Raw genomic sequence first — 62,889 nt, forward strand, 5'->3', positions numbered from 1 at the left:
TTTTCTTTAAATAAAATATCTTTAATACAGTCCATGCTATTACGCACATTTTTACAGTTGAAAGAAACAATGTCAAATGCTTGTAGTGGTTCAAGGTCTATCCTAGGTCCTTCTGAGGCTTTGTTACCCCTAAAAAATGCTCCTCCTGGTTATCATTTCCTGTGACTAATAAAGGTTTTATGTCAGCAGCAGCGGTCACAGGAGGGGTGGATATCACAGGTTGTTCTAACATTGATTTCAATTCCTTGCTAGTCTCTGAATCTTTTTGATCAATTGGAGGGTTGTTAGACAGAATAGAGCTTAGTTGAAGAGGGAAGCCAGTTACAAGATTTTTCATTGAGCTTTTGTTGAATTCCATCGTTGGTGTTTTCTGTTCGTGCCTTGTTTTCAGATCAGACTGTGTGGTAGACTTTGGTTGCATTTTCATGTAACCGAGTGGTGGTAAATTCCATGGATAGGTCTTACTATTGTGGTTATGCATATGTGGCATGTTCACCTTTTGAGGTAATTGTCCCCGTTGGTGTGACTCCTTAATTGATACATTAGGTGTCAGCTGTCCAATTCCCATATGCATATCGGGTTTAAGATGGTACCCATATGCCTGTGGATTAGGTATTTCATTAGCACTGTGCTTAAACGGCTGTGGGTAACTTAAGTTACCCACAGCCCAAGATGGAGCCGCCTTGCGTCGGTTAGATACTTTTCTTCTATAGAATAACAATACCACGAATGCATCAATTAAACAACTGAATTTAAAAGTTGTATTAATCTTTTAGGGAAACCCCTAAACTGGAAAGGTGACAAAATTCTACAAAATTAACGATCACAGCACGATTTTAAAAAACATTCAGGCTGTCCGTAACTTCAAAACAACTTGTCCGAAACTTTTTTCCTCATACCAATAGAGATGTCCGTAACTTTCAAAGAAACGACATACGCGGATGTAATGTTTAAACTAATGACAGAGATTGCATCGAATACATATTCACAAAACGAAGTAGATGTCTAGTATGATATAATTCATTGTATCGATGGAAGACAAAATTGGGGAAAATATGAAAAAATTACGATAAATCCGCAAAACTCGGGTCTCATTTTGTATAACGTCGGGGGTATCCGAATCGCCTAGTTCGGAGGGTTGTTTCCGATCATAGCAGATAAACTGTTAAAACATCATTATTCGTTTTTATTTTTGAACAAGTAGACTACACAAGTATTTTTTACACATACATGTAGCATGTATACACTTACTGATTTTCTGCCAGCAACGACAAGGGTAGCGTGAATCCGGATTTTGGAGGGGAACCCAAATTGCCCAGGCATGCAGTGGATAGACTATACGAGACTTAAGTGCACAAACTTTTTCCGTCTTTTTGAAAAAGCCAAAAACACTTTTCTCACATCCCCACAAAAACAAATCCCATCAGCATTGACAGTAAAATAAAAGGGATGTCAATCTGGACACACTGGGACGTTGCGCACGTGATATTGCGGCACCCTGGCGAAGATTTACAGTAAATGGGAAAACTTAAAAAAAGGACATTTTGTATAAATGAATAAACCTAGTTTTACAGCTAGCTGCATATTTCATTTGTATGCAAGTTGCATTAAATCTCATTAAACTAAATAAAACTAAAAGACACAATAGGTAAAACATGTAAAAGTCAGTGACAATAAAAGGAAAAGAGCAGTCAACATAGTGTAACAATTCGACATAGTATATAAAAATATAAATAACTACGTAGGACAACAGGGTAATTCAATAGTCTAACAACCCCTGATAACATACAAAGAGAGAAAAAAAAACATACTAGGAAACATATTCAAAAAATCATAACACTATAACTAACTGGTGGGATGTATAAATACCGAGCCGCGTCAAAGAGTATTCATCAAAATACACATAGAAAGAAACAGAGGTGAAGGTAAACCGCAAACATATAATTAAACTCAAAACATTAAAGAGTATGGAAAAGCCTTGGTCTGACAAGCGAAAAACGTCGATAAGACGCACATCAGTAAAAAAAAGTTCAAACCATAACCAGGATGGAGTACCACAAACCCCACATAAAACTTCTGTGGTGTAAGTATGATGCGTCAATAAAATCACATTTGGTGGTGAATGAGTAGTATAAACGGCCGCGAAGGTTACAAATATGATGTTAATTGTCTTCTAATTGTTGAAATTATAATTCTTAAAATTTTAAATCAAAAGTTACCCACATCTAAAAATAAAGTTACGGACAGTCTGCTTAGTTTCGATCAAAAAGTTACGGACATCTTATGCATTTTTTAAAGTTGACCTTGCGCTTTAGTGAACTCTATATTAACAAATTTATGGTAATTGTTAGTCATTTCTTTATTCAATAATCCTATAAATTTTTACATTCTTCATGAAAAACGTCGCAAAAGGTACATTTTGTATGAATTAAATATCAACGAGTTTAGAGTCCGCCATCTTGGGCTGTGGGTAACTTAAGTTACCCACAGCCGTTTAAGCACAGTGATTAGAGTAACTACCAGCATCAGCATTAGAACTTGGTGTATGGTTATGGCATCCATTTCCATGTGGACCTGGTACACGCATATAGTTCTGGTACCCATCACTATTTGGATTTTGGATAAGGTTCTGGTATTTTACCTGAAGACCTGGGACATGATTCTGATATCCATTTGCCTGAGGAGCAGGTTTATGGTTTTGGTACCCATTTACATGGGGATTTGGTATATGACTCTGATACTCATTCATGTGTTGTCCAGGTATAAAGTTCTGATACCCATGATATTGATGATTACCAGTACTTTGAGGAAATGGCCAATGTTGTTTTGACAATTCTAGTGCATCTAGTCTTTGCTTTAGGGAGTTGAATTCAAGATCAGAAACTCTTCTATTAAGGTTGTAGATGTTTTCCATACTTTGTATTTTGGATTGCAGGTGTTGATTTTCAATGTGCATTGGAAAACCTTCTACAATATGCTCTGTATGGCGTTTCAGCATGTCTGGGATTGGAAGATCTCTGTTTTCAACATTTGTTGGTGTACTGTCTACATTTCCAGCTACCTTAATTCTAAGAATTCTATTGCTAATCTCTAGTTCTTTAATCTTAGCTTCTAATTTCATGATATATGCTTGAAGTTTAGCATTTTTACTTGAATTTTGTGAGTTTGTGGCACTTTGTTGTTTTAACTCCTCTTCCGATTTCTTCAATCGGAGCTCCTTTTGTCTTAGCTCTTTTTCCTTTAGATTTGATTTTGTTTCCCCTGTTTTGGCTTGTTTTACTGGCTATTGTTCTAATGATATAATATCAGTGGCTTTTGGTATTGATTTAGATGGGTTAACTATTACCGGTTCTATATTTCTACTCTGGTTTTGATTATCAGAGTTGATTGATGGATTTGAGTTTTCAATCATATTTTCAGATCTAATGTTAACTTTCTCAGATAGTATTGATTCCGCCAAAGTAACGGATGGGTAATTGATCTGCTGGCTCTTTTGTACAGACTGGGTTTCCCCAACACCATCTGATGTTACACTCTTGCCGCTGGTAGAAGGAGGTAGGCTGGTAAAACTGATCATATTTGATGACACTTTACCTTGTCTTTTTGTACATATTGAACATACATATGGAACATCAGGGGATTGCTCAAGTGTGTTTATTTGTTCCTTATTGAGCTTTTCACACTTGAAGTGGATCCAGTGGTTTACAACAGAGCATTCAATACATTTACTCAGACACTTTCTATTACATTTTGGACAGATGTCAAAATTGGTACTATCTGCTTTTATTGACAGTGCTGATATGTTGGTTGTGGATGGATTACCTAAATAAGATACAGTATTATTTACAAGTTTGAGACAAGCTTCCCGAATTTTACTGTTCAGCTGTTGATATGTTGATTTGTTCGACATCAGGTTTGCGATGGTTTTTAGTTCATCAATGAATAGCATATGTGATTTTCCATTCACTTATACCCGCATTGTAGAATTGTACATGTTAATTCTGTAAAGCTGAAATTTGGAGTTTTCTGTTTTAAGAACTGACAAGGAGGTTTCAACTATTTTCCCTGTTTTATCTTTTCGTTCAAAAGTTTTGACATCAACCACTGCATGATTTGAGAAATGAGCTTGAATACATTCAGCAAAATGTAAATATGCAGCTGGCGTAAATTCTAACACGATGTTACCATGCTTATATTCGAAATGTACATCAATGTCTCTGTCTGTCGCATCAATGAGTTTTTTCACAACTTTTTTCTCATTAAGGATATAATTTTTAACTGTTACGTTGGCCTTAGATGGTGTGAATACCTGGGTAGGTATCCTATCCCTTGTTGATCTTAATACTCTATTTTCTTCCATTTTATGGTGTGGAGTGGAGGTTCCCACTCGTACCAGGTAAGTTGTTATTTCCAGTTATGATATAGTTAATGTCAAATCCTGAGTAAATAAAAAAGAAAAAGAAAAATGTTGGATAAGAATGGTGTGGAGTGGATGTTCCCACTCGTACCAAGTAAGCCACTATTTCTGGTTATGCCAAAAATCAATGTTTAGTGAGACGATGAAAGACTACTAGAGAATGCAATACGGAAGTGTAAAATGCTCGTTATGAATGGTGTGGAGTGGAGGTTCCCACTCGTACCAAATAAGTCTCTTTTTCTGGTAACGCCAATGAACAATGTTTGCTGAGACGATGAGAGAATATTAAAGTATGCTATACGGAAGTATAAAAATGCTGGTTATGAGTAGTGTGGAGTGGAGGTTCCTACTCGTACCAATTAAGCCAGTGTTTCTGGTTATGCTAATAATCGATGTTTGATGAGACGATGAGAGACTACTAAGGAGGGCAATGAGCAGGTATAAAATGTTGGTTCAGGATGGTGTGGAGTGGAGGTTCCCACTCGTACCAAATAAGTCGCTATCTCTGGTTATGCTGATTGGATGTTAAACGATATGATGAGAGTACTGAAGAATGCAATGAGCAGATATAAAATGTTGTTTCAGGATGGTGTGAAGTGGAGGTTCCCACTCGTACCAAATAATTCGCTATTACCAACTAAGCTGAGATTGAATGTATGATGTATTTACTGGACAAGGCAGCGAGAGAATAAAAATGTTGGTTTATGATGGTGTGGAGTGGAGGTTCCCACTCGTACCAATTTAGTTAATGTTTTGTTTATGCCAATAATCTGTGTTGAAGGACAATGATCAGAAGATATCAGGTGTTGAGTATTGTAACAATGAGCAATTTATATATATCTTTTTATAATGGACGTCATATCGTCAATATCAGCATAATCAGAAATAGCGACTTACTTTGTACGAGTGGGAAGCTCCACTCCACACCATTCTAGCTTACCTTTGCATATTGTCTCCTCCTCTGGTAGTGTCTCATTGTATCGTCAAACCCTCAATTGCAGCATAGTTAGTAATAGCGACCTGGTACGAGTGGAAACCTCCACTCCACACCATCTTGATACAACATTTTATACCCGCTCATTGTATTCTTCAGTACTCTCATCATAACAGTCTAACATTAATTATCAGCATTATCAGAAATAACGACTTATTTGGTACGAGTCGGAACCTCCACTCCACACCATACTAGCTTACCCTCGCATACTCTAGAGAGTGTTTGATTGATTTTTACACTAAAACGGCTATCTAATAGCATATGATGAAAATATGGTGATGAATTAATCACGAAAAAAAAACCAACGTCTTATGACATTTCTTTTTGTGCATATTATGATTAATAGTTCTAATGTAAACAGCTACATACTAGTACATCATAAAATTGCAAGGAGGAACAAGCTTCAGGAAATTTGGAGATGGAGAAACACGAACTATGCCAAATTAAGGAAAACTCCAGGAACTGGGAATGTCCAAACATATGGGAATTAGAGAAGAGGCAACTATAAAGGAAGTTATGAGATATGGCAGTAATTGTTGGGAGCAACGCGCGTGTCAGATTTGCGATTAATTATAAAAAAAGAAAATGTTGTATGATTGCCAATGAAAAAACTCTCCAAAAGAGAACAAATGACGCAGATATTAACAACTATAGTACGGTCTTCGACAATGAGAAAAGCCCATATCACATAGTCAGCTATTATAAAAGGCCCAAACATGACCAATGTAAAACAATTTCAAGACTGTTGAAACAGAAATTTTTTTTCATTTCGCGCAGAATTTTAGTATATGAACCCATCCTTGAACATAATCAAAAGGGGTCTCAAAACTTGGAGGGGTGGGGTCACATCTGACGTGCTGCTGGAATTTAAAAGATGATTCCCATTGATATATTTCCGAAAACCAAAAATCAGAGTCATGTTATTCAAACGTTTAGTGAATGAGATATTGTGTATACAGAGATTGGCAAAATCACAAAATCAAATATCCACGAATATGCAAGTGTTCAGCAATTCAAAATAAATGAATCCATAGTAACCAACAGTCACCCCCATGGTGTAAGGTATATTGGGATAGGGAAGGTTAATTTTCCCCTTTTTATTGATTATGTCGATTAGACCCACCCCCTTAACAAAATTATGGAAACTTTGAAACAAATTAAAATACAATCTGTTGACCACAATAACTGACTCGACAGCTGCTTCATTTTTCATATCTTTAAAAGATACATGTATAAAGTAAAAGGTGATGCATATTGTTGGCAGATATCAATCAAGATATATAAGTTAATCTGTAAAAGAGTGACGAAAGATACCAGAGGGACAGTCAAGCTCATGAAAGTAAACTGACAACGCCATGGCTAAAAATGAAAAAGACAATCAGACAAACATTAGTACACATGACACAACATAGAAAACTAAAAATAAACAACACGAACCCCACCAAATGCTAGGGGTGATCTCATGTGGTCCGGAAGGGTACGCAGATCATATTCCACATGTGGCACCCGTCGTGCTGCTTATGATTACAAATAACTCGGTAGGTCACATTCATGAAAGGAAAGGGGACTGTAGTTACGACGTAAGGAACATATCCGACATAGTTTGTGAAACGAACATTCCATAACGGTCAACCAACTCGTGATGGCGTCCGTAAAATTTACGAAGTGATGATTTCAACTTCACCATTTTGAACTCTTGATTTAGTAGCTTTCTTGTGAGCAGCAGCCCTCTATCAAGAAAATCATTATAGGAAATGCAAGCACGGGAATATCGTATCAATTGGGAGATATATACACCGTATGCAAGTGCTGCTAGAAGGTTGCTACTCAGAAATGGAAAGTTCACAAGATATGAAGTTTACTTAACTGTATATGTTGTATCCTTTATCTCTAGTTCGATGGGATAGATGCGTTCAACATAGTCACCCAATTTTGAATTATTTAGTGAAAGAACATCATCTATATAGCGGAAAGTAGTGTTAAAGGATATAAATAACTTCTTATCTTTCTTCCTAAGAAGTTCCTGTATGAAGTCAGCCTCTTAATAATAAAGAAACAAGTCGGCAAACAGAGGGGCACAATTTGTTCCCATTGGAATGCTGACAGTCAGTTGAAAAATACGTCCTCCGAACGTAACAAATATGTTGTCAATTAAGAAATCAAGAATCTTGATAATGTCAGTTTCAGATTTCCTTTTTTGTTTGAATCAGAGTGATCCTTTACAAAATAGGATTTATCCTTCCCTAAGATAAGATACTTGTATCTACGTTGGTCATTCTTTTTTATGAAACAAAGCAATACCAACTCTTCCAATTTGTCTTTTAGTTTGGAATGTGGAATACTTGTGTAAAGTAAAAGTCAAATGTTTTAATATTATTACAAGATGAAAGAGAGTTAGATTGTATGTACTCAAAAAGATCTTTGGAATTTTTAAGTATCCACATCTGATTCACGCCACCTCTAGAATAGGCAGTTTCACAATAACTTTGACGCCCGTCTTTGATTGCTGATAAAATAGATGTTAATAATTTAGAAAGATGTTTGGTGGAGCACTTGGAAGACCCGGCAATATACAGTTGTTTGTAAGGAGACTTATGTAGTTTAGGTATCCATTACAGTGATGGAAGATCCAGTTCTTCATCTTTGGTTGAAATTCCAAAGGAACATAGAACAAATCTATGATTATCCAGGATTTCCTCTTTGGTAAGTGTCGTGAGGGTATATGTTGAGTTTCCAAGTGAATTGTCAATACCTAATTCGTTTATCATGCAATTAATGTAATGAATTTTACACACAATAACGATGTTGTTTGGGGCTTTATCTGCAGGGACAACAATATTTTTGTCATGAAGGTAGGATAAGTGTTTTGCAACATTTGGGTCTTTAAAGATTGACGTAGCATAATGGGCATTGATAGACCTATTCAGTTTCTTAATTCTGATTTGTATTAACGACCTCACTGCCTTAATCAATTCGAAAAGAGTGTCTACGTCTTCCTTCTCGCGCTTAACCCATTGCCTGGCATAATCCTCGACTGAATCCATCAAAATTTTAAAGTTGTATTTCCAATTGATGGATTTAGGCTCACGATATTTCGACCCTTTCGATAACACATTTCGTAGGGAAGTGTTATTAACAATGTTGAGGTCACTGGTTATAACGTGGTCGGCCGGATTATATGTGAATTGGGAACTAGCAAAGGTTCAATCAGAAGGTTTAGACTTGAAGTCGTCAATATTGAGATCCTGCAAAATGTGTTTGTAATTGAAAATTTTAGTTACAATAGGTTTGGTATAGGTATAAGAAATGATTGGTACAGACTCGTCTTTGAAATAAGGAGGTATTTACAATTGAACTAATTTATGATGAAGGATATTGTCTAAATTGACGCCATCGAGAATTGCTTCATTTGTTTTTATTTTGCGTGAATGTCGTCGTTTAACTGGACATTACCGTTTTTACACAAAAAATACCATTATAAAACTGGAAGTAGATATAAGAAGATGTGGTATGAGTGTAAATCATTAATGAGACAACTCTCCAACCAAGTCACAATTTATAGAAGTAAACCATAATAGGTCAAAGTACGTTCTTCAACACAGAGCCTTGGCTCACACCAAACAGCAAGCTATAAAGGGTCCCAAAAAAATTTACTAGTGTAAAACCATTCAATCGGGCATAACCAACGGCCTAGACTATATAAAAAGCGAGAAACAAAAAACTGTTATGAACCACATCAACAAACGACAACTGCTGAACATCAGATTCCTATAATAATGAGGAACGATCCCTGGGTGGGGGTTAATGACTATAAAATAACGTGATTGGTATACAGTAAGTGCACAACTAATGGTTATTATATGCGAGATTTTATAATTTTCAAATTTAGTTCTAAAAATCAAAAAGCAATTCAATTCAATATTTTATTTACGTCTCAGCTTATGTATAAAATTAAACAAAACATTTATAAAAGATACATTTTGTATACATAAATGTATCTTTCGAAAAATCTCATTGTAATTTTATTGGTTGTAACTCATTTAAAGCCTTTTTTTCTGTAACGAAAAGGGAAAGTATGCTAGATACACTTACTGGAAATGTGAGGATATGATTGTAGCTTTACTTTTTCTGTTTGATAACATTTATGTACGTTTCGGCGATAAATTGTATCGTCAGGTAGTAGGTATTCCTATGGGCACCAACTGTGCCCCTTTAATAGCAGATTTATATTTCTATATTGCTATGAATCCCAGTTTAACCAAACTCAGTAAAGACCCATCATTGTTATATTTGGTTGATACATTCAAAAATACCTACCGTTATCTGGATGATATTTTTTCGTTGAATAATCCAGAGTTCTATAAATATACTTCAGAAATTTACCCAAAAGAACTTACTTTTACTAAATCTAACATAAACAGCAGCAGTTTTCCTTTTCTAGATTTAGACATTTCAATTTCAAACGGGAAACTTCATACTAAAATTTACGACAAAAGAGACGATTTTTCATTTCCTATTGGTAATTTTCCTTTTTTAGACGGCGATGTGCCTTTGGCTCCATCATACGGTGTTTATTTTTCCCAACTCGTTCGGTTTGCCCGTGTGTGTTCGGATGTCATAGATTTTAACGAACGTAATCAATGCATAACTGGGAAATTGCTGTTTCAGGGATTTCGATACCATAAATTACTCAAAACTTTTACTAAATTCTTTCATAGATACAAAGATTTGATTAGTAAATTTGGCTATACCTGTAGAAAACTTATTAAAAACGGTATTTCACATCCTAAATTTTATGGTAATATTGTACTTAAAGCGAGAAAATCACTATGTGATCTGTGTAAACTCATTTAAACCATTGTGGTGACGTCAGCCTATTCATTTACCGTGGATTCTTTTTCTAGAATCAACGCTTCCTAAATCTGTCGCTGAAATGGGCTCACCATATTAGATTCTTTTAATTCCTTTGTGTGCCTAATGTCATTAGGATTAACGGATTTCTGTTCACTAATGGAATTGTTTTAAAAACGTACCTTTCATTTTTGTGATTTCTATATGCTTTCACTGGGATTCGAACCCGTCCATAAATTCTGATACGTGTTACTGACATCAACATATCGACGAAACCTCTGATCTAACAATCGGTTACGATTTAAATGTCTATTTCATATATATAAATGAATGTATGATATACATCGGTACAACAGACACACGGGGCTTCTACCTTTATATATACATAATAGGCAAACGAATGGTATGAATAGGTAGCCACGAGGTTTCATGGTAAGATAAACGAGTTTAAGGTACGGACTTGTATTTTTAGTTTCGAATCCCTGAATTAATTTTGTTGGCCCTATTCTCTACTTTTCAAGTTTTTGTTCTTGTTGTGTATGTTATTGTGGCTAATTTGTGTAATAAAAGCGAGTTTGGTCGTTTATTTTTGGATTATTGTTGGCTATTCCACATACATGTATTTGAAACAAAACTGATTACATTCTCATGATTTGTCCACTTTTGTTTTATAAAAGTTTTATAAATTAAAATAATATGATTTCATCTGTTTTACTACATAATTTTACAACTGTTAATTTGTAAATTCTTATGCTAGAAAATCGTGATGTTCCTAGAATTAGAATGTTCTTTGTCGGGTTGTATTCCCTTTGGCACATTCTCCATTTCCATTTTCAATTTTAATAGAAATAAGCTCGAATATATCTTATTTTGTAAAGAACTGACAATATTCAGATTCCTGATAGTATGAAGATCTTTAAGGACAGACGTGTTGTGTTATAATATATTTTTATTTTTGTTTTAGCCTTTTAATTGTGATATTCAATTTATTGTAATGAATTATTTGACACGATAACATGGTTATTTTAACTCATTTACAATACCTTCTAATTAAGAATAGGCGTTCATTTTTAAAAGACATTAACACAATAGTTTAAGTTATAGATACAATGGATAAGCGTTGATTCATGAAAAACAAACCATCTGCCCTCCGGGCTCATGGTTTCTTTTTCAAGAATCAACGCTTATCCATTGTATCAATATCACCGAACCTTTAAACAAACTTATAAGTAAGGGTTATCGTACCAATATTGTAATTAGATCTCTGAATATAGTTCACATTGACACTAATATCGATTTTGTCATTAGCAAATTAAAAATACCTAAATTGTATCTTCTTTTGAGGCGGGATGTATAGAGACACAAACACGTTAACTTTTATCTCTATAGAAGTCGCTCCTCACTATCCTACTACCTAATCCCTGGGATGTGTTTTAGTTGATTGTAGTCTCTGATGCATGATTTTTTTAAATTTTTTTTATTATTATTAATTGTTTTTGGCTTTTAACTAGCTGTCAGTAACTGCGAGTACTCTCAAATCGTATTTTCTTGTTAATTCGGCCTGTTGATAATGTTTATAATGCTTTTTTGTTATTTTATATTTATATGGTCAGGATCTTGTCTATATACCAGATTTGATTATTTGGAATATCACTTCTTCTTACTACATTTGTATAAACTTCAAGATTTTTTTAAAACCGTTTTTTTTTTCTAAAGTGAATATTTTTGAAGGGTTAAATATTTCGCAGTGGTGTATTGACATGGCTTTGTTTGGACTTGTTTGTTTGCTTTTTGGCCTTGAATGTTTGTCCCTAATATTTTATTAACTGTGCATTTGCATTCAGGTATCGCATATCGAATTTATTCGTTTATAGTGTATTAATGTACGTTTTTTATTGAGTTAAGCCTGCCAATTGATATTTTACCGTGTGTTTTTCTATGTTGTGATGTTATGCTATTGTTTCAGAAAAAAGGAGAAGGTTTGGATCCATTAAAACGTTTTATCCCGCTGCAGATGTTTGCATCTGTCCTAAGTCAGGAATCTGATGTACAGTAGTTGTCGTTTGTTTATGTAATTTATACGTGTTTCTCGTTTCTCGTTTTTTTTATTTAATATATATTAGACCGTTGGTTTTCCCGTTTGAATGATTTTACACTAGTAATTTTGGGGCCCTTTATAGCTTGTTGTTCGGTGTGAGCCGAGGCTCCGTGTTGAAGGCCGTACATTGACCTATTATGGTTTACTTTTTTTTAAATTGTTATTTGGATGGAGAGTTGTCTCATTGGCATCCACACCACAACTTCCCATATCTATATAAGCCAATCTGTACAGATTTATGAGACACGATAATCAACTAAAACAATATGTTTATTTACATATTAAACCTGAATGGTAAAATTATACAACAGAAGTATTTATTAGTTTTCAACAACATAATCCTGCTTAAAATATTATAGGTTCTCAATTTATTAATAAATTTCCCCGTCTGGAAAAGTATGAACTAACAATACTTTTCCATTCTTCAATATAATTATTAATTATTCTTGACATGACTGTATCAATAAACATATTTTTATTAATATTAGTTTTACAAAAATCAACCAATTCAAGTTCCGTGAAATGTTTTTTAACAATGAAATTCCATTTTTTTATAATTCTATGTTTCAGACTGACCTCATCTGCCCATATGAATATTTTCCTGTTAATACGATCTGGCTCCATATTTACTAATCTGTGCCAGTGTCTTGCAATTACTTTCCATTGAGTATGGTAAATTGGAAACCCCTCCATGTCTCCCATAATAGCTGGATTAGGTGTATATTTACCAACACCTAGGAAGAACCTACAAGCTCTCATCTGAATCGCATTAATAAATGAGAAATCCTTGCAGCCCCAAATCGCCACACCATATTCAACAATAGGACTTACATGTGAATCAAATAATTTTTTATAGACGTCATATGAAATGCCACCAATAGCTTTACACTTAGCTATAACCAGACCTAGAACTCTGTTCGCTGACCTAGCAACTGCTTTTTCAGCAATACTAAAGTCTAGAAACTCATTTAAAACAAGGCCCAGATAAGCATATTCGCTGCTAGTAGCAATATTCATATCCCCACACTTAAAGACGTGACTTAATCGTTCAAATGAAGTCGGTCTGACATGGACAACATTACTCTTACATGAATTAATAGTCATTTTATTGTCAGTACACCAATGATATAACTCATCCAAGAGCTTTGTTACTCATTTTCAGTATTTGCTAACAGTACGACACATCAGCATACCATTAGTTACATAGTGTGCTAATGACCTAATACGGTATATATGGGGTCAGTAAATTCCATATGGGGTGAGAGCGAAGCTCGAATCCCCATATGAAATTTACACACTATGTAACGAATTTATCTTACCGACTTTCTTAACGTGTAAAATTAAGACTAGTGACCTATCAAAATGAGCAAGTCTTCAATACAGCTATCATTAACATGATTAAGAAACTACTTCTTTTGATCCTACAAAAACAGATGCCAAGAATGGCAACTTGTTAGATTAAAATGTGTTTTATGAATTTATTTCACTTTATCATCACTTTCTTCGTCTGATGAAACCTTTAAGATTTTGTTTTTCTAAAGGGACGTAACACCACTACTAACCGTGCATGAAATAAGCCCCGCCTCCTTATTATCTTATATGGAATATAAAGGGACATAACTTCACTACTAACCGTGTATGAAATAAGCCCCGCCTCCCAACTAACCTAATATCAAATACACACGGTTTCCATGAGGACGCTTTTAACCAATCATATTCCTAGAAATGTATAGGAGGTAAGAGAAAATAAAATACATACTTTTTCCCACAATGTCAACATCAATATCAAATGATTTTAAGTATACAGCTAATTCATTTATGAAAATGTTAAATAATGCATGAGGTGAAAGTGGACAACCTTCTTTTAAACCACAGTTCACAGTAAACCAATCTGTGTTGAAGCTATTGACTCTGATCGAGCACTTGACAAATTATATCAAAATTATGAAAAAAACTTCATCGGCTCTAACTCAAAATATGGACAGTTTTACGTTAAGGGGTTCTTAAAATCTTTTGACATCTTCCAAAATGCTTATTTATAACCTTTTTCAGCTGGACCAAATCACTACAGTAACTTTACTTTAAAATTCATGAATCGAATGTTTCGACAGTGTAATTTTATCCGCCTACTTGCTATTTGAGGCATACACCATGAAGAAATAAATTTGAAAGGGGTATAAAAAAGATTGGCCAGTAACACACGGTCCACAATAGTGACTATCATGGATAACGAAAATCAAAGGACGACAACTGTGTACTCGGACAATATGAGCCTTCTAATTCCCCCTTATGTCATTTTTTTTTTGATAAATTGCTGTGTTCATTAACGATCATTTTGTTAAGTTGTAAAATAATTATACTATTTTCAGTCATACAAATATATCGAGATTGCTAAATAGAATATCCATTAAAGAAGAAACACGTGGTACATTTTGAGCTACGATCATCTAAGAAGTTTATAAAAAAAAACAATTCCAAGTTACGATCTTCCATGATAGACGAAGTTACGATCATTATCGTGTTTTTTTGTTGTTGTTTTTTTTTGTATCTCGATTTTCCGGAAGGGCTACTAATTGCCTTGTATTCGGCAATTAATATCGTATTACTTACATAACAATGATTATTAACGCACAAAGAATATGACATTCGCCTGAACGATACATTGTAAATAACGTTCCTATGCCAACAAAACGTGGCTGTGTATCATTACATAGAATCAGTATAGGTCCTGTAATAGAGTCGTAATTGATGAAGGAAACATTTACTGCCACTGGAAAAGGAGAATATATTGGATAAGGACAGACATTTTGCCATGCAACACCCCACTTACTAAGGATTCCTCAAAATGTTGTTGCTATAGTTGAAAACGTACATAATGCATGGCTTCGATTTAACATCCCAATTCTAACTGGACGTTGCTGCGCAAAGGCACATCCAGCACTACCAAATAGATTCCCCACTCCAGTAAAGGGATTGCTTACGTAAAGGAGAAGACCAACACTGACCACATTTCTACCACTAAGGTAGCAATACACAGTTAGAAGTTTAGTTTAGCATTATGACCATGGATAAAGTTTTAAATATGAATTGTTTTGTACAATAAAATTGATTTTTAGATAGTTTGAGAATAATATAGCCTTCCTAGTGGGTTTATATATGAACATTTAGGTTGTTTTTAGCATGTTTTATATGCCTTTTTTCTGCGTGACAGTCCGTTTTTCCTATCTGTACCGCCCATAGGTCTGTAATTTATTGTAGTGTTTTCAACAAAGATTTGATTCAATTCAATTTCATGGAAAAACGAACAGAAATGCATATGACATGTTTGGGCCTCTTGATAGATCGATAAGGAAAGATATCGCTCTAATTAGTTTAAAATGTTCCTATTGACTTTTTTGAGACTTTTGTGACATGTTCACCCCACCCCTTTTTGCAATATTTTTTTATCAAATAAATGCAGATTGTTGCCATGGTTACAAGAGAAAGAGTTTATATTTCACCATCATAACTATTGGAAATTAAATCTATGGAAGATTCTTATACACACGCATAACACAAATATTAAACCTTATTTGTTAGAAAGAAAGGGAAAGAGGGTGTTTAAAAATTATGAGTGTCAATTTCAAGTTTTTTCCTAACTGTGTATTGCTACCTAAGTCACCCTAGTGAGATTTCACACTCCGGCACCAAAATCTTTCCCGTAATTGGAAGAAGAATAGTCATATTAGTACGGTGACAAGTAAGGTAAATTAAAAAAAATGACCTAATTACCTGTCGGCTAATGTTGGTATTATTTTGAAGATAAATGTAATACCCTTTGATAAAGGCATGTTGAAGAGTGTCAAAATTGTGCAGATTGTTTTGAAAATGTAGTCAGAGGTCAAATAGAAGGATTTCAAAAACTATCGGTCGTCCCTCATAACTTGAGAAAATTTTCTATGGAATCATTACTTTTACAAACTGTGCCTTGGACGTAGAGTTCAATCGGCAATCCTCGGTTGAATCCACTACTCCTCTTGAAGATACCGAATCGGCCGAGTTGTGACGAATGGTGGAGATTTGTCTCATTTGCTCTTCTACCACACCTTCTTATATCTATCCAGGAATGTTGCACAAAATCAGCTTGTCATATTCATGTTTGCCAGAGGTAAGAGATTAATCTTACCTCCTATATATATATATTTATGCATTTTTAGGAATATGATTGGTTAAAAGCAACCATGTTGAGACCGTGTATATTCCATTTTGGGTTAGTAGGCGGGGCTTATTTTGATACACGGTTAGTAGTGGTGTTACATGTACGTACCTTTATAAAAACAACACGGTGTTGAGGGAAAATCTTCAAGGTTTCAAAAGACGAAGAAATTGATATTGAAAAATTAAAATAAATCCATAAAACACATTTGAAACTATTGTTGACATTTGTTTTTGTATAGACCGATGGACGTACTATGTTTTCAATACTAACGGCATTGAAGACTTAATCACTTTGATAAGCCACTAGTCTAAATACCACATATTAAGATAGTCGGTAAGATAAATTCGTTACATGGTGTACATAGCTTTGCTATCACCTCATATAAATTTTACTGACCCCATATATATCATATTAGGTCAATAGCATACTATGCATCTGATTTTTACAGTTTGTTTTTATGTTGTACTGTTATACCACTGTCCCAGATTAGGGGCAGGGTTGGGATCCTGCTAACATGTTTAACCCCGTCACATAATGTGTGTATGTGCCTGTCCCATGCCAGGAGCCTGTAATTCAGTGGTTGTCGTTTGTTTATATGTGTTACATATTTGTTTTTCGTTCATTTTTAACACATAAATTAGGCCGTTAGTTTTCTCGTTTGAATTGTTTTACATTGTCATTTGGGGGCCTTTTAATGCTGACTATGCGGTGGGGGCTTTGTTGAAGGCCGTACGGTGATCTGTAATAGTTGTTAATTTCTGTGTTATTTTTGGTATCTTTTGGAGAGTTGTCTCATTGGTAATCATGAAACATCTTCTTTGTTTTATATAATTAATCACAAATCTGACACGCGCGTTTCGCCCATCAATTATGTGTTATTTTGGTATCTTTCGGAGAGTTGTCTCATTGGCAATCATTCCACATCTCCTTATTTATATGTAACTAATAGTATAACCCCTCTTTCAACATGTAAAAAAAAAGAAAATAATTTTAACAACGGACATTATAAAATAAATATATATTTTAATATCTCGCTATTCTATAATAAATAACAACATGATATAAACATATTTTGGGGAAAGTTTTGTTAACATGCCATATAAAAAAGTTCGTAGCAAATGCAATATTCAAACATTTTTGTTAAATGCACTCGAGTACAAGATGAATTAATAACCGTTCACGTACGCAACATCGGCCTGCAAATGTGCCATATTTTCATTCGGTGTAAACTGATGGACAAATTTGTAATATCGTCTGAAATTAAGCTTCCACAAAGACTGAAAAGTTTTCAGCACATCTACGTACTTTTCTCTCTTTGGAAAGTCTGGGAATATGTGGTATTCGACTTCTAATTGTTTTACCTTTGAAAGAAGACCTTCTTGTACAATGTTTTCTAATACGTCCCACTCATAACCTTCAATGTCCAGTTTAAGGATGTCTAGAGTCATCTGAAGGTCAAAATTGAAAATCATCAGCATACAAAGAAAGCTGATTTAAAAAAAAAATCAACGGCATGTAAATAAAAGAGAAAAGAAAAGCTAGAGTCAGTAAGAAGTAAAATGAAAAGAAAACATGAGAATTTGTAAGATGCATGTTTTAACATGATAAAGAAAAGCAAAAAACATAATCAGTGAGATGTAGCTAGATAAAAAAAAATGAAAACTGGTAAGATAAAGAAAGAAACTCGGCAAGATATTGAAAGAAAAATGAAAATTAGCAAAATGTCAAAAGAAGTATTATTTTTTCAAATCGGCTTTATGTTTGATAAATGAATTGCGAAATTATTGATATATAATCACAATAAAGTAATATAAATGTACTTACATTTTGATGGCCAAGATTAGAAAGGATTGTTGACAACTTTCTAAGCTTCCATGTGCTTTTCTGTTCTTTTCTTATATATTCGTTTGTCCTTGGAGTAAATAAATCATCGTTTTGACTCCCTATTCCAAACGTGTGAAAAACCACACCACTTTCTCTTGTATATTCACTGACATTCATACTGAAATAATAGTCGCATTTTACTGTTAGATTTGAATTTAAAGAAATGTTTAAGAAACCAAAATTTAGCAATTTGACAACAAAATCCACAAGACATCTAGAAAGTAAAATAACAAAAATATCGAACTTCTGGGATAAACCAAAACAGAAAGTCCGTAAATAAATGGCAAAGGCTCAAACTCATCAAACGATTGGGTTACAGCTATATGACTTCTGACTATTATTAAGTCTATAGTCCACAAGCATTGAAATTAATTGAATAGAAAAATATAGTGTTCAAATGTGAATTTGTGTTTTGATTATTGCACATTTTGTCGTGTCGAGGCTTTTATGGCTGACTAAATGGTAAATACAGGCAACAGTAGTTTATCTCTGTTCAAGGTTGATTAAGTGAAAAAAAACTTCGGTTCACATCAAACCAAAACTGAAGAAACACATCAACTATATGAGGACTTGCTCATGTATCAATCTCGTTCATTGAATTTAAATATGGTTGCTAGGGAGCTACACTTTGAAATGTATAAAGTGTAGAGGCCAGAGGGTGGGGTGGATGACATTTAAAAAAGAGGCAGGACAGGAGTTTTGATTAAAAAAAGGAGAATGAGCAACTTGGCCCAAAAAAGGGCAGAATGACTTTTTATGTAAAAAAGGTCACAATAAAATAAAAAAAAGGCAAGACCGAGTGAATAATAAAAAAAAACAGAACAGAGATCACAACTAAAAACAAATGCAGTACTAATTGTTCATCACCCCCCTAAAAATCAAGTGGTAGCTGCCTCAGATCCACACAAGTTGGATACTGTGAATTCACAATTATTCGTTGTATACCAATTTAATTTTTTCGTGCCTCTCATGGATACAATTGTATCACGAAGTCAAATCTTCAACGAATTACAAATTTTCTCTAGGCTTTGTTTGCAAAGATTGATAAAACAAGGAAATCAAATATCCACGAAGTTTTCCTCAATCCACGAAATTGATACCCACGAAAAAAATGAATCTACAGTTTAGTAGATAGTTGTCTAATTGGTTATACCCATTATCTTTCTCTCAAGTTGCCATATAAATCGATCGCTCCAATGTATAACTATCTACCTGTTGGCCGATTCATATATTTTACACATATCCCTCAATCCGTCAGACCTCATTTCCAAATATAAAATTATATGATACTGTAAATGCTTGTACCAAGTCAGGAGTATGACAGTTGTTGTCCATTCGTTTGATGTGTTTTATCATTCGATTTGCCATTAGATTAGGGACTTTCCGTTTTGAATTTTCCCCGGAGTTCGGTATTTTTGTGATTTTACTTTTTTCGTTACATATTGTGCTTTTGTTCCGTTTCTGATGGCCTATTTTTTATGACACATGTATCACAGTTTCTTGAAGTTTTAAGCTAAAGCGTTTATAATTGGATATACATGATAGATTTCATTTCTAACAAGAATGTGTCCCCAGTGCATGGATGCCCGATCCGCATTATCATTTTCCATATTCAGTGGAAGGTGAAAATGGGATTAATTCTCTAATTTGGCATTAAAATTAGAAACATCATATCGTAGGGAACATGTGTACTGAGTTTCAAGTTGATTGGACTTCAACTTCATCAAAAACTACCTCAACCAAAAACTTTAACATGAAGCGGGACAGACTGACGGACGACATATGGACGAACGGACGCACAGACCAGAAAACACAATAGCCATAAATGGGGCATAAAAACAAATAACTAAACATAATGAATTTAGTTTGAAATAGATTTTGAATGTTCTTTTGGTATTCCAGAAACCGAAGCCTGCAAGCTAATGTCCCAAACCTTCTGTATATTGCTAAATTATGGTTTTGGTATCTTTCTCATATATTCAACAGTGATCATAATTGCACGTTAAGTTTATAAGATGCAATATTTTGTATTCAGTTCTTTAAAAGCCTTCATAACAAAAACTGCAATACTTTTTCTTCTATAACATTCGAAACATTACTATACTCGATAACTGTTTTTATGGCCCATTTATGGACATTATGTTTTCTGGTCTGTACGTCTGTTCGTCCGTCTGTCCCGCTCCAGGTTTAAGTTTTTGGTCGAGGTAGTTTTAGAAGAAGTTGAAGTCAAATCAACTTGGATCTTAGTACACATGTTCCTTATGTTATGCTCTTTCTAATTTTTATGCCAAATTAGAGATTTACCCCCATTTTCACGGTCCACTTAACATAGAAAATGATAGTGCGAATGGGGCATCCGTGTACTTGGGACACATTCTTGTTTTTAATAATCCCTTCTTGGTGAAATCGCTTCTAGACTTAAGACATTTTAAAACGTTTTCAGCTATACTTAGCTACCATTTTTCGATATTAAACGCGAATCATTCGCCGATCTGCTAATGTTTTTTTTCATTTTTGTCTTTACATGAACACTTATCCATCTAAAATTAAGGCATAGCTCAGTTATCGATTTCAAAGTTTCCATTCCAGTTGTTAAAAGCTTCCAAAGGTATGAAAATAACTCATTTAATTTTTTTTTTAAATAAACCAACTATAAGCATGCAACTACCTTGGATCAAACGAATGAACTTCACATCCAAGTGTTGCCATTGCATCGTCAAACCGGAAGTCGTTTCCAATTCTAAAAAAAAAAATGGATAATATTTAGATATTTATACATCTCTGTTGTTACAATTTGGAGCTTTAGCGTACATATAGTTGAGCGTTTGGAAGCACCAAATGTATAGCATTATTTCCTTATGTATGAATCTTATTTAAGTATTTGGAACAAGGCAGTGTTTCAAAAATATTTTCTGACCAATACGTTGTTATGTAATACGTGTGGGAATGTGTTAAATTTGTATATGTATAGGAGCATTAGACCTTTTTGGTACAAAGAAATAAACATAAAATATGATTGTTCGCTTTTTGTCTCTGTGTTGTTTCTGTTCGAATGAATCGCTTTATAATGATCATCGTCATCTGTTGAACTGCCAAATGCCTTTTTATGATTTGTTATCCTTTTTAGATACATCATTATTGTGCGAACATATCATATATTATAAGGAGAGTTTTGTTCTAATGCTGCGTTCACACGTAATACGAATTTAATTTGCACTAACTGTTTCGAAGTAGTTTAATTAGCATTCGAAACGTTTTTACGTCCGAACGTAAATTATAATTAGAATTGGAATTCGCATAAAATCCGCTTTACTGTTAGAACGACGTTAACTTTTGGTCGCATTATGAATTTCATTTATCATAATTTTATTCGAGTTAAAATTTAGAAAGTATCCACACCACAGTTTAATTCGAATTAACGAATTCGTATTAACGAAAACGCATTTCTAATGCGAATTAGTTAACTCGAAATCGATACGAACATGACGAATTAGAAAAAAAGAGTGTGTGAATTCAATTCAAAAAAAAATAAGTGTGTAGGAGGCATTAAGTGAAGATGTCATGATGTTGCATTGGTTTCTGGATATGAAATATGTGTCTCTAATTCGATAATCATCCATATATACATTTCGTCTCTACATACCCAAAGGAATACACTAAGCACGGTCTTTCTTCGTGTATTTTATATTGATATGAGTTACAGTCCCACCAGTTACCACGTGACTTCATATAAGCACATCGAAAATCCTTTTTAACAGATTTCAAATCACTGAAATTTATATATCATTTTTTTTTTTTTTTATTAATTTTATGTGATTATTTGCAAGGATATGACCAGAATCTAAAGGACTACGAATTATCTATGCAATATTGTTCCACCTAGTGTACAGAGTTCAACTGTATATCCCTTGAGAAATGACAATCATTATGATATCATTGTTCCTTTTGTAGATTTTATCTTACTAAAGAATCCGTTATACCATTAACTATCAGACTATTTAATCATACCGATGTGTCCCTCGAAAAGCAGACTCTATATCAAAGTTTAAAACCCAATTAAAATGTTACCACAAATAAAGATGTACCTAAGCACTATATGGACCGAGGAAACTAAATATGAATCAACACAATTCAGATGCTACTCTTCTTTCTTGAACTATGACTTGTATATGAGTCAATATAAATGCTGATTCATATTGCTTTGTGAATGCAACATTGAGACAATTTAAGATGGCTTCTTGATGACCTTATACGGAATGTGAAGTTACTAGTATCTGGTAATCCGAACCTCTCTTCGTCATCATCGTCATCATCATCATCATCATCATCATCATCATCATCATCATCATCATCATCATCATCATCATCGTCGTCGTACCAAATTTCATAAGTATGGCTTACTTATGTCCAATCCATTTTACTTTGAGTAAATAAAATATGTTAAACTAAAAGCTGAAGACTATAGGTAATCTCCTTGTTTGTACACGAAAAGAAAGATTACTTCACGTCATTGGTTAATTTTCCATTGTTAAGAATGTTTTAAACAAATCCCAACAGTTGGTGTACGCTTATGAACATATTACCCAGAATGCATTAGATTCTATATGATTATGCACAAGGATATGATACGAATCTAAAGGACTATGAGTAATCTCATTGTTCCTATATTCAAAGAGCAAAAACGTCACGTCATTGGTTGATTTTCCATTGTTTAGAACTTTTTAAACCAATCACAACTGTCTGAGGTACGCTTATCAAAATATCACCCTGAATGTATTATATTTTAAAACGATGGAAAACTACAAACTAAACTTAACTTAGATAACGCATTGATCTAAAGTCAATAAATAAGTGGTCTGAAATATCCAACTAGATACAGAAGAAATTTAAATAATCGAACTACTTTTAAATGGTCGTTGTGTGTGTTCGTCCTATTCAAGTGAAAGATGCATATTCCGAGCATTGCTTCTTCATCATATTGAGAATCATACTATTATTTTAGATGTAACTAAGTGAGGTTATATGTAATAGAAATAAAAACAATTCTGTTATAATTGCATGTTGTTTTTTTTTTTTCATTTCATTTCTTTGTTGACGTTTCGCTAGCAATTGCATGGTTCAACCTACAAGTTTACAATTCAAATATTGACTTTTGAACAAAAGGTAAATCCAAATGAAGTATACTTAGTTGGTGGCTTCTCAGATTCATAGATCTAGAATATGTAGAACTGTATTAATAAATCAAACAAAAACAAAGATTCTATACGCATTGATATATACGAATTCCAGAAAAACAAGTTTATAATTTTCGAGAATATGCTTCAATTTAGAAGAACCATTTACAGTCTTTATAAGATTCAAACAAGACGGATAAAATTTAATGTCCTAATTCAATTTATTTCGATAACCACTCATATATATTAGCTATTAAAATATAATTTGGTTTATTTGCATGAGAAGAAGTTTTAAACTTTAGCGTCAATACCAATAAAAAAGAGAGACTGATATACACCAAAGAGATATAAACTCACAGTTATATTTTCAAAATAAAACGTTTACGTTTGTTTAAATTTTTTTGCGCATATTTAATTTACATATTTTAGTTTAACACCTTTTAACTCGAGATGCGAATGCCTAGATAACTTGGCAAACAAAGTTGAAGTAAATTATTGCTTTTTTTATTATTAATAAATACTCTGAAAGTTCTGTAAATGCCTTCCACCAGTCTGTTGTTGGGTCTAATTCGTCAGCGAAAAAGGCAGGTTGTCTTCTCAAATCTAAACTTAGTGAACCACCAGATCTGATAAAACGTCGCCCACCACGTATGATGATTCCTTGCGACAGTCTTTGTTGGTTGACGTTCACTTTTGCTGCAGGCTTGTTAGATTTTATTTTGTTCAACGGTTTATGCACACTTTTCGTGTCTCTTTTTTGAATTAAACCTCTTGTTGTTGTAACAGAACCATAAGCGGTCAAAAGTTTTTGTTGAATATATAATTTTTCAGAATTCTGATTATCTTGTTCAATGCCTAAAAATATATTTTGAATTAAATGTCATTACTTTAGAAATTAGCAGCCATAAACAATTTACACTGTATTGACTCAAACTCTCAGTTTGTATACAAACCTACCTATTCGACCATCAGATTTACAAACAGTTTTATATTTTCTATATAAGAAAATGCCTGTAACAAGTCAGGAATGTGACAGTTGATAGTCATTCGTTTGAGCTTTTGATTTTGTCATTTGATAGGGGACTTTCCGTTTTGTATTTTCCTCGGAGTTCGGTTTTTCTATGAATAAACATTTTAATGGTCTGTATTTCATGATAAATAGTTTTGAATGTTTTGCTTTGTAGACTCCACTTGAAGAAGGTCGTTTATAGTTTTTGTGTTCTTTTGCCTCTGAAATTGTCATATATATTACATCTTATTGTATCTTTTTCAAACCGTTGTATCTATTTCCTTAAAACACATACATGAAATAGATCTGTCAGTGATTTTTCATTCTTTAAATTGATTGTAATAAATGCAATGCATTCACCATTTAACCAAAAATCATGTACTATTATCGAAATTTCGTGTTCGCAGCGCTCTTCAATTTTTTACTTTATTTAGCATTTTAACGTCTAAAATTCATGATTTCAGCGTCACGACGTGTATTTTCTAGACGAAATGCTTGTCTGGCATACACATTCTTAATCCTGGTATATATGATAAGTTATGTGTTCTGAACAGGTGCTTCAAACAAAATATACGTCAAAAGTATGTCTACTTTAAAGGTAAATCATTCTATAATTATACGCCTTTCCATTAGCAAACACAGCTTATTGAATTTACGCAATACAAATATTCAATGAACAATATACATCATAATATAACATGCCTACACAAAGTAAACAAATAATGAATGAATGAGGCGGAGTATTACATGCAAACATATTCAACAAACAAAAACATTTGAGTATATAACAATAACGTGTATTTCCTGCAGAGTGTAAATATTTCCCAAGGTTTCAGTAATAACTCTTGGTATTCTACTTTTGAAATCGTTATATTTATTTCATTCTAAATTGAAAGATGTTTCGTTAAATGCAATGATGATTTCAATAAAAAGTTCTTCTAATCTTACTTGGTAACTGTTGTATGACCAGTATAAGTGGAAACAAAGCTAGTAGAATGAGGCTTAATATGTACTTCTTTCTAATAGGTCGGATTCTCATCACAAATCATTAATATCTGTTGGATAGAAGAACAATATTGCGTAATATCCTGTAATTAAAAATATCTGTTGCTATCATTATGTCATTTGACATGTTTAAGACTAATGAATTGTTCGCAAGATTTTCTTATCCCAGACATAAACCAACCTTAGCCGTATATGGCACAACATTTTAGAATGTTGGTTCCTCAGTGCTCTTCAGCCTTATACTTGTTTTGCTTTCTAACTATTTTGACCTGTGCGTTGCTGATGACTCTTATGTAGACTAACGTCCGACTTTTCAAATTATATGTCTGGTACCTTTGAATACAATTGATGATTTGTTTCTCTATTTTGTTTGAGGATGGAGTCTAAATCCGAATTTTTCCCGCAGGTAAATGCTCATTCTATACCAATATTTGAGATTGCTTCTAAAGTTCTTCTAGCGTAAATGTTCTAGTATTTGAATTCAGTGTATCGCTTGTACTCAATGAAATCGACAGATAAGTGAGAAGGTATATATTACAAACCAAACTAAAATTGTGTTCCAAAGACAAAAAGAAATCAAATATACATATCGTCGCTGGGCTTCCAAAATGTTGTAAATTACAAATTTTTCAAAAAATAAATATTTCACAAACAGGTTTGAAAATATGACAAAATGCATGCTTCCAAAATGTCGTATGTGAACTTAAACACTTTTGAAAAAAGCAGTGAAATAAAAACTTTGACATTTCTGGATTATGCCAGAACTTAAATTATTTTCACAGAAATAAAGAAATGTACAATTATTTTATTCCCAGAGCCATTATACAACGATTATTAAGTTTTCATTCAACATTTTGGAAGCAAACTTTACAAACAACTGACATTGGCAATTTTGTAATATGTTTTATTTCAAACGTTTTGATTGGTCTAACTGTATGCTATTTTGTAATACCAAAGATTTCCTCCCGCCCAAACCATTGGTGTGAGAAAGTATTTTTAGCCAAAAAAGTCATGTAGAACATTTTGAAAGACCAGCGACAATATATTTTTATAACATACATAAAACAAAGACTAGTTATGATTTTTATATTATTTTGGCGGAAATACTGGTTATACTATGGTTATTAAAAACTACTGTTATCCTTAATGGACAGTTTCCTCGGTTAAAGTCATGTCAATTTCCTTTATCTTTATACAGGCTTCAGGAAAAGAGATTGGTGCGAGTGCAGATGATGGAAGTAAGATACCAAAGGATATTCTAACACATACGTCAAACATAAACTAACAACGCCATGGCAAAAAATCAAAAAGACATACAACAGTCTACAAAACACAACACATTGTTTTACATTGTCTTATCGGGGCCTATTTATAGCTGACTATGCGGTATGGGCTTTGCTCATTGTTGAAGGCCGTACGGTGACCTATAGTTGTTAATGTCTGTGTCATTTTGGTCTTTTGTGGAGAGTTGTCTCATTGGCAATCATACCACATCTTCTTTTTTATACATACAGTTATTCGGGTTTGTTTTCTTGTTAAAGGCCGTATACGTATTACTGCTTAAAATTGCCTACATCCTCTTTATTTTAACTTTATTTAATAGTTGTTTCGTTGGTAGGCAAACCACATATCCTTATTTGTATTAAGAATGAACAACAGAAAGTTGAACCAAAAAAATCGGAGTGATATAATGAGCTGCGGAAGTTTTAAGAAAACCTGCTGTAAAAATGTAACATAAAAAGTATTTCCATTGGAGTTCTTAGTATTTAAATTTAAAAACTTGCTTTGCTCGAAACTGTATTAATGACAAAGTCAGCATATGAGAATGTTAGGTACAAATATTAATATACCTTTCATCTGTACCTTGTCTTGTATGACAGATTGTTTTTTATTTATATTTATTAATCATACAGTAGTGTTTACAAGTATTCAAAGTACATTTTAAGTAAAGCATAAAAATATAGTATATATACCAATACACATAATTAACAGCGCCTGGTGATGTTTCATAGCCTGACCGGTTTCGGTCCAAAAAGGACCTTCCTCAGAGGCAGAATGGTGGATTAATGTATTGGACCCTATTTATATAAATATGGTAACTGGTGGTTGAAATTTTACCGGCGGTTGAGTTAACCGGTGGTTGAGATTTAACCGGCGGTTCAGAGTTAACCGGCGGTTGAGTTAACCGGCTTCTACTAACGAAACCTCCATTTGGAGTTAATGTGTTTATAGACCACTTATGTCAGTACACCTTTCCTATATTGTATATTGTAAGTTAAACTTAAGTTCTGTAACAACAATCAAAGTGTTTAATATACATCTAGTTGATATAGTTTTCTTTCTAGTCTTTAATTTAGATATGCAAATATAATTGTGGTCTCAGTGCGTAAAAACACAGGTTATATTGCAACTACAACATTGCTTCCCCGTAGATAGTTCATATATGTATTGATGTTAATACAGTAGCATTTTCAAGTATCCCCAATATCTTTATTTAGTTAAATTAAAATTATATAGCAACTTTCAAGGTGTTTAACATGTATCTAGTTGATATAGGGTTTTTTCTTTTAGTTTTTGTGATTTAGATATTGTAATATGATTGTGGTCTTCATTTTATGATTTAGATATTGTAATGTGATTGTGTTCTTCGTTTTTGTGATTTACATATTGTAATATGATTGTGGTTTTCAATAGTAAAAATGCTAGTTATATATTTAACAATGGAAGCTGAAGCACGCTTTCGGGTGCAGGATTTTCTCGCTGCATTGATGACCCGTAAGTGGCCTTCGGCTGCTGTCTGTTCTTTGGTCGGGTTGTTGTCTCTTTGACACATTCCCTATTTCCATTTTCAATTTTATAGGTTATATATTTAACAACACTGCTTACCTTACATCGACTTTATCAACATAACATTTAATTGTAAATAAACTGTGACTGCCTCACACATTGACTATATTAAAGATACTGTTATTATGAATAGACAAACTATAATGTTCGCTACGCTCGAATCGGTTCATATAATTGACATGCGGGTTTAAATAAATAATCTTTACATGTTTTAAAGATCCCGGATCTGTTCATATACATTTTTATATTTGCACTTAGTATGTTAATACTATATTTTTCAACGATTTAGAAAATACTTACTACATGTGTTTTAATTGGTTTTTTTTTTTTATCTTGATGTGTATCTTTTGAATTGATTGATGATATTCTAATACCGGTAAATAAAGGCAACAGTAGTATACCGCTCAAGACTCATAAATCGATAGAAAAAAAAACAAACCGGGTTACAAACTAAAACTGAGGAAAACGTATTAAGTATAAGAGAACAACGACACAACATTAAAATGTATAACACACACAGAAACGAGCTAAGCATTAGACAAAATCCGATGAGAATAACAAATATAACCTCAAAACTAAATACATGAATTTGGAATAGAAAAGTACAATGACACGTCTTATAATAACATATGTGAATTCACACTCAAATATAAGAGAAAAGACACAACTAGTGTTGCCTTTAGAAGAAATGAATACATTTTTTTAAATGGGATTTTAGAGGACGGAAAAGGGAAAACGAGAAACAGAAATTATGATTAGATATTTTGCTTTGATTTGTTATTGGTGATATTTTTTAAAGCGAAACACCGGTTACTACAAACAACGAACATTAGAACAAAAACAAAACTTGTGATGCCCGATCCTGATAGTGACTATAACGTCTAGCTATTGTCATCGAGGAAATGCAAGTTCTGTGGTGTCTTATAAAGAGGTATATGATTTAACATGAATTTGATTCGAGAGTCACTGATGAGTCTTTTGTAGACGAAACGCGAGTCTGACGTAAACATACAATTCAAATCCTGGTATCTATGGTGAGTTTAAATGCATATTTCATATACAGTTGCTGCTGGAATGTTATGACAATACTGAAAGGCTACTGAGCTTAGAAGGAAAGAATATGTTGCAAATAGACAGAAGATGATGGTAGAAAAAAGATAAGACGACTAAGTAAAAGGTTTAGAGCTATCAAACCAGGTTTAATCACCATTTTCTATATTCGAAAATGTCTGTATCAAGTCAGAAATATGACAGAACTTGTCTATTCGTTTTTGATGTGTTTTGTCATTTGATTTTGCAATGTGATTATGGACTTTTCGTTTAGATTTTCCTCTGAGTTCAGTATTTTTGTAATTTTACTTTTTATTCTATATTCTTAGAGCGCGCAAAACATGCTTCACCTGAGGTTGGACACAGACACATCGTATCGTTGAAACAAATAGTGATGGTAAACTTAAAACTTGTGTATGCAGAAACACAAGCGAGCCCCTCTATCTAGTAAATGACATCATAAAGGCGCACATAATTGACGAACATGTCCGTTGAAGGACAAATCTCGAAATTGATCAATTTACTCATATACCAGAAGGCAAATACCGCATGATCAAATACATTGTTTTCACCTGTTTCGACGCAATAATCAATACAATGGTTATTGACTTTCAGTATGTGTTAAGAAACAACAGGTTAAGGTACCAGATGTGCTGCCAAGCAGATACAGTAACTGGTAATAGGGTAAATAAAAACTCATCACAGTTATCAGCTAGGTGACAATTTGATAAATAAAAGTAGTATACCGCTGTTCAATAGTCATAATTCGATTTAGCAAAAACATATTGGGGGTTCCAACATGCCATCTAGTCGGGTTGTTGTATTTTTCATATGTTCCTCATTTCCGTACTCAATTATTTTATAAACCGAGGAAAACACATGAACTATAGGAGGAAAATAACAGAACAACAGAAACACTGAACTACAATAAAAGCTAAGACCAACATACATAAAAACGGACTGTAAATAACAACTGCCACATTCCTAACTTGGCACAGGACATTTTGTAAAAGGAGGGTCATGATTATCCAGATGTGCGTTTGTCCAAATAAAAAGCATTAAAGACACGAATTATCAATTTCAAAATCAAAAACGAAGTTAAAGAGATTTGTAAAACCAAAATGACGAATGGTTGTGCCATATAAGACAATTAAATGCCTAGAGGGTACACCAACCAGTGTGTTTCGAATGATTCAACATTTAACATGTTTAAGTACTGTTTCAACGATCTTCACGTCAACACAGAAGTGAACGAGTACAACAACCAGTACAACAATCGTTCCCAAAATCTATATATAGTTTCATACGTCTTTGTGTTAAGTTATAATTCATCATTAATAGCAGGATTATAAGAAAGAAGAGTTTGTTTTGTTTAGCCTTAGGAGTCAACATTTCAAACCTCTTTTCAATAAGCGGTAAATATCCCACAAGAATTAACATGTATAAAAGAATTTTGTTAAAACTATTTTTTAGATTGATTTTTTTTCTTTTGTAATATGTTGTCTTATCTTTCATTGACTTTTAAATAAATATTGTTCAAAATATTTCATAATAAAAATTTATATTATTCCAAGAATTTTAAGTAAAATATTTAGTCAACACAAACATAGCTTTGGCACTTTAAATTTTGATAATTAACAATATTTTGAATAAATAAGTTATCAAGTTTACAGAACAAACAACTATTTATATTTGAATTATAGTAAACAAAATGTGAATTTAATGTGATTTTTAACCTACGCGAAATGCAACCTCTGTTTGAATGGGTGGATGGATATATTGATGTTTAACGTCCAGTGGAAAATTTAACATTCATATCAGAACCAGAACCTATTGATATAATAATGAATCCTGATTTGCATAGATTACCTTAGCCGTATTTGGCACAACTTTTAGGAATTTTGGATCCTCAATGCTCTTCAACTTTGTTCTTGTTTGGCTTTATAAATATTTTTATATGAGCGTCACTGATCAGTCTTATGTAGACGAAACGCGCGTCTGGCGTACTAAAATATAATCCTGGTACCTTTGATAACTATTGTAATAGACTGATACGCTGAGATGGATTTTTATCATGCTAGTTTAAACGGTAGCAATACAACAGAAAGACATTTTATCCTATAGCTACCAGGACACTTGTTCTGATCAGTATTAACTCTTACTCCCAAATGCTGTATGCTTAGTGGAAAGAAAGCAGTGACCAACGTTTGATATCTCCTCTCTCTCCGTACATGAATGTTTGAGAACCTTATTATCTGATGATCATAAATGTGTGTCCGCTCTGTTTTATGCCAAATATATGGGCATTATGTTATATAATCTGCGTGTCCGTTTATTCGTTCATTCTTCCGTCTGTCCTGTTTCAGATTAAAGTTTTTAGTCAAGGTAGTTTTTGAATCAACTAATAACTTACTACACATAATAATATATTCCCTATAATATGATCTCTGTAATTTTAATGCCAAATTAGATTGTTTATCCCAATTTTATGGTCCTCTGAACATAGAAAATGATAGTGCGAGTGGGGTATTCGTGTACTATGGACACATTCTTGTTGTTAAGTATATTTCTTTTTTGTATCCATCCCATGAGTTATGACGTTTTCAACTGACTTGTAAAGTTTGTTCTGATGTTGTACTGTTTCACCACTGTCCAATGTTAGGGAGGATTGTTTAACTCTGTCACATTTTGTATGTGCCTGTCCCAAATTAGAAGCCTGTAATTCAGTGTTTTTTGTTTGTTGACGTATAACCTATCTGTTGTTCGTATAATTTATGCTGTTTGTTTTCTTGTTTAAATTACATTTGTCATTTCAGGGCCTTTTAACACTGACTATAAGGTAGGTGTTTTGCTTATTGTTGAATACTGTACAGTGACAAATAGTTACTATTTAATATGTCATTAGGTCTCTTGTAAAGAGTTGTCTCAATGGCAATCATACAATATATTCTTTTTTATATTGTATATTTGATCTAAAAAGTTACCCTATCCTTCACATTTTTTAATCTACATGTCTTATCATTTCATTCCTTTATTTGACGAGAAACATGGTTATGTTTGCCAAAAGTGGCGTAGGAGCTAGTGTTTCCACATCATTTTAACTCAGATGGATATTTATCTCATTTGCAATCATGCCACATCTACTTATTTTCATAATAATCTACTGTTTTTGCTGCTCAATCTTGAGTTCTCCATTTAATGGCAACTTTTTTTAAATTTGATCTTAGGGACAAAAATTATGATGTCCTGAAACAAAGCAACTAATATAAACTGGCATCACTGCTTTTGATTGGTTTTGTATTGCTCAATCTTGAAGTGTTTTGTTGATTGTTGTTTTTGTGTTATGGTCTTTTACTGTTTTTCATTTCTTTTAACATGATTTGTTTATATCTTTTTAAAGAGTTATGAGTTATGATTTTTCTTTTGATACCTTCTGTCTCCTTTTCAATATTCTCTACTTGAACCTTTTCTTTGGATCATTGAAGTTTAAACTTATACTCAAGTGATTCAAATAAATGACTATATTTATTATGCAATCTTTAAAAACAAGATTAAATACATGTGATACAAACAAATAAATAAATAAATAGCATACAAAATATTTATATAATTAAACATGCTCCCTTCACCTTAAGATACAGCAAATCAAAAATCATTCCATAATCTTATAGCTAAATTAGCAACCAAGTTAAAACAATTCAATCACTCCAAGGCTAATATATTATTCTTCGCATTTCTCTTTAACTTCACACTAGCCAAACAATTTCAAACACAGTCCAATCCTGACAATAAATATTAAATTTACACTTTAAAGAAAATACCCAATATGAAATATATTTTTTCAATGTCAATTACTGTTAATTCAAAAATTATTGTTAAAAATGCAACAGGATAATAATCGCAATAATTACACTGTAATATTATTTTCAGATGAGATGGTTGTTTCAATGAAATTTTAATGGATGTCGAAAATTGTTAATTTCAAATGAATTAAAAGGAAATGTGTGTTCTTTTAAAAAAATACCAGATGGAACCAATACCTTTATCATGAACCTCAATGATTATCTCACAAACATTTAGATTACACAATCATAGTCAACTTTATCAGTATAACAAACAAGGGATGTAACCCTTTAAATGGGACAATAAAATGCCCTCTTTATATTGTCTCCCAAAACTATCTACCCCTTTACATAAATTAATCATGTATTCATAAAGGAAATTGATTTTTATATGCTCTTTTGTGATAAATCATACCGTTGATTTTTTATTCTGAAATCAATAAATTTAAGTCTGTTGTAAGTTAAGACAGAAAATCGTCACACAGGGTATCCAGATTCAAAACCGTGGAGGGATATGAATCCCAAGGTGCAACTACTTTGGATTCATTAATATTTGCGAGATACTAATTTTTGTGAATTTCCTGGATTGAAGTGAAACACGAATTTCAATACTCAACACAGTGGGAATTTTCTATAGGCCTATATGTAGACATTGGCAAAACCACCAAAAATCAAATATCCGTGAAAAACACAATTTTCAAAAATCCACGAAAATTGGTACCCACTAAAATAAAAGAATTTACAGTAATGAAAACCATGTAACTGTGGGCAAGTACAGTTTGAATCAATTCCCTCAAAGGATTTGGATTCAGGTTTTACCTAACCACTGTTATAAACTTTTCATTTTTTGCTCATCACGATTTCCATACCTCTGAGAATTTCTGATTTGTATACCTAGTGTGATCTTGTTAAACAGCATTTCATAGGTCTACATTCTTATACAATAAATCGTGAGTTTTGAAGGGTTATAGAGGTTTCCTTCAGTAAATTGATAAAATTGACTATAATTAATGTAATGATACAACAACACTGTTCTGGTTATATAGTTAATCTGACAGAGGATCATTTCATAATATCCAAATATAGATTTGTAAGCATTTGTACAAAGCTAGTTTTTTATGATAACCAGCTATATTTCTTCTAAATTCTAATTTGAGATTCTTTATACTAAATTCTAATTTGAGATTCTTTATACTAAATTCTATATTGAGATTCTTGTTAATCATAAATTGCGATTCCTTTTAATCTTGTTAATCAAAAATTGAGATTCTTATAACTCCTCCATTGAGATTCTTTATAAAGTCCTTCATTGATTCAATTTCATTAAATCACCTCTGTCAAGATTTTTTATTTTCAGTACAAAAAACCTACTGAACTTTCTGTCAAAGTAAACTCTCTTTAGTTTACATAAAAATTTGCTAATAATTTCCGGAGCAGGTAAAATGCACTGATTTTTTATTTTTGTTTAATTTTGGCAATTTTTGCCTTTTTAAGAAAAGAAAGCAATGGCATTTGTGCCACAATAGCAGTAAACACATATTTCTCTTTCAATGTTTCTAAAACTATACACATAAGACAAAAAATTGGTAAAATATACATAATAACAATTTTTCTTTAAATTGCTTTGATGTATGATAATTATCCATCAAAATCTACTCAATAGATTATTTTCATGTTACCAACTTTTGACTGCGGATTATATAATTTTTAGACAGGTAACCTTTTATATGGTATAACATCCTGATACCAAGTCAAGTGAAAACAAGGTAAAGAAGTAAAATAAAGCTTTCAATCGGTACAACTTTTGGGGAAAATAAACTGCTTTACATTTTCTTTACACAACAAAATCTTTAGGAAACAGTAAACTTTCCCCTCAAATTACACCTATTATAAGTTTGATTTAATTATTTTGGTTGCTCTTACTTGACCGAGTACCAGAATATCCTGCAACAGAAACTGTGACCTGTCGAAAAATTATATAATCAGGAGTCAAAAGTGGGTAATAAGAAAATAGTCTATTGTACATTCTTTTTAACTATGTACAAAAGTGACAGGAATACCATTGCTTTCCCCAGAACAGCGTTCATAACAAATTTTATATGTTGACACAAAAATATGTTTTACATTAACAATTATAAATACATTCCAACATTATATAAAGATATATACAGTAATCTTCAAAATTAATATCCCTAAACTTTATAAAAAAATAATAAATACAATTCAATATAAAAACAATGGAAGCTTTCACTACCTACTGTTATCAGCTTATACATGTTATATAAGGATAAAAGACTTAATGAAAAACCTGATGTCTGTAAACTATCCCTCTAGCAAATTTAATGGATACAAATAAAACTGTCCAGATACTAACAGGGATGGATCCTGCCATTTTTAAAGGGGAGATTCCCAACCAAGGATAGAGGGGGTGGGGTCCAACCATTCATATGTACCCATTCAAATGCATTGATATTCCAGAAAAAAGGGGTTTCTAACCCAAAGAATTCCCTCCTGGATCCTCCACTGCCTATCAATGTCTAAGGGCTGTTCTGAATTTAAACACATGAGGGCATTAGACCCTAACAACTTATAATATCTAATTTGCATTTTACTGTTAACTTTGACATGGTTCTAATTAAAATGCCACCAATGACAATTAACAAATTTGAGGGCTTCCTGATCTTTTCTGAATTTAAAATAACCAAAGAAAGTCTATCATTTAAAAAAATCTAAAAATTAGTATACATTATATTTTTGATTGATTGAATGATTGATGGGTGTTTATACCACTTTCATCTCTGGTGGTAAGTTTTTAAATGAAGGAAGCACAAGTGCCCAGAGAAAACCACCAACCTTTGTATCATATTTAGAAAATTGGTACTAATTTTGTTTCAAATTATCACTAATACTATGTACGTTAAAGAAATGTTGGAGTCCTAAGTATTATGAAAGAATATACTATCCATTTCATGGATGGATTGACTCTGATTTATAAACTCATGGATTTTATATCTTTAGAGGTAATAATAAAAAGTAAAAATATAATATCACAAACACAAACTACAATTAAAAAAACATAGCTAAGTAACAATATTTACATAAACATCAATATATCACAATTATAATATTATCACTTATTTCACTACTACAAAACATCAATTACAGAAAAATAAAAGGCACAAAATTTACAGCCTAGCAAGCTTTGAACATAATTCATATATTTAATTTTTCATTTCAAATATCTATTTCATAACCAACTGAATTGATCAATGGAATTTAAATTCTATATCTGATCACAAAATAGCGGAAATTTGTCAACCTGCTGACTTTTTTTTCAAATTTTCAAACAATGTTTGCTTCAAATATAATTCAAAAGTTCTTAAAAATAGAATTAGGTTAATTAAAAAAATCTTTATCTTAGATCAAATATCTGCCTTCTAAATCTCTTTATAATTCAACTGGTTCCTCTTCTGATCCGTTACTTCCCTTGAAAGCATCAATACTTTCAGCATCCTCAATAGTGTCTGGTAACTTCCTGTTCGCAGTTTCAGGCAAAAAAAGAACCAGTAGACTGGCAATAAGGGAAATAACTCCAAACATTATCACAGACACAGATTTGTGGGTAAAATCACCCTGAAATGTAAATCATAGACAAATGTTTTATTCAAAATTGTGAATTATGAAGCTTAAGTGTCCATCATATTATTACTTTAATCTTGTTTTTACTGTTCCAGTTCAAAGAATTTGGGTAAATAATTGTGTCTTAGAAGTTCAGAAAATCTGTGTTTAAGTTGTACATGTAGAAAACTGAGTGGCTTTATGTTTGTTCAACAATGAACTTAAAGAGATTAATCTTGTGAGATTAATTTAAATAACTAAGGAAATGCTGCAAAGATGTTCTTAAAGATTGAAACGGGTGTTTTTGTGTCTGCAATTATATTGATCAGTGTTTAATGTCACTTTCAGCACTATTGTGCTATTTCATGGTAGTCAGTTTTTATTGTTGGAGAGAACCAACTGCATTCACAAGGATTCCAGAATTAAACAAAAGGGCAAATCAATTACCATTTACAAGCACATTAATCTGAACCGTCCAATCAGACCCAGAGTGCACAACTTTTCATTCTATTTTCTTAAAAACTAATTACTAACAAAAAGATGAATCTGAAGGGTACCAACTCCTCTCAAATGTTCCTATCAAACAGATCACTTACCAAAACAAGAATTTGAGGTGCCACAACTCCTCCCAATCTGGCCCAGAAAGCACATGTTCCCATACCTATGCTCCTATCAAAAAAAGTAATAAACATTGTCAAGCATCAAATCATTTCGTAGAGGATTGTCATAAATTAAAAGTCATATGAAACCAATACATGTATATATCATAAACTTAGTCGTCTGTGCAGGATTTGATAATTTTTTATGCAAACATATCGTATAATAGTCAATTTTTTTCTCTCTCTATCTTTTATAATGTGAAAATATGGCAGGTAATCAATTGTCGTGATTTGAAGCCATAGTTTACCGACTGTCACCTTATAGTAAACTATCAACAAAGAAGCATGGATATTGAACACGTGTATAACATGCATATATGTATAATCAGATGATAGTTTATTTCAATGACAGATCCATGTGTTTTGCGATCACTAGATTTTTACAAGAAGGGTCTAAAAGCAAGCAATTAAAAAAATTAAACTTCTAATGAAAACTATTTATTTAGTTTAAAAAAAACATATGCATTATTTTTTTTAATTTGAGGTTTCATATGACTTTAACTACTCATGAAAATCAAATATCTAATGCACATGTTGCTCTCAATATCGTTTTTATTGGACAGTTGCAATGTATTCAATCAGAAAAATTAATTGAAATCAGTTTCTTTCTATAATTTTAGATTGATTTTTACAAAGAACAGTAGAACAGTTTGTACAATATTAAATATTTTGACCCCCCCCCCCAGGCCAGATGTCTATTTCCGCCATGATGTAATAATACTGTTGTAGAACTGTCCTACCTGATAACTGTTGGGTAAAGCTCAGAACTGTATACAAATATAATACTGAAAACACCTGCCATTCCAAACTTCCCAATGATAGCAAATACTTTCTCAGCAGTCCCTGACGCTCCTGAAAACAAAATCAGATTTCCATTAAATACAAATGTGTTGTTTACACTTGTTGAGAAAACCACATGACTGGCAAAGTCTAGAATCCCTAATGTATGCAATGTCGACGTCACAATGGCGACGTCACCTTAGCTTAAGTTATAGTTACAAATAAAACGTAAAACTGTATAGCTGTTGTTTGTTATGAGAGTATGGTTATGAAAAATTGTCCCCCACAACACTTTAACCAAAATGCATCTTTTACTTGATTTTTGTTTCTTATAACATTGGTTAGTTCCTAATGTTTAGACTTAGATCAGTATTCATTGGAAATAAAATCAAATCAAGCTCTGAAAGCCAATCTTTGTTTTACATATAATATATCTACCTATAATCCATTACACAAACAGCTTGTTTACACACAGCTACACTATTCTAAAAGTGATAATTTTTATCATATAAACTTTAAGTCTCCTTTTTCACTTAATTCCTTATTCATGGATTTATAATCTGTGACTCATGATAAGTGCATTTTTCGTGACTTGTTTCTATTTGATAAATGTTCTCTGTGATAAAGATTTTAAATCATTCTTTTTTGTGAACAGTTATGAAGGTGTTAAACTGTTGTTTTTTGTGAACAGTTTGGTTGTGTATCTTGTGAACTGTGATCAGTAAATTTAACATTTCATGATCTATGATGAAAACCCATCATTGCCCCCTCTATTTAGACCACTCATGCACCAAGGTACCCAAGTTTAATATTTATTTTCTCAACCTACCTGCTAGTGCAATAGGAATAGATCCAGCAACTATACACGAAACAGATCCAATAACGAAGTACACCAATAGAGGAATTCTTCTTCCAAATCTGTACAGAAATTAATGAAAGATTGACAATTAGAACAAATATCATCAGTATTGTATAATGAGTTCCCTTACATTTGTAATTAAGAGTAATTTTAGATTATTTCATTAATAAATTTTTGATTTTGCATACTTTTTGATGTAATCTCCATGGAAATGAAATGTGCCAATGCTATTACATCTGCATATTAATTATTATTGACCTGAAACAAATGGCTCACCTTAACCTGACTTCATCACAAACTAAGCAAAACATCCAGTCAATAGACCATGACTGAGTGTGCAGGGCCAATCAATCACCGTGTTAATGTGATTTAACAATGATAATACAACTGCATACCAAATATCATTGGCCTATCACTTGTGGTTCTCCATAAACTGACCTAATCACAAACTAATACATTGTTGAGGTCTATATGCTAACATGGTCGTAAACACCACACCTAAGTCTTGCTTTTTTTACTTCTTTAACTGTAGATAATAAAATTGATATGTTGCCTATATTAGATGGTTTCATGATATAACTGTAACATATTTATCATGTTTATGTGGAAAATAATAGAAAGAGTACACAAAAGTAACTGTGAACTCAGTATTGAAGAAATATAATGCATAATATCTATTCACCTTTGGATAAGGTAAATAACCATGATGAAGGCTACCAGATCAACACATCCACTGATGAAAAATGTTAAATAATGGTTCCCTGCCAGACCTGCTATCTTAAATGTCATACCATAATATCCAACACACACAGAAAACCTGAAAGTTCAATATATCTAATATCATTTGCATGATTATAATACTGGAATGTGATTGGTCTGTTACTTTCCTTGATTTACACTTTGATATACTGTAAAATCAGAATTTATTGTAACGTTTTATTAAATCTAAAAATGAGTCTTGATGAGTATTGCAATAATAAGAACTCACATTCTGAATTTGATATATATGATCTGTATAACAAAGAATCATTTTGCTAATCGTTCTAAATTAGATAAATTTTCATCATACATTTCTTATCAATTTTCCAGATTCAAATAAATCATTGTTTAATGTAGATTTTCCTGAAATGGCATTAATTAATCTGGCAGTTTTGTCCATTCTTCAAAAATCATAATAATAAATGCACGCAATAATTCCTGTATTTATAGTACACAGTGATTTTGCTAGCGCTCGTCACTTTCGTATTTTACGAAAGAGTTTTCTCATTGACGAAAGTATTTCAAATCAATTTCGTCACTTTAATTTTGAAAGTGTAAAAAAAAAATTCGCATTAAAAACTATAAATCTACCTGTCTTCATGTTTTTGACAAGTTTATGACCTCCAGGTAATTAACATTTTCAACAAGTGTTACAAGTTGTGATTACAACTAATCCACTTATCGCCATCAGATGGGTCACTTATCCGTAATTTATAAATAACCCCATAATTGAATGACCATCATAATTATTTCCCCAGGAAAATCAGTCAGTCGGCATTTCAACAACCAGGAGTATAATTCCGTCATTTAATCAAAAATGTAACAACCCGGACAGTTCGCATTTGAATTTCAATATTTCCCAAACGATCACAATCTGAAGTTAGTTTGTCGTAGATTTGTCATTCGAAAGCATTTTCGTCATATTTAATTAAAATTTTCATCAAAAACTTTCGACAATTTCCATTTAAAATAAAGAACTTTCATGTGTGTATTCAAAAAGTTCACGAGAAATGATTTAAACAGGTGCTTCCTGTATTGTGTTCAACGCATGCATGAAAGTATCCCTTTGACTATTTATAGACATTAAAAACGTAAAATACGAAATCATTTAGAATCAATTAAACGAGAGAGACAAATATATATCTCTTACTGAAGGAATTTAAATCAAAAAATTATAATTTCCTGATGAATCCGGACTCGTTTTGAATTTATTATCCACGTGTCACTTCCCGTTTTCGTTTCATTTTAAAACCGAAAGTAGTAAACGTGATCTATTGCTGATTTGTCTACAACCTCCTTTCAGTCGTTATAATCGTTCCAAAAAGGATATAATACATTTCCAACTTGATAGATATGATATCCAAATATCGACTTAGACGTTTTATAAGGATAATGATTATGCAGTGAAATAATCATTGCAAATTAATTTCTGCTGTGATTCCTTGTTTAAAGAAAAATAGAATCCAACTTTTGTTGATCAGGAATGACCCCTGGAATAAACTGAAGAAAAATTGTGAACTAAATTTCTGGATTCCATGTCAGATTCTTTCATAATAATGGCCAATACAGTCAAATCATACAATAACTGCCAATCATGCTGGTGCCTCAATCCCTTAAAATCTGACAAAGTCAAAAGATGAAGCTAGTAATATACATCATTGGTCTATTGCTTATACACAAAATAAGGTTGATTTTAATAGCGTGCAAAAGTGACTAAAGCTCTCAAAATCCTAGCTTAAACCCTGTAGTACATGTTATATTTATTGTAATGATTATATCATTGAAGAAGAGGATAATAGAATTATTGAATCTACACTTAAGGTCATATCATTTTGACCTCTAAATGGATTATCTAAAAAAAATAGTTATTGTTTTGTAGAGTTGCTGTCTCATCAACTTATATCCCACATATTTTTATATTCCATTTTTTATGTTCTGTATGGCTCTGAATGTAATTTTTTATTTACTGCCGTTTCATTATTTGGATATTCCACAATCTAGAATAAAGTTAATTGGTTTCCTATTTAATGCAGTGCAATAATCTCTAAATAATTACCATAAATAAAACAAAATCAAGCTGTGTTTTCGTAGAATAGGTGTTCGTAGAAGATCATAAAACATGTACTGTCGACCTGGCTCATTATCTTTAGCCTCAATTTGAATTTGGAGCTCATCCATTGTTCTAGCAGGGAAGGACAGATTGTTGAATTTGGTGATTCTCTTTACTATTTTCTGAGCTTGATCAATCTTATCTTTTATCATAAGCCATCTCAAAGTCTCTGGTACCATCCTATAAAAAGAGAATAAAAAAGAAAATATATAATTTAACACTTATAAATTTTAGAATTCATATTTTGTTTCTCTGTTGTTTTGTTCTTTGTTGGTTTTTTGTTTCTTTCCTTTTTAAGGAGGATAATTATGATTTCTATTTATAAATCATTCATTTATCTACATGAAATAAACTAAATACATTTCAGAAATTCCAAATTTTTTGCTATGTTTTTATTTATACAAAGAAATGCAACAGTATGATCAGGATTGCGTTAATCACAATTTACATTCATAATTTCATAAGTCTTTTGCTGCATAAAATTTTTGAAAACAAATTAAAAGTAAAGCATTTTTTCCAGCAGTCATGGATTTGCACTTAGTAACCAAAACATGAAAAATTAACATTTGTGTTGAATGTTTTCTGCTATGTATTGATCTGATGAGTTAAGCCTTTTTCAACTTATATCCATACATTGTAGTTTTTTCTAATGTTGTACTGTTACACCATGGTTCCAGTTAAGGGGAAGGTGGGCGCCTCCACACATGTTTATTCCTGTTTCATTCTTTAAACGCCTGTCAGAAGCCTGTAGTTCAGTGGTTGTCATTGGTTCATGTCTGTCATATTTGTTTTTCATAAATTATTTTATAATAAATTAGGCCGTTTTCTCAATTGAACTGTTTTTATATTTCCCATAGCTATTTACATAGTATGGGTTATTTTTCATGGTTAAAGGCCATATGGTTGCCTATAATTGCTTACATCCACTTCATTTGAACTTAAGTGGAAAGTTGTCTTGTTGTCAATCATATCTCCTTATTTTATAGATATAGGAAGATGTGGTATGAGTGACAATGAGACAACTCTCCATCCAAGTCACAATTTATAAAAGTAAACCATTATAGGTCTAAGTACAGTCACACTGAACAGCAATCTATAAAGGACCCCAAATACTACTAGTGTAAAACCATTCAAACGGAAAAAACAACAGTCTAATTTATATAAAAAACAAGAAACGAGAAACACTTATGAACCACATCAATAAACAACATATGTATATACATGTATGTCCAAAGGTAAGGATTCAAATTGTAACTTACCAGATATAAGTAAGTGCCAGTGCACTAGGAACAGATATGGCTAGTTGTATATTTCTCCAGTCCTGTAGTAGGTAAGCTATACCGGCCATCATGATGACAGTCACACCCCAGAAACATTCCAACACAGCCCCAGCTGTCCCTCTATACTGGGGGAGGAATAACTCCATCACCATTACATATGTCGTGGTTTGTAGACCCTGTTATAAAGTAAGTATATAAGTCAGGGGTTTCATTATTTTTAGACTGGAGGTACCTTTGAGATTATAGGGGGAACCAAACCCAAACGGCGAGGGGTCCAGGGCTAGCCCTGATAGGGGCAGGGGGCATAGCCCCCCTGCAGCTCCTGGATTTTAGGGATTTCAGCCTTAATGTTTTACTTTAAAAAATAGGGTAAAGTCTGTAATATTTGCTTCAATTTTGGGTAAGTTAACATTGAATTGGTTTTTTTCTAGAGTAATTATCTGAAAATACATTGCTAATAATTATTTTGTAATCAGTTATAAAATATGTATGACCTATACATGCTATAATGCAGGGGTTTCATGTGAAATGTTGTTTAAATGTTTTGTTTATTTTTATACTTTTAATAAATGTTTTGCATTTGTTCAATATTGTAAAAGAAATTTCATAAGTTACAAACATTGTAGTATATATTATTAAATTAACATGCTCTCATGCAAAACACCAAACAAACGTTTTTGATATACGCTAAGTGTTGTGATGATTGTTCTGGTCAGATAAAAAAACATGTATTAACTTTCACTTAACTTATATAAAGGGGTGATTGTGTTAGTAAAAATGTTGGGTTTTTTTTCACTTCTTCAGAGCTGTCCTTTTTTTTTTTAAATTTTAAAAGTCTTAAATCTCGTCAGATATTATATTTTGTAAACGTAACAGTTATGTTACTTCAGGTTGTTTCACGAAGTCTTACACTAAAAATTCACAACATAGCACACATATCGAGAAAACGAAGATCAGTGACAACGTCCAACGGGAAACGAACTGATTTGATACAATTAACGATTTTCTGAATTCCATAGAATGTTCACCTTTATTAAACCTTTTATTCATAAAATAATCTGTGATACAAGCTGCTTTCCTTTTATTAGACATAAGTATTGTGCTGTTGTTGTTTAAATGCATCAACAATTTGCCGCTTGAAAATATACTGCTAAATCGTCTCATTTTAAAGCGCTCTTACGATACAGATACAGACACGTGGTTTATGATTATCACTTCTCCTACTTTGGAGGTAGCCTTAATTGGCAGATAGATCTATACTTTAACGCGGACCTTGACGAAGACACCTATAAACATACACATGAATGACGTACACAGAGATTATCACTTGAGGAAAGAAATAAATTAGATTTGAACGATCTTCAAAAGAATTTTACACATTATTTTTTTTTGTATTTTTATTTTTTCTGCCGGTACCAGACGCTTCCGTAGGCGGGTAAAAGTACCGGGTACCGGGTCTTAATGAATGCACTGATAAGTGTCAAATATAAGAGTACAAGTTGATTTTCTATAAAGTTTCCATGTTTTGCATTGAAACAACAAAAGGGTACATAATCCTTAATATATTCTGTCACTCAAAAATGTCAATACATGTAATAGTTGAAAACATTCTACCTTGTTTTGACCAAAACTGCTTCCCTAACTCTGCAATAACCCAACTATTTGAGTAAATAATAGTAAGCATGGTAAGTTTTCATGTGATGTAAACTTTCTAATATTAACATTACCTGAATAAAAATTCCCTGTAGGAACCTCAAACCAACAAACAAATAGTAGGTCTTGACTAAGGCGGTCAGCACGCCAATAGCCACTGGTGTAAACAGAGTAACCAGCATAATTTTCTTCCTTCCAAACTTGTCGGCAAGGTAACCAAAGATTAATCCACCAACCATCACTCCAATAAAATAAATGGTTGTAGCCAGTCTTGATAAGTAGGCATTACTACAAACAAGGTCCCACTGAAATTAGATAAATCATGTAATACAATTATTACATGTACAATGTACTATACAAATTCTTGCTGATACTAAATAAAAGACACAGTGTTAAGCTTTTGATATTTATGGCATTTTTATAATAACTTAACTTTTTTCTCTAAAGTAAAAAAAAACATCATTTGTTTGTAGATCAATATTATTTGTTCAAATTAATGATACATATATGCATGTATGATCTGTGTATCTGTAAAATAGTTATTTCCAATAAATCAGTAAAACTAAGGCTGAATCACATAAGACCTATTTTAAAAAGCAATATTATTGGCACAAAGTCAGTTAATCTATTTTGACCCTGTGTCTGCTTCTTCTGTTCTAGCTGCAGTTAACTGCAAACTTTTTAAATACGGATCAGGGGTTTATATGACTGGTCATTTCTTTAATTTCCGTTGAAGGTTGATGGTTTTCTATTGGATTCTGGCTTCCTTTACCAATGATAACTGGGTTCCATAATTTGGCCAAATGTGTTGAAAGTGCAGTTAAACGCTAACAATCAACCAATCAATAAGTATTCTAAACTTAATGTTGTCCTATATGCTGACAGAAAATTCTAGAAAAAATAAGTAAAATAAGATGTTTGCCTATATATGTCCACTTCATTTGAACTTTGGTGGATATTTATCTAACTGGCAATCATACCAGATCTCTATATTTTCATATTGTACATATATATTTACATTGAATTACATCGTTTCTATTTTTACCTCTGATGCAATAGATGATTCTTTGCCAACATATCTCCACTTTCCATTAGGGGAGGAATCACAGTTGAATATTTCACTTGCGTTGGTGCTATCACTAGTGAAGTATTTGGTACTACATTTACCGTATTCAGTTCTCTCATTTTGCCAAAAACTATGATTATTTGTTGACGTAAGATTAAGCATATATGAAGGATCCTCGTAACTAGCATTATAACACTCATACTGAGGTGGACGTCCAATGAAAGCCATGACGATATGGTTGAAGACAACAGGGAAGTAGTTTAAGGCTAGCAGCAGGAATATACAGACTTGGTACTTGCCAGGACTGCCAAGTTCTTGGAGCAGACTTTCTAACTTGATCTTCATGATTTATCTGTGTTGTGTTTGTCTTAAATGTTTACTGAAAGTAGAAGTAATAATTGTTCATGTTATAATAATTTAATTTTGGATGTAATGCGTCTTCTGATTGGCTGACAGTGTTTTGTCTATTAGCTCATAGACAAAATTTGGTGATGTGACTGAGACGTCATCAACAATTATTCATGATTTAATCCAGCTTAAAATGGAATTTAGAATTAAATTATTATAGGAATGACTGTAATATTTTTTTCTGTCTATTCGAAATATAATCAAAAATGTGGTGCAGTGGGACTTTAAATTATTCAGTATGCACCACATTTGTAATATTATTTTTTCATAGACAGAAAAACTATTACAGTCATTCCTTAAATAAAACATGTGTTTCTTACCTTAAGAAAATGATGTAAAATTTTTTATGTCATTTGGTCTTTGGCAATCATAATACATTTCTAACTTTTATCAACAGTCATTCAAAACAAATCTATTAAAAAAGTAATCTCCTTATGTTTTTTGTTATGTTAATTCTTTTTATATGTAAAGTTGACCCATATAATCATGATAATGTGCTAAACATTGTAAATATTGTATTTAAAATATCAATGGTATTTTTATCTAAAATTGTTACAAGTTATGCATTTCATTAAAAGTCATTTAAATTTAAAAACCTAGGTATTGGCATTTGACCAAACACATTATAACTTATAAATTCAGTAGGGTTTTCCCTTTTCAAAAAGAATTCTGCTAAATTAGGGACGACATCAAAAGTTCAATGAAGGATAAAAAACTTAATTCACATAGTTTTTTCACTGACCCCCACCCCCCCCCCTCTTAACTTAATTTGGGAAAAATTGATTGACCAATAGGGATATATGTAAAATCGATTTTAGATAAACAAAACTTGCAGCAATGTTGACCCCCCACACCCCCAAACTATTTGATTTAAGTTTTTTTATCCTACATCGATCTTTTGATGTCAACCCTTACAGACACAAACAAACATTTGTAGAAAAAACATAAACATATCAATATTCCAGAGCTAAGAATGGATGTATCAATTTAAAGATAAGATTCCTGACATGGAGGTGAATTCTTCTTCTATATGAACAATGATGAAGAAATAAAAATGATTGATTGATAGGTTGATGTTTTTAAGAGACTTTCAGCACTGACAGTAATGGCTACATATTTTGTATATATATATCCGTTTTTTTAGAAGTTTGAAAAGTTTTATAACACACATACAGTGTGACCTGCCTAATCATGCTAATCAGATACCAAAGTATATTCCAACATCCTGCTATAAACGAAACATTTTCATGATCCCAAAATATACCTACCCTAGCTTGCAGAAAAACTTTAGTATTCCAACACCCTGTTTAGTACGATTTTTTTTACTGGTCGCCTATTGTGATAACACAGGTTTCGCTGTAAAAGTATTTGTCGCTTACCTTACTTTAGAATGTAAGTATAAGTATATTATATAATATTACTTATTCCTAGCTGGTCACTGAAATACTTGAATAAAGACTAGGCTTTCAACTTAAATGTCTAAAGGTTTTTAATTACAGATATGCCAATATTAAAAGACTTTATAAAGAACCGGAAATCTAAAGGTCAATATATAATAGTGGTTACAAAGATAGCAATCTGATGTGAAAAGTTTGTATGGTTAAATCGATGAATAAATCAATATTGTGATGATTTAATTCACTTTTATGGAAAGTTATAAGCAGTTCCAATAATAACCTGTTAGTCTGTGATGTAAATAATTCTAACTCTCCTTACAAGAAAAATAGAACGATAATAAAGACAACAACACCCATCAATTACCACATGGAAAGAGTTTATTTTGGTTGACATGTTTTGCCAACAAGTGAGGGGTCTTCAGGACAATTTTATATATGAAATCAAACAGTGACATATTAATTTGGTGGTTCTCCTTACAAGAGATAAACGTTATAAGTACCCTGTCAAAGAACATGAAGAAGAACTAGAAACACAGGCAGTGGATGGGTTCTTGGCACAAATTTTTCAGTTTCAAGACTGCAGTAATAGCAAATCTATGAGAATTAAAATAGGAAACCTAGATGTGTCCATCAAAGAGGGAGGGAAAGAGGCATAACCAGATAAATGTACCCCACAAAAAATAAAACTTTACGTTTAAAAGATTCCCAAGCATAAATTTGCTCCTATGCAGAATATTATTCCAGCTGTCAAACTTATTTTTTCTCATCCAGGATTTCCCGTCCTCTTTCGTTTTGTGTTCATTTTTTATTATCCAATTATGTGAAGTACATTGCCTTGATAAAACCTTTTGTTCTGCTGGGGCATAAAAATATAATGAATCTATTGAAAATATATACAAGTTAACCAAGGTTATTATTTCCCGTATTCTTACAAATAAAACTGTCTTTTTTATATTCAAATAAGTATAATCGAAATCATTAAAAATGTATTTACCTTAATTGAATCAAATGTACAAGTATTTAAAACCTCATCTCTAAAACAGATCCATATATATATTTATATCATTTGAATATAACTATGGTAAAAACATGACATTAAATTTGATGTTATATGTCAACACTGAGTGGTAAAATTTGTAAACAAGTTGATACAATTCCAGGTTCCTTGACCTTAAAAGGAATTTTTCATGAAGGAGCCGCGAATATTAGCAGGCTTCCGCGGGTCTTTTGACGAACAGGGCAGAAAAAATATATCATAGGAACTTGTTTTGTTTTGTTTTTGTTTTGTTATTCTAAAATTCTAAAATATCAACATTAGGCTTCTAATTACCTAAACAAAATGTGGGTTGATTTTAAGAAAAGTTTACTACAATTCATCAAGATCAATGATACAATGTTGGAATACTGCTTAAAATCGATTCAATAATAATTAAGTCTCCACATAAAATCAATAATATTTCATGACATTAAATGTACCTAAATGGTTTCCATTTTATTCAATCAATTATGACTGAGTGTAGTCCCATGTATACATAAAAATCACTGTATTGTTTTGATTAAATTGAAAAAAACTTTTACAGAAGAGTTAAAATTTTATGACATGTATCATATTACATGCATTATGAGCTCATAAAATGTATCATGAACATTCTTCCTGAGGGCCTGAAAAGCAGGAGATTTTGACTCCTGCTGGAAGAATCACATGTACACGTATGCCATATAGTCATGATAGTGCTACACTATTTTTTTCAAAGACTTTGCTCCTTTCTATAAACATGATAAACTGTATAATTAATTTTATATAAAAAGATTTAAAGAGAATTTTAATTCCTCAAAATATTTTTTCCAAATGTGTTCAAAATGAAAGTTGAGCACATATTTAATACATGTATATCATGTATATATATATCCATTCAAAACTTCTGTCCAGGTTTATAATGTAGCATTCAATAAGATTTAACCAAGTTATTGATGTCTAAAAGTAAAACATTTATATTCTCATACTGTATTTAAATTATGTTAACTGCATAAACTAGAGGCTCTTAAGAGCCGGTGTTGCTCACCTTGGTCTATGTGCATATTAAACAAAGGACACAGATGGATAAATGACAAAATTGTGTTTTGGTGATGTCGATGTGTTTGTAGATCTTACTTTACTGAACATTCTTGCTACTTACACAATTTTCTCTATCTATAATGAACTTGGCCCTTTAGTTACAGAGGATAATATTTTGTAAAATTTTTAAAAAAATTACAAAATTAATGAAAATTGTTAAAAATTGACTATAAAGGGCAAATGAGGGGTAATAACTCCTTAAGAGGTCAACTGACCATTTTGGTAATGTTGACTTATTTGTAAATCTTACTTTGCTGAACATTATTGCTATTTACAGTTCATCTCTATCTATAATAGTATTCAAGATAATAACCAAACACGGCAAAATTTCCTTAAAAATTACCAATTGGGGGGGGGGCAGCAACCCAACAACCAGTTTGGCAGTTATCCAATTCATCTGACAATTTCAGGGCAGACAGATATTGACTTAGCTGATAAACAATTAAACACCTTGTCAGATTTGCTCTAAAGGCTCTGGTTTCAGAGTTATAAGCCAAAATCTACATTTTACCCCTATATATCTATTTTTAGCCATGGTGGCCATCTTGGCTGGTTGACTGGGTCACCGGACACATTCTTAAACTAGATACCCCAATGATGATTGTGGCCAAGTTTGAGAGGAGAATATTTTTGTACGACGGACGACCACGACAGACAACGACGACGGACGCCAAGTGATGAGAAAAGCTCACTTGGCCCTTGTGCCAGGTGAGCTAAAAAGGTCAATCTAGCAAGGTCCGAGACCACAATTATTTCGTAGTGCATTTCTTTTAGAACAAAAATGAAAATTTAAAAAATCCCACCTACACTTTCTCAAAGAAACTTTTACAGTGTGTTGTACTACTTTTGGGACAAATTATAGAAAACTTCATCGGCTCTAACTCAAAATATGGACAATTTTATGTTTAGGGCGTCTTAAAATCTTTTGACTGCTTCCGAAGTGCTAATTTTCAACCTTTTTCAGCTGGACCAAATCACTACTTTCCTTTAAAATTCTGGACCCAAATTTTTTTACAGTGTAATTTCACTCCCCTACTTGCAATTTGAGTTATTAACATGGAGAAATAAATTTGGAAGGGGTATAAAAATTAATGGCAAGTAACCCACTGTCAACACTAGGGACTATATTCGTGAACAACGAAAATCAAGGGATGACAATTGTGGTCTCGAACCAGTATTAAAAGATACTAAAAAAATAAATGGGGAATGTGTTCATTGTTTACATATGTCATTGTAAAGGGACACAACTCTAGCACTGTTTTAGCTTGGGTGGTGATTGAAGCCATAAAATTGTTGTTAGAAATAAAAAATTATCTTCTTTAATTCGTTCAAAACACAAAATAAAACTAAATGCTAATTGACTTGATTATACATGTATCAGCAACAGGTTACCCTCATCAGGTAAATCAATTACATGTACCTGTTGGTTCTATCAATGCTCTGGTTAAATTTCACATGTTATTTTAAATCACACAGATAAGATTTAACAAGTCAAATTTTACTGAAATAACTATTTTATACCAAAAATTATAGCACCAGGTAAGAGAGAATTGAGAATGATAAGACAGTGCAATGCTGATAGGACCACACTGAGATATTATAGAATCATTATACCTGGGTGGTTATTCAAATTTTTTCAATGCCCTAAGTATACTGCACTCATAAAATGCCTATATATTTTACAATGTATGTGTTAGTATTGTCTATACATGATATATTGTGTATTGTAATCATTTTTAAAATATTCTTGATATTTTATTGAATAAAATATTAATATTATTACCAAGAGGTCTGTGATGCTTTAAGGATCTGGGATAACACTGGCTTAACCCCTGTGATCTGACTGTGTTGTGTATAACATTAATTCCCTGAACTTGAAATAGTCTTTACTTTGATTTTGTTGACAACAAATCATCAATAATGTAGAAATTTACAAATCGTTTGTAATGATAAGATTAGGTGGTAAAATTGAATTTTTAAGGAAATTGGAAGACCAGCAAGGAAGTAATTAATTAAAGTTTCATGTGTCAAAGCAAAACGAAAGTGAAAGTAGAAATGATTTGGAAGTGATTCTTCGATGACATTCTAGGGAATCTCATAAAATTAAACTAATATTCAATAAATAGATTTACTTATATGTCTATATGTTCAACTTTTCATAATTACCTTCTGGGTGATATGTCACAGTCAGCTCTTCTGATGACCTTGTTGGTCTTTCACAACCACTGAAACCACTGACAATCCTTATCCTTCACAGCGCCATCTGTGTTTTCTCAAGAAAAGAAAAACGTAAAAATGGTGATTTGATGTTTTGTAAGGCAACAATTTCATAAGATTAAACCAAATAGGTATTGAAGTAATTTGACACTGTATTATCAGAATTTTAAGCAATTTTATATTCTTTTTATCATTTTGCAACTAGACCGGGTCATTACCGATATCAAGTACAGCCGACAGCGAAATTTGCATATTTTGAAATCAAGGATTTGTATAATAGTAAGAAACAAAGTATTTAGTACGGCAAAACAAAAAAATGTGTCACTACAAATAAGCTATATTATAGAAGTTTTTTGGCAATTAATCATAAAAAAATATTTCATTCTACGCAGGGACTTTCTAACGTACTAACGTTAGTATGGAAAGTCCCTGTTCTACTGTATAATTTCAAGATGCTAGTCATGAGATTATGCTTTATATTTTACATGTTTAAGTCTTATTGACAAATTTTCTTCTAGTGTAATTTGTAGAGGATTTAAAGCTCTAAAAGAATGATTCCTAAAATTAAAGAAGAAAAAAAAATGGGTCAATTTTTTATTCAGTTGCATGTAATTTCTTAAAGAAAATAATTAGATTTAGCCAAATTATTACTTTAAAGTATATATATAAGATGTGATTATCAGTGGTTGATCCAGAAATTTTCATAAGTGGGGGGCCCACTGACTGACCTAAGAGGGGGCCCGCTCCAGTCACCCTTCAGTAATTCCCTATTTAAGCAACCAATTTTTTTTCCCTAAAAGGGGGAACCAGGGGACAAATCCGCCTCTGATTATTAGCTAGAAGTGGATGTTTTTCGCCATCTTGGATTGTTAATAGCAGAGAACTGAGGTTTAGATTTTCAGTTGAATTGGCAAAATTTGATGAAGGAAAGTAGATAACTAATTTCTCATATGAATTTTGATTTAAAAGAACAAATACATTAACTTTTAACTTATATATATATATATTATAAAATTCCTTCATGAAATAATTTAATAATATGACTTTTTTGTTAACTCCCCTTTTATGACTCAGTTGGAAAATATTTGATGAAACATAACATAACATAACACATAACATAACATAACACATAACATAACATAACACATAACATAACATAACATTACACATAACATAAAATAACATTACACATAACATAACATAACATAACATAACATAACATAACATAACATTTGCAATATTGATTTTATTTTATTAAAAAAAATTAGTGCTTCATATATATTATGTTTTGGTTATTTTGCAAGATACATGCATATGCTATTTGCTTAGAGTTAATTTTTGGTGCTGCTTTTAATTATTTATTACATGCTGCATGCCTTGTTTTATTTGTTATTGTATATGTTTTTATATTCGGTGAAAAGCTCATTAGAGCTTATGCTTGAATTGTTTGTCAATATGCCGAATCCAAATAAAGTTTTATTTACTTATTCGGCAACATAGAACTGACACTTTATCTTAAAAATCTGTTATACGCATGTGTAATGGAACGTCAACAAAATTGACTTCCTGTGTTCTAGAAACAGAATGTAAACACATTTTCGACGTTTTAGGTGTTAATACTAGAATTGATATAGTTTTAATGAAATGAAAAGCATTAAGTAAAGTAAAATGAGTTCCACTACACAGACACCAGAAGGAGCGGAAGGTGGGTGTGATGTTCCGCCGAACAAATCTGAGACACCTGAAAACGAAGACTCCACATTTTATGAATGTAACATTTGTCTTGACACTGCCAAAGATGCTGTTGTCAGCATGTGTGGTCATTTGTTTTGGTAAGTATATTATTCCACTGTATATTGTTTATAGGCCTAGTGCAAAATAAAGAAAAGTCAAACATATCTGATGTCACTCAAGAGTCGAGTTGATATATATTTTGTAATTGGTTATCCAGATCAAGGAGTGGGGATACATTTTATATCAGCCTTCTGATGGTTCTTATTGGCAGTCACTCTTGTATGATTTTAAGAAGGCATTCACAGTACCTGTTCATTCATAGTCACTATTTCATAATGTTTGAAACAGCTTCACCTTTCCTGGTAGATATATATCTATAATACTAAAATTACGAGGTCCAATTTGTCAGCCGTCATCGGGTAAAAACGACAAATCAAAGAATTCAACTCTATATAGAACTAATATAGGACAATGGTGTAGATTAAAAATTACACCACTCCAGACCCTTTTGTTTTCCACAAAATTAATATTGCCAATAATTAACAAGTTCCGGGTCAAATCCGATACCGATACCAATAGTATATTCACCTGTTAGCTATTACCTTATCTGTACGTTCCGCATTTGACAGGCGCACCACCAAACGGTGCATTTAGGATTTTGCTATATACACGGGTCATAATCAAAGGGCTGACACTACTAAATTCTATCATTGTCAAATTGTTCCCTATTGTAGTTTTATTCAGCAATCAGCAAGACTTTCTAAGATAACTAATATAGGAAAATGCTGTTGATTAAAAAATACTCCATTCCTGGATAGCCAGGACCTTTTGTTTTCCAAATAATTAATATTACCAATAATTGATAAGTTCCAGGTCGACGGGTTCAAACAGAAAGATTGGAAAGCAAAAAAAAAACTGTGTATTTTTATAATCGACATGACTTTATCAGATGACAATACCAATTACTAAAATAAGGCTTAGGCATAGTTATATACTTTAAGTCAGTCACGGACCCGCGATATCACGGGTGTGTACTTGATATATAACCATATGCATATGCAAGTTGAGTACATTTTGTACTTACTCCTTAAACTCAGGTGTTAGAGCTGTGGCTTAGTGTGCTACGTTTTGTACATGTAGGTGATCCAGAGTTGAATCCTGAATACAGTTATGAAATTTTGAAGACTTATCTTTATGATCTTACTCCAGTTTCAAAATAATTAAATTGGCACCAAATATAAACTTATTTAAAAAATTATCCAAAACCCATTTGGGAGGTTAACTCTTAGGGGTTATAAATGTGCATTTTAATCCATTATCCACATTTAAAACATTCAAAAATCACATTAACAGTTGGTGATCTTTAATATAAATGAAGCTGTAACTGTATACAGTTGTACATTGTATATCATCATCATCAGAAGACATTCATCATGTTCATTAGTCATGATAATATTTATTCATTTTTTCACAGTCAATGATTTTTATTACATTTGTACTGTACTTTTACTACAACCATGACAACAGTACAACACATACATTTTGTACTTGTTTCATCAATTTACATTATACATGTTATGCATTTATATGAGACAAACTTATTAAATGACCAAGTCACTGACAGACATGCACACTGTACATGTACATAATGTACATGATTTATATATGTATGTTATTGTTGACTATTTTTCCTTATTACATGTATTACATTAATTTTAATTCAAGTCCATATGTACATAGCACACAAGTTTTAGGAAGTTCTTCACTCTTACATGTTGTTCCTAGGAGTCTACTCCCTAATTGGGAGGAGAAGAAGAAACAGACTAAACATATTTATTTTGTGTATTTATTTCATTTTTTGGGGTAAAAACTTGTCTTGCATATATATGCATGCATTAATATTATATTTTAAATATTACTGGTACAGTGTTCATGGAAGTAGTCAACTTATTGTCACTCAGAAAAGAATCATGCAGTGTCAAATAGCTAGACATGCTAGATATGATATAATTCAACCATATCTCTATCTTAAATCAATACATTTTCAGCTGGCCATGTCTGCATCAGTGGTTAGAAACAAGACCTAACAGAAAACTGTGTCCAGTTTGTAAAGCTGGAATAGATAAAGATAAAGTAATACCTATTTATGGCAGAGGGTCAACCGATAAAACTGACCCAAGGTAGGTTAAGGAGTGAATTATAGAACATGTAGAATAATCATGATAATAATGTAATATACCTTGCAAAAAGTCACCTGTAAAATTTTAAAATCAAAGCATACATTTCTCGTTTCTCGTGTTTTTATATACGATTAGACCGTTGGTTTTCATGTTTGAAGGGTTTTACACTAGTAATTTTGGGGCCCTTTATAGCTTGTTATTCGGTGTGAGCTAAGGCTCCGTGTTGAAGGCCGTACATTGACCTATAATGATTTACTTTTTTTTAAATTGTTATTTGGATGGAGAGTTGTCTCATTGGCACTCACACCACATCTTCCTGTATCTATTTACATGTGTGTTGATGATCGTAAATGTGAAGTAATGTTATGTTTAGAAGAAAATCCCAACACTAGAACAGTGAACAAAAGATCTGTGTATATATTAGTAAATGTCAGATCATTTCTCCTTGTTAGCAGTTCAGAAATTATTAAAAATATTGCATCAATTCATCTTCAACAATGTATCTTTAGCTGAATTAAGTATTAATTCTTGTACATTTATCATGTTTATACAAGTCTGACATGAAGGCTTGTGGATATAATTTTCATGTTTTTATTATTGTAGAGAAAAGTTACCTCCAAGACCCCCAGGTCAAAGAGCAGAACCTGAAAATAATGGAGGGGTGAGTTTTACAAGTTATTCTTTAATTTAACATAATTTTTATTGGTACAATTACTGATTTATCATGAATATAGGATAATTCATACTTTCTATGGCAAATTGGACAGTCAAATATTAAATGTTCATTGAAAGACAATGTTCCAACCAAGATTTGAAGATAGTAGCAGTAGGGTGGTTATTTAAAAGAAGAACACTAGCAGTTCCATTTTTTTTAAGTGAAAAGAAGATGTGGTATGATAACCAATAAGACAATTCTCCACCTATTGTTTTAACACATAATTATTCAAACTGAAAGTTTACTACCAAAGTGCACACAAGTCATGCAAATAGAGGAAGCTTTAGCAATAAATAATACTGAAATTTCAGAAATCGTTTTGTGCATTCATTATTGGGACTTTAAAGCTAAAATGCGATTTTAATTTTTGTGATTTTGAGAAAAATCCTGTTTAATTCATATTTTTTTTCTCACAAAATTCGAGTTAAAAATTATTGAGATTATAACCGTGTCGCATTTTTCGCAACACATTTGTAATTAAAACGTTACAATACATTTGTAATACAAAACATGCAATAATTTTACAGATAATGAACAGAATAAAACATAAAATAAATTCTTTCTAGGCTTTTCCTGGATTTGGATTGGGCGATGGAGGATTCCAGATGTCTTTTGGTATTGGAGCTTTTCCTTTTGGAATATTTGCATCAGCATTTAATTTTAACGATGGAAGACCTGCTCCAGGTATGTTTAAAACAATTTGATATTTTGTCTTTAGTTATTAACTTATCTTGATAAAAAGAGGGACATTTAAACTCAAAAATCGAAAACATAACTGATAGTATCATGGCTAAAAAAGAAAAACATCAACAGACAAACAATAGCACACAAAACACAACATAGAAAATAAAGACTAAGCAGCACGAGCCCCAACAAAAATTGGGGGCGATCTCAGGTGCTGGAAGGATAAGCTGATCCTGCTTGATAAATTTCATACCTAAAAATACTTTACTGAATAATTGCATTATTATTAAAACTCATTCAAAAGACTAGTGGCAAAGTAAACTCTTCAAAATATTGACATAGATCTTTAAGCTTGAATAGGTGCTTCATACATGTATCTCCAGATCTATATAATCAATTAACTATAATATCTCTCTTCAAGTAGGTATAGGGGTGTAGTGTTTGTGATCTTACTTATTTTGTCCTCCAATTTCATAAGTTTAAGGTCTCAAGACTCAATTTTCAACTGTCAAATAATACACTTGTGTATTTGTGACTATAAAGTCATATATTGATTCAATATGATCTTTAAAATATACCACATGGTTGATCTGACTTAAATGTGAGAATTGATGACATATCTTAAAGTTCAGATTCTTTGAAAAAATAGTGGATCTAGCTCTCTTCAATTCAATTGCTATACCCTGCAATGATCTATACATATACATAAAAGGTTTGTCATGACCTTTTATATAAATCTGGTTGTTGAAATGAATTTGTACTGTTTGTTTAAGGCTTTATTTAAAAAAATACTGTTTTTGCTCTCAAAAAAGGGGAAGTAACTTTTATCAAATTTAATATTTTTATTCACAGCCTTTATTTAATATTTGGTTGTTCAAGGTTAAAACCAGCAAATTGTTGGAATTATTTCATACTGTATATATTTGGACTTCAGAAAAGTTAACTATGTAATTATATATCAAAATTTACTTCACCAGCTCTGAAAAAAGGGACATAACTTTTATTATAAAATTTAAATATGTTTATTTACAGCCTTTACTCATATTGAACAACCAACAAATTATTGGAATTAATCATTACTGTTTATGGTAGGTTTTAGAAAAGTTCTGTCATGATAGTGTTTTCATTGTTAAAATTTATTTCATTAGGACTGGAAGAAGGGAGATTACTCTTATTCTGATTTTAAAATGCTTTCTTTTATTTACAGCTGCACCAGGTTCACCACATCACACAGAGGAACAATTCCTGTCTAAAGTTTTCTTATGGGTGGCCGTGTTGTTTATGTTTTGGCTGCTCATAGCCTGATTCTGTTATGAATGGATGATTCTTAAATTGAAAGGGCATGTGTTGTGCATATGGAATGAGTGGACATGGATGAAAATTAATATATTGATTATATTTTGTTTAGAAATACATATTTTCTGTAAAGCTATCGTGAATGTTATAAGGAGACTGAATTTGAAAATCAGTCAAGAAAGTAAATTGAAATTGACTTGTGATTTATTTACTTATTTGTAAAACAATGATTTGTATATTAAGAAATTATATATAGTTAACTTTGAAAAAGGTTGCTCTTTAGATAGTGAACTTTCATTGTTTATCATATATATTGATATAATTTATTGACAGGGTAATTTGATATGATGTTTTGTATCAGTATTTGTTCCTACTAATGCAATGTCTTGTCAAATATGTGTGATTTTTTTTGCCAAAAGAGATATATGATTTGTTACACATGTAATTTGCAAAAATCGCAATAATAAACATGATAAATGCACATTATAATTTCGGATTTACAGTATGCCCTGCAAGTCAAATGATCTGAGCTTAAACCTTATGTTTCTTTAATATTATTTTATGTTTGTTATGTTATCCCAGCAATGGAGAAGATGGAACTAAGTTGAAAAACTTGTGTCTAATCCATTTGTTTTGAACAATAAAATATTTTTAAACTAATCCCAGCAACATTATTGTTTATTGTGCAATAGAGTGTTATTTATTATATCCTAAAGCATGTAAAGATACAACTTACAAATACTAAATATACATGTAGCCACACTAGGTCACATCAAACCCAAAAGATACAACTAACAAATACTAAATATACACGTAGCCACACTGGGTCACACCAAACCCCAAAGACATACTAGATAATTAATTCTAATTTTTTTTTTTATATTATATTAAATTTGCTTCAAATGACTTTTTTATTATGCTTAAAAATTTATAAATATAGCTAGGCAATTACACACACATGAGAGTCAAATTATTTTCGATTGAAAACTGGAAATGAAGATGTGTGCGACATGTGAAATTACCAGCACTATTATTACAATGATAAGCGGAAACAGAATTCTAACAAAACAATAAGCTGGATCTGGGATCAGAAGCCCCCAACGAGACCACCTTATATGATCAATATGGGTATATCTTAGTCTTAATATTAAAAATGCTATGTAAGCTTGTTTCATTTATAGAGGCATTATCAATGGTATTTTTGTTTATGGTTGATAAGTTTTGTTATTATATTTTTCATATTAAGAAGTGAATGGAAACTTTGATTCATTAAAATTAACTGGTTTTTTTTGTCCCTATTGTATCAATGAGGATAACCATATATTTATTGTTAGCATCCTTTCTAATTTTTTAAAGGTCAATGTTACAATCATGTGATATATTGTATAGAATTTTATTCCTTATTATTTGCTGATAAAACAATACTGTAGATTCATTATTATTCGTTGGATAACAATTTTCGTAGATTTTGTGGATACAGGTGAGCCACGAAATTAAATGTTCCAGGACTGACAAATTTCCAATAGACTTGTATGCAGACTTTGGCAAAACCACAAAATTAAATATCCACAAACATGTACGTTTCCTTCATCCACAAAAATTGACACTAATGAAATTAAAGGAATCTACAGTATGTGTTTGTTATTTAGTATTCTTAAATTAAAATGTTGTGTTTGTGTATGGTACTTTAATGAGAGATTGTTGTTGTCTTGATGCAGAGAATAGATATATATGTGTGTGTCTGTGATAGTGTATTAAAAACAGAAACACAAATAAATATATGACAGAGTACACTAGCTAATTCTTTTGTTTAATTTTTTTCTCTAGCAGGCAAAATGATTTAAGAGTTTGAAAAATTTAGTGTGATTTGGCATTCAACAAGTTGAACATAGATTTACCTAAAATATCTGACCCCCTTTATCTAACTTGGATTTTTCCATTGGTGAAAGGATCTCTTTGATAAGTTAACACCACCTTCTGGATTGGGAATTTTACTCCCAATTTTACTCTTATAAGAGGGTGGTAAAGGGGAAACGGGAACATATGAAATAAAAATTGCAAAAACGTTGCACGGAAAATAAAAATAAGGAAAAATGGAGCATGAGAAAAACAATTGTGAACATCAATGGAATATGCACTAGAAGTTATTACTCAGCGGTTCTTGGAGATCATTCAGTCATTCTTTACTGACATGGAGACCCTGCAGTCAACTCTAAACATCCTTGTTGCCTATTTGAGTAAAAATCATAGTAAATTAATATCCTGGGAACACAATCTCCGGACTAACTTTAAATTTAGTCCTGGTTTACTTATTAATCAAATGTGGGACAAGCAAGATAATTTAAAAGTACAGACACAAAACACTGAATATAGATAAAGGAGAACACGAAGCACGCACAACGAACTAAACAAAAGAAAAAGTGATATAAAACATCAAAATACATAAAACATAAAAAATAAAAAGGCTGAAAATGTTGCACGAAAATATCCCTTTACCACCTTCTTTTAAGCTAGTTTCTATCGTTATATCTTTAATAAGAAATATTCATTTATTCAACTCCAAAAATCAATTAAGTTTGAATGATTTTACTTTTCCATAGAAAAATGAATGAAAAGAGATGCTGGGTGTATATCAATGAAAAGGCAACCAAATGCCTTGAAAAATGTAATACAGTGGTAAACACAAAATATTTTTTAAAGCATTAACATATAACAGGAGACAAACACTGTCCAGGTTCCTGATTTATTACAAACAGTTGTAAACCTTTAACATGGCCTGAACCACAGAGACAACATTTCAAACTGTTGTTTACCTTTAACATAGCCTGAACCACAGGGACAACATTACAAACTGTTGTAAACCTTTAACATAGCCTGAACCACAGAGACAACATTTCAAACTGTTGTTTACCTTTAACATAGCCTGAACCACAGGGACAACATTACAAACTTGTTAACCTTTAACATAGCATGAACCACAGGGACAACATTTTAAACTGTTGTAAACCTTTAACATAGCCTGAACCACAGGGACAACATTTCAAACTGTTGTAAGCCTTTAACATAGCCTGAACCACAGGGACAACATTACAAATTGTTGTAAACCTTTAACATACATAGCCTGAACCACAGCGACAACATTTCAAACTGTTGTTAACCTTTAACATAGCCTGAACCACAGGGACAACATTTTAAACTCTTGTTAACCTTTAACAAAGCCTGAACCACAGGGACAACATTTTAAACTGTTGTACACCTTTAACATAGCCTGAACCACTGGGACAACATTACAAACTGTTGTTAACCTTTAACATAGCCTGAACCACAGGGACAACATTCCAAACTGTTGTAAACCTTTAACATAGCCTTAACCACAGGGACAACATTTCAAACTGTTGTAAACCTTTAACATAGCCTGAACCACAGGGACAACATTACAAACTGTTGTAAACCTTTAACATAGCCTGAACCACAGGGGCAACATTTCAAACTGTTGTAAACCTTTAACATAGCCTGAACCACAGGGACAACATTACAAACTGTTGTAAACCTTTAACATAGCCTGAACCACAGGAACAACATTACAAACTGTTGTTTACCTTTAACATAGCCTGAACCACAGGGACAACATTACAAACTGTTGTTTACCTTTAACATAGCCTGAACCACAGGGACAACATTACAAACTGTTGTTTACCTTTAACATAGCCTGAACCACAGGGACAACATTACAAACTGTTGTAAACCTTTAACATAGCCTGAACCACAGGGACAACATTACAAACTTGTTAACCTTTAACATAGCCTGAACCACAGGGGCAACATTTCAAACTGTTGTAAACCTTTAACATAGCCTGAACCACAGGGACAACATTACACACTGTTAATTACCTTCAACATAGCCTGAACCACAGGGGCAACATTTCAAACTGTTGTAAACCTTTAACATAGCCTGAACCACAGGGACAACATAACAAACTGTTGTAAAC

At 32.2% G+C, this 62,889-nt stretch overlaps 2 protein-coding genes and 1 long non-coding RNA gene across 5 annotated transcripts; 1 reads left to right on the plus strand and 2 right to left on the minus strand.

Moving 5' to 3' along the window:
* Nucleotides 1–17,561: 17,561 nt before the first annotated feature.
* LOC143076677 (uncharacterized) lies at nucleotides 17,562–28,588 on the minus strand. Its single transcript, XR_012978747.1, has 7 exons — nucleotides 28,517–28,588; nucleotides 25,574–25,680; nucleotides 24,138–24,471; nucleotides 22,086–22,211; nucleotides 21,111–21,182; nucleotides 18,383–18,560; nucleotides 17,562–18,006 (listed from the first exon to the last, which is right to left on the minus strand). It is a non-coding gene; the product is annotated as an uncharacterized LOC143076677 (long non-coding RNA).
* A 4,451-nt stretch (nucleotides 28,589–33,039) lies between these two features.
* Nucleotides 33,040–52,366, minus strand: LOC143076672 (solute carrier family 22 member 3-like). Of its 3 annotated transcripts, none has more exons than XM_076252512.1 (10): nucleotides 52,241–52,366; nucleotides 46,133–46,532; nucleotides 45,162–45,392; nucleotides 43,414–43,610; nucleotides 42,101–42,334; nucleotides 39,968–40,102; nucleotides 39,256–39,344; nucleotides 38,387–38,498; nucleotides 37,584–37,656; nucleotides 33,040–37,002 (listed from the first exon to the last, which is right to left on the minus strand). In XM_076252512.1, exons 2-10 carry the CDS (start codon nucleotides 46,496–46,498, stop codon nucleotides 36,817–36,819), a joined length of 1,623 nt encoding a protein of 540 aa, XP_076108627.1. In that variant the 5' UTR covers nucleotides 46,499–46,532; nucleotides 52,241–52,366; the 3' UTR covers nucleotides 33,040–36,816. The 3 variants fall into 3 exon arrangements, with proteins under 3 accessions (XP_076108627.1, XP_076108628.1, XP_076108629.1); XM_076252513.1 differs by having other exon boundaries at nucleotides 52,207–52,352; XM_076252514.1 differs by lacking the exon at nucleotides 52,241–52,366 and adding an exon at nucleotides 46,882–46,902.
* Nucleotides 52,367–53,824: 1,458 nt separating this feature from the next.
* LOC143076674 (E3 ubiquitin-protein ligase RNF185-like) lies at nucleotides 53,825–60,696 on the plus strand. The gene is made up of 5 exons (XM_076252516.1): nucleotides 53,825–54,123; nucleotides 56,074–56,205; nucleotides 56,809–56,866; nucleotides 57,487–57,604; nucleotides 58,812–60,696. The coding sequence occupies exons 1-5, from the start codon at nucleotides 53,960–53,962 to the stop codon at nucleotides 58,907–58,909; spliced, it is 570 nt and encodes a 189-aa protein (XP_076108631.1). The 5' UTR covers nucleotides 53,825–53,959; the 3' UTR covers nucleotides 58,910–60,696.
* Nucleotides 60,697–62,889: the final 2,193 nt, after the last annotated feature.

Source organism: Mytilus galloprovincialis, chromosome 5, assembly GCF_965363235.1.
Source record: "Mytilus galloprovincialis chromosome 5, xbMytGall1.hap1.1, whole genome shotgun sequence".
Classification (NCBI taxonomy): domain Eukaryota; kingdom Metazoa; phylum Mollusca; class Bivalvia; order Mytilida; family Mytilidae; genus Mytilus; species Mytilus galloprovincialis.

What these genes read in the sequence shown, in the direction of transcription:
- LOC143076672 (XM_076252512.1), bottom strand. Translation starts at nt 46,498, where the DNA reads ATGAAGATCAAGTTAGAAAGTCTGCTCCAAGAACTTGGCAGTCCTGGC. An exon ending in TTGATTTTGTTTTATTTATG is followed by an intron (nt 40,103 to 42,100) that starts GTAATTATTTAG and finishes TTGAACTTTCAG; the next exon opens with GTTTTCTGTGTGTGTTGGAT. An exon ending in CACCTCAAATTCTTGTTTTG is followed by an intron (nt 37,003 to 37,583) that starts GTAAGTGATCTG and finishes TTTACATTTCAG; the next exon opens with GGTGATTTTACCCACAAATC.
- LOC143076674 (XM_076252516.1), top strand. Translation starts at nt 53,960, where the DNA reads ATGAGTTCCACTACACAGACACCAGAAGGAGCGGAAGGTGGGTGTGAT. An exon ending in ATGTGTGGTCATTTGTTTTG is followed by an intron (nt 54,124 to 56,073) that starts GTAAGTATATTA and finishes ATACATTTTCAG; the next exon opens with CTGGCCATGTCTGCATCAGT. An exon ending in CGATGGAAGACCTGCTCCAG is followed by an intron (nt 57,605 to 58,811) that starts GTATGTTTAAAA and finishes TTTTATTTACAG; the next exon opens with CTGCACCAGGTTCACCACAT.